Source organism: Acanthopagrus latus, chromosome 12 (genome assembly GCF_904848185.1).
Source record: "Acanthopagrus latus isolate v.2019 chromosome 12, fAcaLat1.1, whole genome shotgun sequence".
Classification (NCBI taxonomy): domain Eukaryota; kingdom Metazoa; phylum Chordata; class Actinopteri; order Spariformes; family Sparidae; genus Acanthopagrus; species Acanthopagrus latus.
This window is the reverse complement of record NC_051050.1, coordinates 24,794,057-24,852,574: the sequence shown is the minus strand read 5'-3', so window position 1 is coordinate 24,852,574 and position 58,518 is coordinate 24,794,057. Positions and strand designations below refer to the sequence as shown.

General features: G+C 43.6%; 1 protein-coding gene and 2 long non-coding RNA genes across 3 annotated transcripts; 1 reads left to right on the top strand and 2 right to left on the bottom strand.

The window, feature by feature from the left end:
* Window positions 1–2,078: 2,078 nt before the first annotated feature.
* On the bottom strand, window positions 2,079–19,471 carry lhx5 (LIM homeobox 5). The gene is made up of 5 exons (XM_037117047.1): window positions 18,479–19,471; window positions 16,358–16,581; window positions 15,243–15,520; window positions 11,034–11,199; window positions 2,079–3,800 (listed from the first exon to the last, which is right to left on the bottom strand). Exons 1-5 carry the CDS (start codon window positions 18,649–18,651, stop codon window positions 3,451–3,453), a joined length of 1,191 nt encoding a protein of 396 aa, XP_036972942.1. The 5' UTR covers window positions 18,652–19,471; the 3' UTR covers window positions 2,079–3,450.
* Window positions 19,472–32,380: 12,909 nt separating this feature from the next.
* Window positions 32,381–54,746, bottom strand: LOC119029876. The gene is made up of 4 exons (XR_005078116.1): window positions 54,609–54,746; window positions 39,178–39,503; window positions 38,854–39,085; window positions 32,381–33,204 (listed from the first exon to the last, which is right to left on the bottom strand). It is a non-coding gene; the product is annotated as an uncharacterized LOC119029876 (long non-coding RNA).
* A 79-nt stretch (window positions 54,747–54,825) lies between these two features.
* Window positions 54,826–55,983, top strand: LOC119029878. The gene is made up of 3 exons (XR_005078118.1): window positions 54,826–54,962; window positions 55,055–55,095; window positions 55,865–55,983. It is a non-coding gene; the product is annotated as an uncharacterized LOC119029878 (long non-coding RNA).
* Window positions 55,984–58,518: the final 2,535 nt, after the last annotated feature.

Genomic DNA, 58,518 nt, shown 5'->3' with positions numbered 1-58,518 from the left:
AGAGGGAGCAAAGAAGAAATAAATAAAGAGGATGTAGAGCTTCTCAGTAATGGACTGTTAGATGCTGAGGACCACAACCGCCTCTATACACACACACACACACACACACACACACACACACACACACACACACACACACACACACACACAGTGTCTGGCTGTCTCCTCTCACATTACCCTTTACATTAAAACCAGTCAGGGGGAAAATTACTGCAGACCTGGGCCACCGTCGGCCCACCTGGCCCCCACAGCGAGAGAGGAGGGGCCGAGGAACCAGAGGAGGGGATAAAGAGGAGGATAAGGGGATGAGGAGGTCGGGGGGGTCAGAGGGACCCTGAGAGGGACGGAGCTGCCCAGAGGCGCTGGTCTGAAGTCAGTGTCACGCACGGAGGGAATTCCTGGTTCGAGGGCCTCAGAAGAAGCCGGTCTGTCAGCAGGCTTACAGAGACAGACGAGAGCTTGAAGAAACACACACAGACTTCAGTTTGACTCTCATCAATACTCTGATATCAACAAGCGATCAAGTGACGGCGTGTGATTCTAGAGTGCTGAGTCTTTGAGCTCTTTTAGCTCCTTGTTTCAGCTCCAGGATTCAACTTTAATGTTTTGGTTCACTCTCACGCTCTCACCAGTGTCTTTTCCACCAGCAGGCAATTATTTTTGGGGGTTATAAAAGATCTGATAAATATATAAGTAATAAATTATAGGCAAACAAACAGCACACAGACAGAGCTAGCTGCTAGCATGTGGATGTAATGAAATATTTAGCGGCTAAATAGCCACACGTATCTCAGGAGTGACTCATAATGAAAACTTATGTTGCTCTGTGTTGTCTAGAAGTGAAGAGGAAACATCAGTTCATGCAGATTTAAAGTTCTCATGAACACCCAGTGAAGCTAATTTGGTTCAGTGTTTCCTGTGAGCGCAGACAGCTGCTGCAGGGACGGATTGTCACAGATACTGATTAGCATCTACAGCAGCAGATGGAGCAAAGTTTACATCACTAGCATGGTGCTAACTCTGCCTGGACGGGACGACACGGCCTCAGAGGAGGACTGAGGTGGTTCTCTTGTCAGGTTTGGTTTCTTTGGATGGAGTTAGCAACAAGGACCGCTAGCTGAGCTAACGACCGACCAGCAGCTACATTCAGCAACATTTGGCGGCAACTGAAGCAACAAAGCAAAGAGTTATCTGTCCATCATAAACACCAGAAATGACCTCGGTGCTGCAGCAGGCCTCTGGTCCGGAGACGCAGCAGTCAGCAGTTACTTTCAATCAGTCAAATGAATGAACCTGTTGAGTCCGAGCAGACATTTACTCAGACTCAGTGAAATAAACACTGATTATTCAAACAGACTGTGTGGTGGCAGAGACACACGTCACGCGCCATCAAATAACTTCTGCTGTGAAAACCAGAAAATACGTTTGACAGAAGATGAAAACCTACAGAACTTCTTCTCTGCTCCTGTTGGGCCTGAGACTGGTGTACAGATAATTAAAACACATAAACGTTCCTTATTAAAGAGTTTAGCTACCGTTTAAATGTTGCAGCTGAGATGGAGCTGGTTAAATTCACTCCATTTATTGCTGTATTAATGTAAAATGTGCAGATATTATTAATATTTTCCTCTAAGATGTAGCAGAGTGTCATTATGAAGCAGCATAGAGTTTAAAACTGCAGAAAACTAATCGGTTATTTCTCAGGAGAGCAAACGGAGGGAAACAGACGATAAACAGTCAGTTGTTCAAGTTGTAAGAGAAGGTTTTATTACCAGTGCTATTTACATAGAAATAATACAGCCTTGCCCATTTCCCCCCCACCCTTAAATGCACACACACACACACACACACACACACACACACACACACACACTTTTGTATCCAAGAATATCTCAATACATCAGAAATAAGACACATTCTCTCTCTGGTTCTTATACAACGATCAAATGAAAATCATCTGAGAAGAAGAAACGCTTCGAGTTAACTCAACGTGGACGAACAGCGATGATGGCGATGGCGATGGCGATGGCGATGGCGATGGCGTCGTGTGGCGTGGAAGATAAAATGTACGGATGAAGAAAAAAATCAGGTCGAGGTTTTTTATTTTTTTACATTGAATCATATCAGCTCATTTTGAGGTCGACTTCCTTTCAGACGGTGTCTTAAAGAAAGGAGAATTAAAAAATAGTTTCTTTTGATGCTGACTTCTGATGACACTTGGCCCTGAAACTGCGAATAAATTATCTATTAGCATTATTTAGAGCAGAAAGGGAAACGCGTCCTCCGCGGCACAAAGCTGTCGGTGTGCGTGCAGCCGGACGCTCTGCTGCTGCTCTCAGCCCAGGTTTTTTAAATTCTGTGTGTTTTAAGGCCACTAGATGGCAACGAGTGCTCGGGAGCAGACAGAGGTAATGCCACAGATGTTGTCTGCCCCCTCTTTTGTTTTCTCTCTTTAGAGGAAGGAGACCTCAGCTGTTGAAGGAGATTCTCCATTATGGGTTCAATGTTCTTTTCAAAATCATTTCCATTAAAACATGTTTTTTAAAAGGGACAGTAACAAAGGGAAGGTCAGGTGAAGCAGTCTGCAGAGCGCAACTATCAGGGCCGGCTGCACGGGTGTGTGTGTGTGTGTGTGTGTGTGCATGCTTGAGTGAGTACAAGTGTCTGTATAATTGTGTACGTGTTGTGAATAATGGTATAGACGTCCTTCTTTAGCGCTATGATCAAGAACACTTTTTGTGCATTAACGGACTTATAGCTGAGATGTGTGCTTGAGAACATCAGTGCTGGTGTGTGTGTGTGTGTGTGTGTGTGTGTGTGTGTGTGTGTGTGTGTGTGTGTGTGTGGAGCAGCAGCAGCCTTGGATTTGACATAATGTCTCACGGAGGTGTGCAGAGTTTTTTTTTTTTCAAACCTTTCGTATCCTGATTGCCACAGAAGTGTTTGTGTGTGCGAACATTAAAGCGTGAATTAAAACCAGCTCGTTTTTTTTGGGTTTTTTTTTTTTAAATTTATCTTTTTTAATAAAACGTTGAGTGTGTTATTGATGGAGGGGGAGGTGGAGGAGCGACAGAAAATGAAAAACAAATATTTGAATTAGAAGCGACGGTTTGACAAAGAAACAGAAATTAGGAAAAAAAAAAAGAAGATGTGGTGAGAAATGAAGAGAACTGACGATGTCCCCCTTTGGCATTTCTCTCTAACGTGTTCCTATCAGAAGATGCCTTCGTTAGCGTCGAGGGGAAGGCCAGAAGCAATTTTTGCTGGGTGGAAATCGCAACGTTTGTTTAAAATAATTCAAGTCCAGTAATCCAGGAAGGGAAATGCTTTGGAGCGTCTACTGGGCAGCAAATGTGACTCTTTCTGTCCCACTCTTTGTGAAAGTCAGTCCGATTTTTAAAAAGTCCTCCTGAATTAACGAGGCTGACACTCAGCCAGGGACTCGTCCCTCTACCAGGCTGTGGTCTCTCCCATCTCCGGGCCTTGGTGGGACATGGGAGCGCTGTAGCTGGAGTTACTCGCCAAGGAGAAAGGAGGACTGGGTCCACCCCCGTAAGCCTCCCCTGGGACCGGCTGCAGGGAGCTCGGTAAGCCCGGCTCTGGACTCGGGGTTTCCGCGTGGGAGATCATGTCCGTGAACCTTTGGTCGTCTGATGGGTGGTGTCCGGATCCCTCCATGGCTCCGGGCCCAGAGCCCAGGATGTAGGGGGACTCGGCCGGAGACTGAGCCTGCGAGGACGGAGGGCCGTGGGGGAAGAAGTCGTAGTTGGTTCCTGGTCCGTAATAGTCACCTTGGTATTCTGTGGAGGGACAGAAGAAAACGTGGAGTTAGACTATCAGAACCTTCACAGTGAAAATGAGCGAGTGGACGCAGGTTTTATGTATCAGACTTTTTTTTTCACACGGCCAGGAACAAACACAGGAAGCAGCAGATGTTGAACCTCATCAGACGACATGCAGGAGATGTTCGAAAAAGGTTTTAGAAAGTCGCTGAGGAGTGAGACATCTCGCTTCTGTCTCATCTCTGTTGAGAGTTGCACACGAGCAGATCCGATCAGGCAGCAAACACAGACACGATTCACATCGAAGACAGAACCAGGCGTTACCGGTGTCAGTGGGTTAGATCAAAGATTCTGGTCCAAATCCCAACACACCTGCTGCTCGGTCGGGGATTCTCGGCAGCTAACTAGCTAATCTGTCTAGCTAACGTTACAAAGTTTTAACGCTTTTTGACGCAGTCGGTTCAGACTGACAGAGAAGGAGCACGGGCAGCTGACGAGCCTGTGAAGCGCTGCTAGTGTTCACTTTTTTATTTCAAGACTTGATTGATGGCGTGAATTTTGGGGAATGATTGTGAGCGTCCGTGATGAACGACAAAGGTAACGCAAGACAAATCTCCACAGCGGACGACGGCGTGCAGGAGTCTGTAAACACCGTCGACGACCGCTGATGACGTCCGCCGGTCTTGAAGGTTCGTTCAGTTTCACGGGGGCGCTGAGAAACGAGGGTTAGGATAAAAACTGGAAGTGGAACTGAGCCGTTGAATATACATAAAAACACCCACAGCTCCCCCACAGCAGCGAGCGATCCCACACACCTCCACCTCCACCTAAGTGGTGAAATTGATCATGTCCAATTTCCAACCAAGCGGTCTCCAACAGCCTCATTTGAGTGTATAAACAACTCCACACCTCTCCACCTCAGTTCTCTCGCCTTTTCACACACTGCATTCATCTCCCTCACTCATTCAGCTCGCAGCCATGCGTGTGCGCCTCGATGGATTCCCCCGCCAAAACTTCTGGATGTGGATGAGGAACTCCAAAATGAGATTCCAGCCTCCCCGCGGCTCCGTCGGGTCCCGCCGGCTGCACCGCTCTCCGTCACGTCTCACGCAGCCGCCGGCAAACGTCGCTGTCCTCCGCCTCGCCCGAGCCCCCGCAGATCACACTCCATTATTCCCAGCATGCAATTCAGTTCAGCGCCGCAACTGAGGGGCTATTTTCATTATCAGTTAATCAGATAATTGTTCTCCTGATCAATCGACTAAATGTCACAGCTCGTGCAAATCATCAGTTAACTGTGAACAATCGATCAGAATCATTCTGGTCAACAAAGATCATTCTGAATATTCAAAAAAGCGGATTTTTTTTCTGCAAATATTGTTAATTTAAATTTGTATTTTGTGTTTTTTTCTTTTGTTCGGAGTCTTAGAGAGAAAACTTTGAAAACTTTTTAAGAAATGACAGAATTAAACGAGAGAGAAGCAAAAATCTTCACATGTGAGGATCTGAACCGGAAACGTTAATGAGAAGAGAAACTTCACTGACTGATGATCAAACTGTCTCTGTTTTCATGACTGAATAAACTGAATATATTTCATATTACAATTCTGTTGGATTTCTTCTCCAGAAGCACAACGTGACCCTTCAACAGATTATCAGAACATTTTTCCAGTCAACAAATCAACTCATTGCTCTAAATTCAGGATTGTTCGATCATTCACTCCTTTAATCATTCACTACATGTTGCTAATTAGCTGCCGTTAGCTCAGTTAGCTGTGCAGCTAGCGGTTTCAGACAGGGAGCTGTCTGGGTGTCGGTGTTTTGGTGGCTAGCTGGTTAGCAACACAATATATATGTTTTTCTTCATATTTTGTTGTTAATTTAAGATAATTTTTAAATTGTCAACTAAAATTATGACATTTTGCACCTTCAGCGTGTCGTTATGTTCTTGTACATATCAGACAGACGTATCATTGTTTTGCTAGTTGTTGTTCTCTTTGTTAAATTCTTCATATACATTCATAACATCACACACAACTGCAGCTTCTTTATTCTGCAAATGATCCAAAACCTCTGAAGCCTTTTATACTTAATACTTTCACTAGAAAACACAGATGTCAGCTGATGAGCAGGATTCATCATCTGAGGACCATGAACACGTTTACACTGCAGAAAATTTTCCCCCAAGGACGCTGATGTGTTTCTACCAAAAGGACCAACAAGCACCAAGAAATAACTTCCTGCAGAAATATTGCTCAAATTCTGACAGTGTGCTCCGTCGTCTCGGGTCTCAGCCGCCTCAACAACCAACTGTCTTTCTCCTGGAAGTTACATGTTGTTGTTTAAATTTGGACCCGCAGCAGAAAAACATTAAGTTCTTCTTCGGTTCCTCGTCCCTGCAGAAAGTTTCCTGCATGGGAAACAAAAATTCCAGTAACTTATTTATTTATCTAGAGAGCTTTCAGGAGCCGTCACCTTCTTCATGTATCTGAGTGTCTAATTTAAATGTTGTTGATGTATTTCAGTCAGCAGGAAAGTGTTTAAGTCTATCGTGTGTTGTGTGTAAAGGAACCTGTGTCTGCTGAAACCACAGCTCTTCTCCTCCGAACCTTCTGACTGACGACTTCTTGTCTAAAAACTCTGTCGTGTTTTTCACTTCAAAGCGTCGCAGCCGACACGACGCCGTCGCGTTAATGACAGAACGCAGAGCGAAATCCTGCTTCTCACAGAAAATCTCCAGAACACACTGGGATTTACAATTATTCTCTCCATAACCTCCGACGCTGACTGACGTGTTGATACCTCTGAGAGGTTTCAGTGAATCTGGGCGCTGGCGTTTAACGTTCGACGTCTCGAGGTATTTTCACTCTCATGCATCCGACACGGCAACGTGTTATTTTCTGAGTCTAAAATCTAAACGCCGTCCTTCACAATCAGAACTCATGACAAAAGGTTAAAGGGTTCATTAATTACTTTAAAAATCTGTCACTTGTGTTCGTTTCTACACGTGCAGATGCTTTTGTATTTATGCACTCAGGTTTTATTTAACTCCTCTTTAATACGACACAAGTTCAAGGAAGGATTTAAGAATCATAAGTAACACGTGTTTCCATAATCTCCATCACTGTTTACTGGATCCGGAGCAACACAGAGTCTGTTTTCTATTAATTAATCTGATGCTTCAGACAGAAATCACAGATAAATCTAAAACCACCTGTAGATTTTTTTTAGTTTTGCTTTAACGAACCCTTTTTTTGGTTCCTAGCAGAGCGAACTAATCGATCAGCACCACTTTGACATCCACTCAGAACAAATTTAGAATTAATCAACGAACCAGCAGCTCTGTGTTTATTCAGTTAAACGTATAAAAACAAACAGTCTTCTAGTTTCTTCTTTTGGTCCACAGACTCTTTATAAACGGCCATAAATGACAAAGAGAAGCAGGAAGTCCTCACATGTAAGAAGCTGGAACTGAAAAATGTTTTAAAAATTACAGAAATGATTAATCAATTATTAGAAATAGTTTGAAACTAAATCTATTGTGATTGACTGATGGATTAGTTAGCTTAGCTTAGCACAAAAAGAAAGATTCTTATCTGTTTAATCCAGACAAAGAAGAGTGACGATTACAGTTTGTAGCTCTCCTCTCGGTTGTGTTACCTCCTCGAGACTCTGCTGCTGATCTCCTCTGTGCCCATTCTTTATGCTAAGCTAAGCTAAGCTAAGTCAAGCTAAGCTATGCTAACCAACCTCTGGCTGTGACTTTATATACAAGACACAGACGTGAGGATGGTATCAATCTCCTCTTCTAACATTCAGCAAGTCGACCAAAAATTGTAAAGATAAAAGTCGGGGGACGGAGGCCAGAGACCACTGTTCAGAGCTGCGTTTAACATTTGTAAGTGTTTGTTTTCCAGTTTCTGTTGCTACAAACACGGCTGGAAGATGTCTTCCTGAACCAACAACACACAGTGCTGAAGTTAAATTGATAACATCTCTTTGTCTGGCAGAAATGTACAGAACACGAAGATCCGGTTCAGCAACACGGATGAGAATCAGAACAAAACTGCACCTTTTTAAAATTCACACAGCTACGTGATTACTGCATCCATTAACATCCACGACCCTATAGACGTCTATTCACCCTCCTCTATATTCACCTTCCCCCTCGGCTCCACGGCCCCTCAGTGACGTCCGACCCGTTCTGTTTCAGCGGCACCTTGAACTGAGATCCATGTCAGACTTCGTGCCCCAAGATGTTGCTCTCACATGTCTCCTCTCGCACCATATGCTGCTCCTCTCACTCCTATTTCAGTCCGAAACAGGATGAATCAGGAACCAACAGGTTACATGTCATGGAATATGTTACAACAACCGCTTTTTAATTCACTGTCGGACACGCCGACGACACGACCGACTCGCTCGATGTCACAGACGGGCGCCTTGTTAGTTCAGGCCGACCTTGAGAACGAGCTGGTGCTGTGGCCTCTGAGTGTGTGTGATGGGGGAGGAGGAGGAGGAGGAGGAGGAGGAGGAGGAGGAGGAGGAAGGGGGGGCGTCGGCTCTGAACACTATAATTACCCTCACGCATGCAGACGCACTATACCACACACAGGCCTCCTCCCTGTGAGCAGCAGCACAGGAACAGAAGCAGGCAGATGAAGACGGGCCTGAGCTGCTGCTGCTAACTGCTGCTGCTAACTGCTGCTGCTAACTGCTGCTGCACAAAAGGGTGTGAGAGCAGCGAGTGGAGCGGGAGAGAATGAGGGGCGGCTGTTTTGTTCCCTTGACGGCTCTGGTCTCCCGTATGTTCAGAGCTCGAGGCCGACAGGTCGGTCCGTCAGGCCGACGTACGCGACAGGTTTTAATCCTCCGGTTCAATGTGAGGCTGTCGTCCCGTCACCGCAGCGTTTATTATCCGAAGCCCACTTGTCTTGAAATGATTTCTTTTCTCTTCATCCAGGCGACCGATGGAGGCTTGAATTCTCTACAATCCAGATTTTTGTGTGTGCGTTCGAGTGCTCTTCGTGTTGGTTGAAAGACTATTGATTCGAAGGTGCCGACGGCAGCTGGAGATGAAATTTCATCAGCAGCTCGTCGTCACGTGGAAAAAAACAACAGACTCACAGAAGCTTTCATAAGTCAAGAGCGACTAATATTCTTTGTCGACGATTTAAATCTAAGGTGAAATTTACAGTTAGTCAGTGATTTAAAGGAACAATTCACCCAAAAAGAAAAGTCCAGTCACTCTCTGCTCCTCCTCGTCGTGCTGATGGATTCTGATGATTCTGCCCTCTGTGTGTTTTTATTTCCTGACATGATCCTGATGTTAAATATGGATCACAGGTTTCTTGAGACCTCTTTTCAGTCATCGTTCTGAACAATTCTGAGGTAATTTACTTGAGTATTTACATTTCCTGCTCCTCTTTCCTTTACAGTAATTGTACATTCTGTCAAAGTACGAGGTTATGACGTGGTGTACGATCATTTCCCCGACAACGATAATCGTCGGGATCTTGTACGATAGTTTAACAGATCTGGCAACGCTGCGTGAAGTTCTGAAGCTTCACAGTAAAAACAGAGTCGCAGCGTTCTGATGAACAACTGAAGCAGCTGCAGACTTGATTTAAAATGTACAGAACAAACCAGGAAACATAAAATAAGATCTGCAGTAATTGTAGAAATCACAGAAAAGTCTCCAGAACGGGTTCAAAAAGATGTTTTTTTAACATCTATTTAAAAGCTGAATTCTTCACTGTAGCTGACCTAGAAGCGTCAATACTCCGATAATTAAACAATGTGACACTGATATCATATTTATCGTACACAGAGGACGTCTCTTACACTGTAACACAGCTCAGCACTGATTCCAGCTGCTTTGACTGACGAAGAAGAAGAAGCAGCAGTAACTGTTAGCATGCTAGCTACTAGCACAGCCTCCAGGAGGAGCTCCAGGCTCGATCGTCAGTTGTCATGGTGACCAAACGTCACGATCTCTGACGTGAAATGACTCCAGTAACATTTGTTAAGTCCAGAAGAGCCGATTTAATTATTTTATCTCCGTTCATGTCAGCCGGGCGCTAAACCGGAAGCTAGCCACCTCAGCCGACAGAAGTCTGAATCGAGCCGGACAACACGGAAGATCTGAGTATTTTTATCTCCAGGAAGTCGAGACATTTTGCCTCATTCGCCACTCAGCAGCTTTCACAGTCGCTTTTCTAGTCATGTGAGTCGAATACACACAAAAAAAACCCCACTGATGTCAAATCTACATCATCAGGAGGGAGGAGAGGATGATGACTGGATTCTCATGTTTGGGCGGACTGTTCCTTTAAAGGTCCTGGTCAGTGAATGCAGCACACTCCTCCACATGTTTCCTCCTCTGAACCAGCTGACAGATGTGGTTTCATGAGCAGTTTATCGCTGCAGAGGCTTCAGACTGTAAATGTTACAGATGTGTAAAGTGTTTTTTGACGTGAAGCTGTAAGTCTGTCTGCGTTAACATCTCCAGCACACTTTCATTCCTGCACAGCCTCTTTCCCCTCTCTCTTCCCATTAACACTACTTTTGTTGAATCTCTGCTCTGATGTGTTACTTTCCTCTCTCTTTCTTTCTCTTTTTACCCTCATAATTAGTTAAAGACACCAACGTTTTTTTTTTTTTAAATTTCTAAAGAGAAAATTAGCAACTTCTTTGTCTGAGAACGACGCTCGAGAAGTGAGCAGAGTTCTTCTTTTTTTAATCGAACGCTGTGACCTGTAAACGCCTCTGACGCTCCGTCTTGATTAAAAAACTTAAGAGACGCCAGACGAGCGACACCTTTTCTACCACAGAACGCCTCGAAAATCAAACTGGGCGGACTTTATTATCATTATCACTGCGGTGATGTTGAAGAATATAGACAAATTATTATTAATTACACCTCCTGAGCTTCTACGTCTTATAGAGTCTGATCAGACCACACCGGTTCACCTTGACCTCCAGGCTGTGTGATGAGCTGCAGTTTATGATATTTATGCTTGTTTGGATCCAAGATGGACTTCTTTTAATGTTTTCATCCATTAAACAAAAGTTTTTAAAGCGTTATATTCGAGGTGGAACAGAGCGAAGAGGGCGATGTAACCGTCGATGTCCAAACAAACCACATGGAGTCACATCAGTGTCAGATTCTGTGTTAATATCACAACACATGGTGATGAATCACATTCAGGAACACACTCGCCGTCACACGCTGGTGGTTTGATTTCTTACCTCCGTAGTAACCGTAGGCTCCGGGTCCTAAGATGTCCGGATCCTCCAGCCTGCCTCCCAGGGGCCTCATCCTCCTCGGGCCCCTGAAGAAGGCGTGCCGCCGGGCCCCCAGAGCACTCAGCTGCTTCATCCGTCGCTCTTTGGATCTTCTGTTCTGGAACCAAACCTGAGAGAAAACCGGACGGAGACAGACGGGTCAAAGACTTCTCCAAAGTCCCTCAATCACTGATTTCTTTATTTTTCCATTTAATCAAACTTCCTCCATCTCGTGTCGTCGTCAGATTCAGATTCTGATCACAATCGCTACCAGATTCAGGCCGCTGCTCTCCGCACGCCGGCAGAATTGAAAGCAGATTAATACGTATCGACTTGATACGAATCCTGATCGTTTCGAGGTAATTTCACTGATCTATTCAATTTCATGCTCGCTGTTACAGAGCTCGCGTCGGAGCCATAATTCACACCGAAGCTGAAATGCCGAAGTTTCTTTGACAAAGTCTGAAACGTTCCTCGAAAATAAGATCAAACTACGATTTTATGCAAACGACAGAAAGTATTGTTTGTGATTCCTCCGACACCTCAGTGACCTGACACACCTGTTCTCATGTTCATGGAGCTCAACATCAAAATGACTAAAAAATCAATAAAAACACAAAAATATCTTCAATAAATCAACAGTGTTGTTCATCTTCTATTCATGTGAAGCTGCAACTGCAACTGAACATTTACAGTTTCTTAATAAACGGTTTATAAAACATGTCATAAACATTAAATTACCATTTATTAATAATGTTATTATAAAATGCAGCAGCAGGCTGGATCAAAGTGAGGCCCGTGGACCAGAGCCGGTCAGTGAGGGGCGTTCAGTCGACTCATCACATCGTCAAAAATCTAAAATTATTTTCATGAATATATTTAAAGAAGCATCGAATTTCAGAGAGTCAAAAACGAGTCAAAGAATAAAAAATATCCTGATAATTAGGACGAACAGCAAAGTGGCATAAATATAAATACACAAGCTACAATCCTTCAATTAATCAAACTTCATAATTTCACCGCTTTTAAAATCAAATGTGAAGATTTACATCAACATCAACTCTGTGATGTCATCCAGATAACTTTTACAGACATCACATGTCACCAAACAACAAACGATGACTCAATAAAAACAGTAAAATAACTATTAACGAACCTCGAATGATCCACCTGTGAATGATGGTTATTGTAAAGTTGAAATAAACAGTCGGAGCGTCAGAAAGCTCCTCGGTGACGTTAAATAAACCGTCTTTGAAGACGAACAAAGGAGGATTTTTTTTTTTTTTTTTGAACTGGGAAACACACACACACACACACACACACACACACACACACACACACACACACAGCCGACACGCTGCCATATGTCGGCATTATGAGCACATAACACATCTTGTTTCTCCTTTTGCATCACTGCTGCATAATGATGTATGTTCATCCCCGGCTGGGCTACACCAGAGGCAGGATCCCACTGTGCTGCAGATTAACACACACACACACACACACACACACACACACACACACCTAAAACCACTTAGGCTCTGTTCTATGTGCTCCAGCAGCAAAGGCGACACCTGCTTATTGAGAACAATCGTCTAACTGTAGGGTACATTTTTATGGAAATGCTGTCGCTCCCCTCGAGAGAGCGTTGCTTAGGGATTACACACACATGCTGGAGACGCAGCGTGGCTCTCAGGGCTCCCCCGCGCTGAGAGCGATGGTATTTAACACACAGCCAACGAGCAGGAAGATGACGGGAAGGAAAAAAAAAAAAAAGAAAAGAAAAGAAAAGAAAAGAAAACCCACCAGCCTCCATTTTGGCTCCATGCAAACAACGCAGGGGTGGTGGGGACGGAGAGGGGACTGACTGACTGACTGACTGACTGACTGACTGACTGACTGACTGACTGACTGACTGATGGATTTATTGGCTGTTTGTTTGAGCTCCGTCGATGCAGGCCTGCGAGTGTGTGATATAGGCGAGGCGAGGCGAGGCGAGGCGGGCGGAGGGGCCCCCGGTCCGCTCTAATAAGCAACGGCAACGAGGCTGTAAGTGAGTAAGAGCAGAGAGGTGGGAAAGGGGAGGGTGGTATGTAAATCTGTGAAATCAGCGATAATTACAGTGAGTGCACAAAAAGCCACATCACAGTTGGCAGAGATGGTGCTAATCATCCTGACACAGTCTGCACCCAGACACCAGCGTGTGTGTGTGTGTGTGTGTGTGTGTGTGTGTGTGTTGTGAGTCAGACAGGGTCCAAAAAACAAAACAGTGCAGGCTCATGTTTTACTGCAGAACATGTTTGTTTTCGGGTGGAGGAGGTGGAGGGTTTTTTTGGGGGGGCGTTCCTCTCGCCTTTGGCAAAAACAAAACTAACCTTTCACTAATTTCACGGCTGCGCGACACAAACGACGACCGGAACAAAAACACCGGCTGCAACCAAAACATGTGACGTTACGTTTTTTTAAAGAAAGAGACGTTTCTTACATCCGAGCGTCGACAAATTGGATTAGCGGATCTTAATTTCAGAGAATAACTGAGCGCCTGCAGACGTGGAGCAACAACAGAAGAGCAATTATTATCAGGAGACTCTTTATAGTAACCGTGATAAATAGAACATTTATGGTTAAATTAATATTTATCAACTGTTAACAAACAATAAAATCCTTTATAAGTCATTCATCAAGCAGCTGGTTAACGTGTATATCATGTCATTCTTTGTAAATTGTAAAAAGTATTTATTTCACATTTTATTGTTTATTAACAGTGAAATAACAGTTAACTGATGTTTAATTAACTATCTGAGTGTCATGTTTGTGTTAATTAAACTTAAAGTTAATGTTATTTCACTGTTAACAAACAATAAAATGCTTTAAAAACATTTAAAAACCATTTACAAATAATTATAAACGACAGTTGCAGCAGTAAATGTTTAATAAAACATCTCATTGTTTGTCAACATTGAAATAACTATTAACTAATGTTTAATTAACTATGAAGAAGGAAGAAAGAAAGATTTTGTAATAACCATCATTATAAATGATACATTTTAATTACACTTAAGTTAATTCACTGTTAACAAATAAAAAAAATGTTTTTTACAATATTTATAAAGTGATTTATTTACAAATTTGCACCTGATGTTTATAAAACTTTGTTAACATTAATAAACTGTTAATGAAGCATTTGATTGTTTGTTAACAGTGTAATGACTATTAACTAATGTTTAATTAACCATAAATTCAACATCTATTATTGATTATTACTATTAAGTTTACAAAAAGAAGGAAAAATAAATTACAGGAAACATTTTATAATAACCATCATTAATAAATGTTATTTCACTGTTAACAAACAATATAATTATCTATAAACTAGATAAACTGATGTTTTTAATATCTGATTATTTGTAAATGATTAATAAACTCTGTAGAATTCATCTTTAATCATTACAGGGTCGACATCGTGAGGATGACGATTACAAATGTTTAATAAATGGGTTATAAAACATTTAATTGTTTTTATAACAGTGAAATAACTATTAACTAATGACAATCTAACAAGAAAGAAAGAAAGAAAGAATGAATGAAAGAAAGAAGGTTTATAGCAATAAATAATAAATAATAATGAAGCTTTTGTTTTGTTTAAAGTTAATAAATTGTGTTCAGTTCCTCTTTAATGATTGTTTATTAACAGCTGAATAAATGTTAACTCTGAAAATGTAATTTATTAATGATGGTTATTATAAAGTTATTTCAAAAACCTTCAGGAGTTTATCAGTAAATTATTTAACATATATAATCAATGTGTCTGTGAAGATGAGATTCAGCTGTAATGTTGGACTATAAAACTGTATTTAGGCAACACGCTGCCTCCATATGTGTGTTTGTGTTTTATATGAAACTTCTTTGTTTTTTTAGGATTTCTGAAGGGTTTTTTTTTTTTTTTTTTTTAATTATTATTATTTCCCATGAAAAATAACCAGGAAGCAGCTCGCGTGTCTGAACGTGCACGTGTGTCACGTCGTGATTGGACCTTTTTTTTCTCTCCAGCTGATAACGAGGCCTTCAAATTAACTCTCCATATATAATAATTAAATTATTATTAAGTCATTCCGCTGACTTATAATCCGTCATTTCTCTGTTAATTCGTCTTTGTCCGCCGGCTCGTCTCACCTGGATGACCCGCATGTTCAGTCCCGTCTCCTGGGCCAGCTGCTCCCGGATGTGTCGGGTCGGTTTCGGCGTGGCGACGAACGCGGCCTTTAACGTTTCCAGCTGCTTGGCCTTGATGGTGGTCCGGGGCCCCCGTCGCTTGGTCCCCGAGTTCTGCTCCTCATTCTCAATATTGTTCGTTTCCTTATCTGAGGACGTTGAATTGTCCGTCTCCTTTATGTCGTCCTGTATCGGGTCCTGCAGATCCGGCGATAAACTCCTATCCGTACACGACGACACTGAGGGGAAACAAACAGGAGGAAGGTCACGATCCGAAATGTCAGGGAGGAGGAGGAGGGGGAGGAGGGGGAGGAGGGGGAGGAGGGGGAGGGTGTGTGCGCTTTAATTAGGCCTTGAGATGCGCACAGGCGGACAGACAATACAGTTCACAAAATATTGACACACAAAAATGTCTCCAGTGAGATGTTTTCCCAATCAAATATTTTCTTTTCACTAAATCCGTTGTGCGTAAAAAGCCTTTTCATGCTGTGCGTAAAAGGCTTTTTTACGCAAAAATGCCTTTTACGCGCAACAAATTAGAGCCCGGAAACAGAATATATTAAAATGCAGGATTAAATCGCAGCTCACACGTTTGATTCTGACGTGTTACAATGAACATATGACAGCATAATGTTTGGGTGTGCAGACTTTCCCACCGGCGCGCTCCCAGCGGATCCTGGCGCACAATAACGCAGAGATGGAGCCATTGTGGAGAGAGAGAGAGAGAGAGAGAGAGAGAGAGAGAGAGAGAGAGAGAGAGAGAGAGAGAGAGAGAGAGAGAGATGGAGGTAAATATTGAAACCATTCACCTGACAAGGCTGTTGTGAAATTCTCTCCACGGACAGCTGGAGACGTTCAACACAAACCCCTGAGTCTCTCCGCCTCCACCCCTGCCCGCCTTTTGTCCCCCCTGAAAGACCGGCTGCCATTTTATACATCAGGTATTTGTCTAATTTTTAGCCGGACAAAAACAAACATCAAGGCCACACAGATGTTTGCTTTTTACAGATCAACAAACACACACACACACACACACACACACACACACAAACCTCACAGTTATCGTTATTGATTACCTGAGTTCAAGTTGACTTCCTTGATGGCCCCGGAGCTCAAATAATCTTCTTTGCACACGAACTTGTTCTCGTCTATCACGTAGAGCTCCTCTCCCGTGGACAGCTGCTTGTTACACACCATGCAGGTGAAGCAGTTCAGGTGGAACACCTTGCTGCGGGCTTTCCGCACCAAGTCGTTCGGCGAGATTCCCTGCAGGCAGCCGGCGCATTTCGTGCCAAACCTCCTGCGGAAAAAACAGAGGTTAAACGTCAAATTTGTGTTTTGTTTTGTTTTTTTTAAACAAAGAAAAGCGAAATGACACGTGAAGATGACATCAGCGCACAAAGAGCCGCCAGAGCGTCAGTTCGGCCAACAAACAGTAAAATAATATCATTGTTTTAATATGGTGGAATCCGATTTTTATAATAAAATGCGTTAACTATTATTCAACAGGATATAGATAGAAATCAAAATAATAATAATAATAATAATAATAATAATAATAATAATAATAATAATAATAATAATAATAATAATAAAGTGATTTTTCTTTCTCCAAATCCGAGTAAAAACCAGATAATCGTGTTTAATATTTAGGTATTAAATCATTTGTAAACAATATTTAACAATAACAAACAAAACAATAAATAAACTGACTGTGTTTGAAATCATTCAAAGGATTATTTTTTTTTAAAAAAACGTGACTTTTCTTTTATTAAAATTGAAAAATCCTCGTGCTCGTTATATTGATGGAGCTGCTCTGACAATAACTGCGCACACACACACACACACACACACACACACACATACAAAAAAAAACGTATTAGTGACAATCAACACATTGTAGCGTGGGGATATATTATGGGATTATGCAGAGCAGCAGCGTGGAAATCTGCTCTTAATCCATATTCACCCGCTTAAATACCGCGTGAGGAGACTCATCAATTTGATACACAAATACACCCCCCAAAAAAAATAAATCCAGAGTTCCTCCTGCTGCTGCGACAGGAGGAAGAAGAAGAAGAAGAAGAAGAAGAAGAAGAAGAAGAAGAAGAAGAAGAAGAAGAAGAAGAAGAAGAAGAAGAAGAAGAGTTTCAGCATGTGTGTCTGCTGGTGGTTCTGTATGTCTGGATCACCTGCTCGGGCTCTGTGGCTGCAGCTCCTGTTTGTTACCTGCGGTGCTTCCAGGCTCAGTGTGGAAGCATCACTCCTTTTGTTTTAACACTAATGTAGGCTTGTCTCTCCATTTGCAATGGTATCGCTCCACTATCCCCCCCTCCTCTTCTTCTTTTCACATGCACGGCCGAGCCTCCCCCATGCGAAGGGGGCACAACTCTACTTACACAACAAATGGACATATTAGGGTGATTACTGTTTCGCCTGGCTAATGGCTGGCCATTTAAAATCCCAGCGCTTGATGGGGACCTGCGGTAATATGATGGCCGAGGGGCCGCGCGGGGCCAATAATAGCCCCGTCCCGACAAAAGCCTAATGTGTCTTACATGTCATTAGACAATTTGGGAGAAAATAACTGACACATACAAATGAAAATGATGCTAAGAGAGTGCGGCGGGACAAACAAGGGCTTCACTTATCACTCAATTACCTGAAACACCTTTTTTTTCTTTTTTTGGGATCGTGAAGCGGTTAATAGCTGAAGGCTGCGCGGGGAAAGTGTTTGTCTGCATGTGGAAAATAGATTTAAAAAAAAAAACCGCTCAGCACGGGAAATTAAATCTGTAGCTGTCCCTTTTCTTTTTTTTAATCGCAGAGGCCAAATTAAAAAGGTCTCCGTCGCTCCATTATGTGGCCAATGTTTCATCATAAAGTCCTGCATTTTTCAAAATAAAGCACTTTTATTTTGACATTTATTCTCCTGGAAGCGGTTTTATTATTATTATTATTAAATTATTATTATTATTATTATTATATTATTATTACTATTATTATTATTATTAATATTTTTTTTATCCAGGCGTTAATAAATAGTTTGAACCTGTGACCCCTGAGCTCGCAGGAATTTTTAAGGCCTGATGTTTTTGATTTCTCCTCATTTATTTCGATATTTTCTCTCATTATTACGTCACTATAAATCTATTAAAAAATTGCGAGTATATTTTGCAGTCCAGCGTCTCTGTTACCTGAAAAAGTCCATTTTGCAATAGAGCTTCCCGTCCCTGGAGAAGCACTTCTCGGTGAGGTTGCAGTTGCACTCGCAGCACTGGACGCACTTGGCGTGCCAGGCTCGGTCCAGCACGTTGAGGAGGAACCGGTCCAGGATGGGCCGTTCGCACCCGGCACAGTGGACCATCATGTCTCCGGCCTGCAGGACGCCGAGTGCCGACCTTCCCACACGGACTGCGCTGCTCGGACTGGGGCACCCCGGGTCTACGCGGAACAACGTCTTGGCTCCGGGAGGTGTGCTGTCAGGCGAAAACTGGAGGACGCTCCCGAGTGACAATCCGCCCGAGCTGTGGTAGTCCTGCTCCGGCTCGCTATCCGTCCTGGCACTTGTCACAATCCACAATCCAGAGCAGAGGAGGTGGAGATCTCAGCCGCGCCAGCTGATGGACTGCGTAATGGGCGAACCGGACATGTTTTCTCACGCGCACACAGTTAAAACCTCATCATTCAAAACGTGTTTTATTTCTGATATTTCATCCCTTCGCTCCTGCTTTTGTTTTGGCTCCAGTCATTTCCTCCGGGCTCACCTCACGTCGCCACTTCCAGCATCACTGTGCCTGGGTTATCACGAGGTTCTCGCCAGCGCGGCGCGCGTCCTGCGCTCACATTGGATGACGCCCCTGTTAATTCCCGTGCGCGGAGAGCCAATCAGAAGGCAGTTGTTATGGTTACACGTTCATAGCTGTAGCCTCCGAGCACAACCTGAATCACACACGGCGCGCAGAGACACCAGGGCCGCGGATGCTGGGTGTTTCCAGAGGCCAGCTCGTGTGTGTGTGTGTGTGTGTGTGTGTGTGTGTGTGTGTGTGTGTGTGTGTGTGTGTGTGTGTGTGTGTAGGTCCATGGACACAACACAGACTTTATAGGAGGAAGAAAAAAAACAAACATCAGCTGCTTCTCAGGAAGCTCTGCACAAAACCCTTAATGCAACATTTAGATCGGACCTTAAACTTGAAAGTTCACCAAAAAAAAAAGAAGAAAAGAAAAGAAAAAGAAAACGGAGCAAGGTTAGGAAATACCTGCAGGACCGGCGGAGGGAGGGAGGAGGGAGCTGGATGCATGTGAATGGACACACTGGGAGTGGGAGTAGCCGAACAAGAGGCTAATGCTACACAACCTGATAATGGCCCTGTGACAAAAAAACCGCTCCTGCATCACAGTGCGTCCGCGCACCGGTGGAGAGGAGGGAGCCGCGGGCCTTTTCTCATGCAGAAAGCTATTTACAGGGAAATGCGATGGATTATCTGCAGCTCATCAATAAGGAGAGAGACACACAGAGAGAGAGAGCATGAGCTTTAACAGAGAATTTCAATATTTACCAACAGCCTCGTTTTGTTAGTTGGCAGTTAAGCAAACAGGCGAAACGCTAATTCGTGTGAGACTTGTTTAAGCGTTTCACTCTCCGCGCGCCCTGATGACGCGAGGTGTGAACTTTGGCTCATTTTACGCGATTATTGATCGATCGAGACAACATGTGGAGAGGAAACAAGGACGAGGGGGGAGAAACAGTGGCACGTTTTTTAAGTGACAGTGTTTATGTTACAGTCAGGGCCGCAAACAGGAGTTTATAATAAGGAGGTCCTGCCCCCCCAGTCTGCTCCTCCACCTCCTCCTCCACCTCCTGCACAGATTTGTACTATTTATATATTATTTATATTATAAAATTAATTATTTATATTATAAAGTATAAATCTGTGAATCTCTCTGCATTTTCACAGGACTGATAATCGCTATGGAAACAGATTTAAACTGGACTCAAATTCTGACAGAAGAAGAAGAAGAAGAAACAAATATGGCCGATTTGAACTTAAATTCATTGAACTTGTTTCTTTGCTACAGTGTAAAAACTTTATAACAACTGTCATTAATAACTGCTACAGTTATATTAGATTCACTGTTCAGGAACGATTAAATGCTCCATAAAACATTTGTTAAATATTCATTATAAATGAACTACGCAGTTTTTATTAACCATTTGTTCAGTATTATGAACATCTGCTGCTGGTTTCTAATGAACAGCTGCTAATAAATAGACTTTAAAGCATAAATTTGCCAATTTTTTTAAATAATATATAATCGTTTATTTGAAAGATTGTCACAGAACATGACCTCAGTGTTACGGTACATTTTACATTTTCTTTGGCTTATTTTTTACGACTTTTATGACCTAATTTTTAAGCCCACGTCTGTTTCTTGCAGTATTTCTGTCTTCTCTTTCTCAGAATGTATAAATATTATTTCTTATCTTCATATTTCTCATCACATTTCCTTTGTTAATGTTTCCGTATAATCACTCTGTGTTGTGACGTTTCCAGCCATGAATGAGGAGCGGAGTAAGGTGAGTAGTTACTGAGGAATTAATCAGAGACGACTTAATAATTAATGAGTCGTTAACGAGTAATTCAGCTACCGCTCTGTCGCTCGTTCAAGATTCAAGAGTGATTACTTTTAAATTCATGTAACGTGAGAAAGTCATCGCGCGTTGACGTAACGTAGATTACGAGACTGAACGCAGTTATTTTAAACCAAAGTGTGATTTTCTCCTGAACCTAACCGGGTAATTCTGAGGTCTAATCCCAAAACAAAACACAACTGTAGGACAATTTATGTTTTTTTTTATGTTTTATTATCATTCATTCAAGTGCAAAACTGATGTTAGAGCGTCTTAGTTTGAGGTTTAATGCCGCTGACCGAGCAGGAAGTGAAAACACGTCGAGTTATTCCTGAATAATATCGTTTCTTGGACAATGTTTCGAATCATTAGGTAATAATTAGTTAATATCAGTGATTCGACATACTGACCAGTTTCTACACAAGTTGTTCCTGATTTTAACTATGAACCTGCTGCTGAGTGGCACAAACTCATCAAATACTAATTACTTAATCATTAGAGAGGGTGAGCACTGAGTAGTTACCAGGTAGACTCATTAATTAATCATTAACTACTGTTTTTATGCATCTTCTATTAACAGGAAACGTAACATTGAGTAGTTACTAAGTCGTCCCGAGTTTGTCTTATTTATTCCAGTTTCATACAACAAACCGGAGGAAAAACCTTTCAACGATTATTAATTATTTATATTAATATTCACATGCAGGTCAGTTAAATGTTTCCATCTCTCCTGGAAGCTGCTGCTCAAACTCCTCCTGTTGTGTTTAACAACAGTAACTGATGATTAAGTAATAAGTAATTAATGAGTCGTTGATAGTTTGTGTGCCACTCAGCAGCCAATCAGGAGCAGCTCAACTCATTTAGGAAGTTTTATTATCAACATCAGTCGCAACTTCACAATAAACAAATGATCTTTCTTTCTTTCTTTCTTTCCACATGTAGAAGAAGTCTCCACATGTTTTGGTACATTTGGTGTTTTCTATCAAAATTGCGCCCCAGCAGATCCAGAGAGAGGATTTCTTGTTTCAGCCTGAGTGTTTCAGGTCTTTGGAGAAGCGAGGCTGAGCGAGTTTCACCTCATTATCGGAGCCCGGCGCTGCGTCCTCCGGTGGGAAAACGAGCATGTGCGGCGTGTTGTCTGAATGCAGGCGCGTCACATTGTGCACAGAGAATAAATAGGCAGACGCTTCACCTGTGGAGAGCCGGAGCTGTCCGCGGTCCTGACGCACGGGACGCCAAGGACGAGCAACAGGCTCGAGTCTCTGCAGCGGCGCTTATTATCACACCATCACACACATCTCACACTCCACCCTGCTGCATCTGCATAACACATCAAGCTTACAGGAGGTTCTGATTGGACCCCCACCTGACCTCTGACCTCAGACCAGGTATCACAACAACGTGAGATGACGACTCGTATTCTACAGAAACGTTTTAATTCCTGGACTTTATATCTTTACATCCGTCAGCCTGCAGACGAAAAAGATGTATGGAAGCCCAAATGTGCCAAAATTTAATGTTAATTCGTAATTATGAGATAAATGTTGAGTTTTTATCTCATGATTGTGTCTTCTTATGTAAAATTGTGGTCATAATTTAGATTATTTTAATATAATCTCTATGACTTTGTCCTATTTTAGAATATTTAATCTCATACATTTCAGCTTTTTTGTCACAATTTCAACTTTTTATCACTCATCTATCATTTTTTATCTTTTTATTTCATAATCATCTCATAATTTCAGATTTTATATATATTTATTTCGACTTTTTATCTCGTATTGATGACTTAGCATCCTTTTTCATCTAGCTTTTATCTTATCATTATTATTATTAATATTATTATTATTTCATAAAGACGAGTTTCCTGAGTGCAGTTTGGTCATATAATGTAAGAAAACACTGATTGGACAATATCTGAATATTGTATTAAAATAGCAGAAAAATACAAAAATTGAAAAATAAAATAAATGTTTTTGGTTTGTAAAATTATTCTTTATTCATTCTTATTTCGTCATATCACAGTCAGGTCACGTCACTGTGTCTCACACCGGTGAAACATTTCTCAATAAAACATTAAAAATAATAAGAAATTCTCTCAAATAAAATCCTGTTTTTTTCTTTTTTTTCCTTTTCACAAAACATTTCGATGCGTTCACAGGACGGAGCTCTGAAATACCAGCGAGCCTTCGAGCCAGTGAACGTCACAGAAGAGGCTTCAGTCCATACAGGGAAACATTCTGATGAACTGTTTTGTAAATGGATGTATTTATTTTGGAGTGCACCGCAGCTGTTTACGTGCTCGCATCAGCCCGGATCGTTCCAAGGACCAACATCTGAAGTGAGCATCTGCCCCTCTTTTCCTTTGGCCTCCAGGAAATATAAATATAAATATAAATATAAATATATGTCTACTCTCTCCTCCTCTCTCTCTCTTTTCATTCTGTCTAGTTGGTAACGCACAGAGAGCGACTCAAACACTGCGGGCAAACCTTGAACCCCGCTCTCCCTTCAGTGCGCCCCTACAGAGTCTGGTCTGAGGATGGAAGAATTAAACGCTATTTTAAAAAAATAAATAAATGCAAGCCTAAACATCTTCCTCCTGGTCATTTGTGTTGGTTGCTGCGCAGCTTGAGCTGGAATGAAGCCGTGAAGGAGGAGCGGACAGAAATATACATCTGAAAAAAGGTGCGAGGGCCAGAGAGCGACCCCCAGCTCTCCGCTCCGCTCTGCACCGTGACAGCCCGGACACCTGAGCAGCGCGGTGCCTCCCCTCTCCTCCACCCCCCAACTCCACCCCCGCAGCCGCCATTCCGTGCATGCGGTGTCACCCCAGCCCCAAAGACGCGCGCACGCACACACGCTACCACACACGCACGCTCAAGACCACCTCCAGGGCCCCTCTTTGGCAGGGCCGGTCCCAAGGGAGAGGTTAGTATGATGGATGTCTGATTGGTAGCCCTCCCTTAGGGCCTCCCTCTCCGTCACCTCTCTGCGCTCTGAATTAAAAGGCCGTTTGTCTCCTCTGAGTCCTCAGCTGTAGAGCGCCGGCCTGCAATTTCACAGCACTCAGAGAGAGAGGGAGACCATTACAGAGGAGGTTGTCAGGGGAGCCATCAGAGCCCGGACACGCCTGAGGGACTCTCTCTTTCCCCTCCATCTTTCCCCGCTCCTCGTCTCCTCCTGCTCAGCCCACCAACACCTCCGTCCCTCCGGAGGCAGCAGCCCCGCAAATATATAAATATTCAAGGCCTCTGTTACATCCAGGCACGTGCGCACCTATATGCTTATAAGCACGCGCCCAAAATAATGTTACACGTGAACCGGAAATGTCTGTTTTAACACAAAACATCATGTGAAACGTCACATTAATCTAATATTTTCACATGTGAACAACAAAATAATATCACATGTGAAGTCACGTTAGAATGAAACTTTCCACCTTACAAATCTACATAAATTGAATATTTACACATGTGAATTATGTTGAATTCTTTCTTTCACATGAACACAAAACAGATGGCATGTAACATCATGTGAAATGATCATGTGAATTTAACATTTTTGAGTGAGTGGCTTATTCTCAAATATGAATGAAAATGTCCACATAGGAACATTTTCACATGTTAATTACAAACATTCACATGTTACTGGCTTTTTGTCACATGTGGACACAAAACATGGCGTACAAGATCATGTGCAATTTCCTTGTTCACATGTGAAGTGGACAAATTAGATTTACATTTTCAAATGTGAATTATGTGAGTTCACATGGACACAAAACACGACACGTGACATCATGTGAAATGTCCTCATTCACACTTTTTTCTCATGTGAACACAAATGTAAACATGTGAACAACACAATAATATCAGATGTGAAGTCATTGGCTTCTTTCACATATGAATGAAACATTTGATGTTAGAAATCAACATGTGAAATACAATAATGTCACATGTGAATAATGTTAAATTCTTTCTTATCACATGAACACAAAACACATGGCATGTGACATCATGTGAAATGTCCTGATTCACATGTGAACTCAGATTTCACCATGTGAACAACAGAATAATATCACATGTGAACTCGATGTGACAAATTCAACATGTGAAATTTAGGTTTTCACATATGAATTATGTGATTTCCCTTTTTCACATGGACACATGAAATCTTGTGAAATGATCTTATTCACATGTGAATTTAATATTTTTGAGTTGAGTGGCTTCTTCTCAAATATGAATGAAAATGTCCACATAGTAACATTTTCACATGTTAATTACAAACATTCACATGTTACTGGCTTCATGTCACATGTGGACACAAAACATGGCACATGAGATCATGTGAAATGTCTTTATTTCACATGTGAAGTGAACAAATTAGATTTACATTTTCAAATGTGACTTGAATATTTTCCCATGTGATCTTTTTTTAACTGTCACGTGAAAACCAAACTGGGCATTTTGATAAATCATGTGAAATCTCCCCGTTCACATCGTTTCAAGTGAGCATCTTTTCTCTCACATGAATCAAAATGTCCACATGTGAATTACACACTTTCGTACGCGCTGGTCTTTTTCCCTCCGGACGCCGTCAGCCTAACAAATATATAAATATTCTGCAGCTATATGCTGATCAGCAGGCAGCGATGCATGTGCACATTTCACACGCGTCTTCTGGGACTTTGTCATTTGTATTTCCATCTCTCTCTCTCTGTGACTCTGTGTTGGTGGTGAAATAAATTAACACATCTAATTATATAAAGGAATAAAAAGAAGCTTCAGAAGGAAGAAATGACACAGTCGTAGTCTTCGAAATGAAAAAAGAAATAAAAATTCAGAATGTTTTTTATCATGACCTCTGCTCGAACATGATTTTTATTGTTTTCTTCTAAAGTACCTTCACATGTTGCCTCAGTGTGACTTTAACAGGAGGTCAGTTCTTACATATTGCACCTTTAAATGTGCCGTACTAATAAACTCGACTTGACTCAGGGGGATTTGCTGATATCGCCTTACTGAGTCTGGACTGTAGCTTACGGCGGCTTACCAGAGCTAATTCTAGTCTCGTCTCTGTATAACTGGTACAAATGAGTCAGTTTGCAGGTCACCTTTACAAAAATGTAACATCTGAGATTTGCTTTTTCACGTGTGGAAATCACAGTTCCTCACGTGAGGTGAATATTTTCAAGTATAATATAAACAAGTTCCAACGTGTGAAAATTAAACATCACATATGAGCTCGCGTGTGAAATACAGACGTTCATCTTTTTACTTTGTGCTGCAGCATTTAAATAACAACCTGATTCTGACAGGAGGCTGACAAGTGGAGTGAACACTGACCTCAAGTCAGTTTTCCAAAGTTACATAAAATGGTGCTTCATACTTCTATAGAAGCAAAAATCAATTTCTTACTTTTCAAAACACTTTTGATGTCTTCTCCTTCAAGGACTTTATTTTTTTTTTTAACTCATTTGATGCTTCCTGTGATGTTTTCAGCTGTATGTCACTCTGCGGAGGGTTTTTTTTTTTGACGGTTTCCTGTGTTAACTTTAATCTGAACATAAGGAGAAAGTTTCTACAGTGATTGTCCACAGATGGAAAAAAAACAAACTGTGTTTTGAAGTCGGTGCACAAGTCATGAATTAGAAGAAATACAAATGAAAGATTACATTACGCTGCGTACTTTGTGCTTTTTGTCGATCATGCTGACAGTCTGATGGACGGCGTTTGTCCAGAAGAAGATTCTGTTGGAAATTTGTTGCTGCATTTTTTTTCCAACTCAAACACCAGAAATATTGCAACTTATATATTAGCATATTATATACTATATATATTATATTTATAACCCTTTTCTCTCTTGTCACAACACTGTGCTTATGTTCTGTTTAGGTGAAGACACATTCTTCTCATGAAAAGCTGGTTTTGTCCCCTCGTTCCCTAAAAATCGTCCACTTTTCACGACAAGACGAGTCAAAATAACATGCCCGTACGTACCAACAGGTTTCGTATAATACAGTAACGTCTGAGGCAGGTTTGTGATAACAATGGTCACTGCAGCTTCTAGTAAAAGTTACTCAAACAGGAGGAAATGGTGTGTGTGTTGGGGACTAGTTTCAGAGGCGGATTAATCCAAATTTGGTGCTCTTGTGAGCTTAATGTTGCAGGAAGAAGAAGAAGAAGAAGAAGAAGAAGAAGAAGAAGAAGAAGAAGAAGAAGAAGAAGAAGAAGAAGAAGAAGAAATATCAGCTGTGATTCACTCACAGTTCTTGTCAGGAGACTTTTATTGACAGTGTGAAAAATATGTCATGCTGCCACAACAACACAGAAACAAGAACATAAAACTACAACGTGAACAAACAGCTTGTGTGAACCTTCATTCTGCGTGTGTGACGATGATTTTACAGGATTCTTCTCAGCGATTTCTTTGTTTCGTGAGTTTCAAATATTCACGTTTGCGGCTTTGTTTCCATTTTTTTCCCACCCTTTTGTAGCTACTCCCTTTGAAACATGTCTTGAATTAAAAACCGCAAGAAAGTTATTCTGAATGACTTTTGTGTGAGTCGTTTTGCCTCAGCTGGAATCTGCACTCGCATGAAAGAAAGAATGTGCTCTGATTACAAGGACGTGCAGAACGGGAAGCTATCATCAAGGAAAAACAAACATGGCAGGAGTCTCAATCTCGCAAATATCACCCTCTCAATTACCCCGGAATAAAGGACTAATTCAAACAGCCGGATTCACCTTTCACCCTCTGAGCACTAAATCGCACAAACAAACACGTGCAGATGAATACGCACACGCGCTCCGAGCGAGAACTTGTAAATAGATAGCAGGAGCGTCATTCAGCTTCAGGTGAGCCCGAGTCACAAGTCGGCCTGTTTAACTGTTCAGCCGGCTCGGTTCAGTCAACCGCCGGGTAAAGTGCTGTGACTTTACGTTCAGCAGTGTAAAAAGACAGGTGGATGGGATGGAGGTAGTCGCAGAGAGTAAAAGCCCGACTAGATGAATCACACTGCGTTGAGTTCAGCCCCTGTCATTGAGATATAATGAGGGAGATCACCTTTCACTGTGGGCCATCCTAATGAGGTAATGAATGGGGGTGTGCACTGCACCTTTGCCCTCACCTACTCTATTAATCAGAGTAGGGTCACACACAGCCGCCAGGACCCAGCCTCCCCCATCTGGCAGCACTAATGGACCAAGCGATGGATTGAAGGTGCTGTTAGTTAAAGAGCTCTGGTTAGCATCCAGGAGGAGGAGAGCAGAGAGGGACGGCGTCGCATCCTGCCAGGAATAAATCCGAGGTGGAGGCAGCGGACTGGGGGAATGTTTCACACCTCCGAGGGAGTGGGAGCGAGAAGTGTGAGCGACGACGACCTTTGACCTCCTCTCAGCCACCTCGAGGAAGGATCAGGAGGGTCAGCCGGCTATCTGGGCTGCCCGCAGCGGGATCAGCAACCGACAGACATTTACTGTATGAGCCACAGTGATGGACAGTCACATCTCATGGCGAGAGATTGTTTGAGAAAACAATAGAAAAACATGGCTCCGGAATGTAGTTTGGACCTGAATCAGGCTTCATGGCATTTGTTTTGCTCTGATGTTCCCATGAAACAGATAATAAATTGCTATTTCCTTCAGGATAGATGTGTGTTTAATGTAAAAACAGCAGGCTGCAGCCGAAATGTAGCTTCCAGTGAACACAGCCTCCGAGGAGATTGACAGGAAATACAGCGCCGAGGTGGTTTTCTTGCCAGGTTTGACTCCTGGCATCGCAGGAAGGAGTCAGCGAATAGCACCAGCTCGCCAGCTAACTGTTACATTTAGCAGCAGTTAGCGTTTACTTTAGCTACAGCGCTATCGGTGTCTCTAAACTCCATCGGTCACCTCGATGCTGCAACTCTCATCATACTCTGAGGCTGCAGGTGTGTTCGTTAAGAAGCTGCTGGTTATCATCAGGAGGAGGAGAGGAGGACTTTATATCATCAGGAGGAGGAGAGGAGGACTTTATACCATCAGGAGGAGAGGAGGAGTTTATATCATCAGGAGGAGGAGAGGAGGACTTTACATCATCAGGAGGAGGAGAGGAGGACTTTATATCATCAGGAGGAGGAGGAGAGACTGATTGGGTGTTCATTGTTGCACGAACTGTTCCTTTAATTCAATAAAAGAATGATCTTATTGTTTTTATTACATAACTGAAGTTGGACTGTATAAACCTTTAAACTCTACAGAGTAATTATCCAACACCGACACATTTTGCATCTAGACAAATATGTATAAATCCTGGTCACATGTAGTAATTAAACTGCAGTTTATTTTCTTTGGTTCAAGAGGACGAGAAGCTGCTGCACAGTTCAACAAAGACTCCAGCAAAAACGAATCTGACAGAAGAAGGTCTGTAATCAGCCGCTCAGAGGTCGCTCCCTTCAGCTGGAGGCCAAAATATCCTCGCTGTTTTGTCTTTTCAATGAAAATAATTTAATCGAGAGGAGAATTTTTGCAACAATTATGTAGAGAATGTGTTTACTCCTTTCAGGATCACCATCGGCCGCAAGGACAACAACAGCGATGACATAATTCCCTCCACAAGATGTAAACAAACAGGATAGGAGAGATTTGATGATCCTGATCAAACCGCGACATGCTCGCTGTACGTTCAGCCTCTTTACGGTCGGCTGTGTGCAGACGGCGAGGAGCTGAGGCCGAATTGGACTCGACTCAGCACGACGAAAAGTGGGAAGGCTGGGCGGAGGAAAAAAAAAGGGGGGGTGATGGAGAAGGGGGAGGAAATAATCTCGGCTGTGTATGTGTTCTCAGCATCCCGTCCTCCCCTGGCTAACCGCACCGGCGGCCACTTGAATTAGCAGCAGAGGATTATGGGCAGAGAGCCTCATTAATCTGGGCAACAAACAGTGGCCAGTGTGAATATTTGCACCCAGAAATTGAAAAGATTAAGTCCTATTTGACAATGACTGGCAGGCTCTGCGCTGCAAGAGGCTACTGTTAAATATTCATATCCTGGACTCCTTCTCTCTCTCTCTCTCTCTCTCTCTCTCTTGCTCGCTCTGTCTGCTGTCTGTGTGTGTTTGTGTGCTAAATGGAAGTAATGTGCAAAGACAATGAAGTGAAGTTGAGGGATTTCTATCGCTCATTACGAGCAGTCAGGCCTGTAAGTGAACATTTTTTAATGCCAAATTGGCAAAAAAAAAAAAAAAAAAAAACCCAACAAGAAAATAGAAGCAAATCTATTGAATTAACCGGAGGAAATTAACCCGTTCATGCATGAAACATTAAACCGCAAAGTCATGATTTTGTTTTTGTAGTGTTTGCTGTTAAACTCTTAAAGACGGGAGCTTCAGCCCGTCCCAGTCAGAAAAACATCCACATAGGTTGAAACTAAAGCATCTTATTACGAACAGTATTTCCGTTTATCGTTAGGCGGCGACCTCTAGTGGCTGTAGAGATTATTACAGCTGCAAAGGAGGACGTGGTAGAAGGAGTGAAAAGTCTGTATAGTGAGGAGGACGGTCGGGTGTAACAAGCACAGCTGGGAAACTAAGACACGTACGTAACGTTGCAGAAGTAATGTAGTGATACGCACCCAACCAAATAGTTTTAATGCCTAAAGCTAATCAACCTGCAGCTTCTCGGCTTGAACATTAATAAAAAATACAATAACGTGATTCTTACACTTTATATAGTGGAGAAATGTACCTGTAAGAAAGTAACTGATTGAATTAAAGGAGACTGAATTAAACACTAATGGCAAACATTCAATTAAATACATCAAGGTGAAAAGGGAGAAACAATCTAGATACTTCAAAGATTAGCATAATATGTCGACGATACAACATCCATGTACAACGGAAGAATCTGATTCGCTTCTGTATTTCATCCAAACTGGAAAGTAGGCAGCTGCATCAGGAACGTTGGCGAGACGGTCGTCTGATGTAGACTCTGTTAATATGTAAGGAGCAAAAGCAAATAATACGACACGAGGCTCCTCACAGCTGAGTGGCGAACAAGAGAGCCGTCACACAGATCTGGAGTCAGGAAACACGACCAACGAAGGACCGACGGGCGACGAAATCTTGTCAATGGAAGAAACTGACGCACTAGAGACGACAAGATGCACAACTAGAAAGAAAACTGGAAATATTGACTCGATACAAAACTGATTATCTATATTTGCAGGGATCCAGACAAAGCCCTCCCTCTTGAAAACACACACACACACACACACACACACATTAATGAGTTGAGAGTGGGTGGGGGTCTGCTGTGACATCCCATCGTTCTGTCTGCCTCGTCAGCCTGGCAGGAGATTCCCTCCTGCAAACGCTCAGCAAATACACCTGCTATTCATTTCCTACAAGGCAGAGGAGGCTCGCCAGACCTGACAAAGCTATTTACCCACCTCCAGCACCGGCCTGTGCAGACGCTATCGCTAATGTTTTCCCTTCTGCAGGAGATCAATATGTTTGGAAGCAGACAAACAACCCTGCTCTGCCAGGCAGGCTCTTCCCGTTTAGCGGGCCACCACTGGGGGCCCTGACAGCAGATGTACACAAGCGAATCAACAAGCAGCGCTTCTCCAGAGTCAACACTGGACACAATCAACAGCGCGGGATCTACGGCGCTAAGAACGAACACCGCGGCCCATATGTGCCATACCAAGGATCAACACTCATCCTCGCCCGCGTGCCAAGTTACGTCTGCCGCCAGAAAACGAGCCGCAGAAGGAATATTGATTCAGGCACGAGCAGGGAGAATCAGCGCTGAAATTTTAAAAGCCGCTGGAATAAACATAAAGCTTTGTTGTGATAGGAGGCTGGAGAGCTTCACAGTTTGACATCCTCCAAATGTTTAAGAGCGGCGCAGCGAAACGATTCAGACGGATTCAGAGCGGCAGACAACTTTCCAGCAGATAAAAGATATAAGCTTGAGTCAACAACAGGAACCAACCAGACAATACAAACATGAGAGCCAGACTAAACCAACATCCAGGTCCCCTGATCTCATCGCCTCCTCTGTCTCCTCCTCTCCTCTTATTTCCTTTCCTTGTTTCCTCTCCTCCTCTCTTTGTTTTTGTTTCCTCCCCTCTCCTCACCTCTGTTCTTGCTGTTTTTCTCTTTTCCTTTTGCTTCCTCCTTATTTTGTTCCCATTCCTTATTTCCTCTTTTATTTCATCTCTGATCACGTTGTTTCCTCTTCTCTCAATTCCTCTCCTTTCTTCCTCTCCTCCATCTCCTTGTTTTTGTTTCCTCCCCTCTCCTCTCCCCCGTTAGTGCTGCTTTTTTCCCCCTTTCATTTCCTTTCCTTATTTGGCTCCCTTTCCTTATTTCCTCTTTTGTTTCCTCTCACATCATGTTGTTCTCTCTCCTCTCATTTCCCTCCTTGTCTCCTCTCCTCATTCCTTCCCTTCTTTCTCCTCCTCTTGTTTCTTGTCATATCGCCTTCTCTTCCCCTTTCATTTCCTTCCTTTCTCTTCTCAGTTCCTCACCTCCCTCCTTCCCTCTCTTCACCTCTTCTTTCTTTTCAGCACCACTTATTTATTTTTCCTCCTCCTGCATCCTCTCCACTCTCTCACATAAAACCCATTTGATGATTCAACACACAGTTTGTGTTTTATTTTGAAGATAATGGAGGAAGGACATGAACGAAACTGAAGAGACATTTGTGGCATTTTCTCTTCTGAGATGAATCTGAGGTATGGAGGTCCATGATGAGGACAGGGTCAGAGGAAGTGACTAGTGTGTGTGTGTGTGTGTGTGTGTGTGTGTGTGTGTGTGTGTGTGTGTGTGTGTGTGTGTGTGCGCGCGTGTGTGTGTGCTGTAGCTCTGCAGAGGTCCAGACACAGAAACACTGAGCGAATGAGAGTTGACGTACATTTGAATATTCCCTTTTGACACAAAGCAGCTGTGTGCAAATGTGCATGTGCATATACTGACGGTGGTCGAAGGGTTGATTTCTGGTGTGTGTGTGTGTGTGTGTGTGTGTGTGTGTGTGTGGTGTGGGGGGGGGGTGAGTGTGTTAAATTGTTCTGTGTTGCGGAGATAACACTGGATCTCTATCAGCTGCATCAGGGGGCTTAAGACCCCGATGGGCGTGAGGGGAGAATGAATTTTCCTCACTACTCTGCATATTACAGGATTACACTGCACCTTTAGATATGCTCAGGCTCAGCCCATCTCTGCCTTATGGCTATACGGATGTAGATTATTGAAATAGACTGTCACACAGTGAATGAATTGAAGCAACACCGCGGCGGCGGCACAGGGTCCTGAAATGAAAAGAGCAGAAAAGAGATAACCGTGATAGGATTTTGGTTTTTTGACATTGTTCGGACAGAATAGCAGCGTATAATCCGGGCATGTCACTGTTTTCTTGCAGAAACGAAAAAATAACCACAAAATATGTGTTCATGCTGCTTTGCTTTATGTATAAAAAAAAAGAAGTAGAGACAATAACGCTTCCTATGAAAATTGATTTTCTGAACATAAACTGCAGGAGAAAAAAAATGAATCCAGGGTTTCCTGAAAAGAAAAGTTTTCCCCCAGTGTCAGGGTGAGGACAGCAAGCAGCAGATCAGAGGAGGAAGTTTTACTCAGAAACACGACAGATGAACTAACGAGGGGATGAGATGCAGGTGGCGATGCACAGGTGAAGGGAAGGAGCTGATGGAGGACAGGTGTGGAGGGAGAAGATGTCAGAAAACCCCAGAAAACCCCAAAAAGGAGACAGAAATGACGGGACCACGACATGAAAACACACTCCTCCTCTGAACTGATGAGAAGTCAGGTGAGGTTTCATAGTCCACGAAACATTTCTGGAGCTTCACAGTATAAAACAGCATCTCCAGAAGATGCCAAACTGATTTTAAAAGATGTTATTTACATCCTTGGCGTGCAGTCGAGCTCGTGCACCGCTGACGCTTTTAGCTCAGCAGCTACAATGAAGATTTCAGCTGGAATAAAATGTAAATGACGTCTTTTCAGATCAGTTTGGGATCTCGGGGCTTCTGGAGCCTTGGATTAAACCAGATGAGCTGTACAGAGACATCTGATGGTTTTTATGCTCAGTTGTTAGTTATCAGAATCCCGCAACTGTGTTTTACTGTGAAGCTCCAGAACTGTTCTGTGGACTATGACACTTCAGCTGACTTCACATCAGCGTGGAGGGAGGAGATGACGAGTGGATTCTCCTCTTTGAGTGAACTGTTCCTTTAACAGCGGCACACTTGGGCTCCTGAAACTATAAATATCTGTAATCTCTGTCCAGCTCTGGGTCCCCTCAGTCACACAGACCCCGGCGTCGTGCTCGCATCAGGTGCGACGGAGTCTTTCATCCGTCTCAAACTCGCCCACCAGCGCCGCGCTGCAGAGGACGCGTAGGTAGAGCAGACCGGCCTCTGGGTCTGATGGCGGACAAGAGGGGAGCACTGAGAGCGAGGAGGGGCCATCTTCTTCTTCTTCTTCTTCTTCTTCGCTTATTTCCCTTCAACGCCTCCTTCGCTCAGCTCCGTCTCCCCCCTCCTCCTCCTCCTCCTCGAAGCCTCCGGCTAATTACTCCTTTTTTCAAATGCAAAGCAGCGGCAGAAAGTGAGATGATTTCTCGGCGCCCGCTTTAGGGAAGAAGCGAGGAGAGGGGAGAGAAAGAAAGCCAGGGCAAGAAAAGAGGAGCGAGAAGAAGACGAGGGAGGCTGAATGGAAGAAAGAGGTGACTTTCTTTCCTCGGCTGGCAGGGACCTTTGAAGTTGGGCAAGACGGAGAGGGGAGGGGGGGTCTTTCTGCGAGGGGACGGAGGTAAGAAAAAAAGCGAGGGAAGATCGTGTTAACGAGATGGCCTCTAAAGACGAATTAAATGGTGGGAGAAAAGAAACACGATCAGGCCTGGCCCTACTTATAGACTCCTCACAGACTCGCTCCTTTCAACGCCGCAGAGGTTGTTTCCAAAGCCTGAATTCCTTAGCTCAGCTCTTTAAAAGGCTTGGAGTGTGGGGTGTGTGAGTGAGGGGCTGCGATGGGGGCAATAGGGTGTGTGTATGAGTGCAAATGTGTGTGCGGGAGGGTCACCCGTCCTTTAGTCACACATCCCAGCCCCTCAATGGGGAGGTCAGGGACTTACACACCGATGGAGGGTCAGAAGTGGCGGGGATTACACGTCTGCTCTAAGCCCCCTAGATCCTAGTGTTTTCACTCCCTCTCACTGTTTGTTGTTTTGTGGCGGAGCAGACGAAGGAAAGAAAAGGAGACGGTCGGGGGAATTAGTGTAAAGCTCGGGAGATGAATGGGCATCTTATTCGCACCTCTTGTTGGCTGTTTTTCAGGCCCCCCCTCCCTCCTGCCCGCCCCAAAACAGCCCTCCCATTCCTTGTCGCAGTGAAAGCGCGTTAGGGTTGTCTTTGTGCGGACAAAAGGAGACTCCCCTCCTGGCTTTCATGCTCCTGGTGGAGCAACAAGAGGATTTGGCCCGCCGCGCTGCGCCCAGAGCCGCTCCAGCTTTGATTGGACATCGGCAGGAGAGAGCTCTGCCTCTCTTTCTTGATTAATCAAGTGATTCCAGTGCTCTCAATAACACCTTCTTTTTTCTTACACTCTCTTTCTGAGTCTCAATAATCCCATCCTCCCCCCCAGAACACCCCGGCAGCCCACGTCTGCCTCCGACTGAAGAAGGACGCCTTTTATTTTATTTTCTGATTTTCCGATCTGATGTTTTCATGTGACTTATCTGATGCGTGGGCGTCTCTTATCACCACTCACACATGAAAACATTAATTCAAAAGGGTTTTTACAGGCGTTGACCGAGAGTTCACTCCAAAGACAAACACTTCAGATTAGATTATAAACATATATTCTGTATAAACACTGACCCAGATTATGAGATTGTTATTTAAGTGTTTTTGATTCAAATCTCGCCAAATCTGTTTTTTTTTCTGCACTGAAATGTCGTCTCACACCATCGACTATCGAGCGCTATTCAAAGGCTCACGCACACTGTGAGCTATCGCCGGCTCGCGTGAGCGGCGTGAAGAATAATACGAGCGAGTCGAGTGAGAATATACGTAAAGGTTATTTTAAATGTGTTGTGAAGGACAAAGTGTGAAATATGAGTATGAGACACGTATCTGGAGTGTTCACAGAAGTTTCCTGTCACATTATTAGCTAAAAAAAATCAGCAGATGGAATAAATAAAGTTGGATTTGAGCTGTTTCCTAGCAACACAATATAACTTAAAGTGTATATTACCTCTCTGTAGGCTTTACTGAGCCGCTGTGCTGGAGCTTGAGTGCCCGAAAGGGAATTAAAGCGTCCGTTCACCCAACTTCAAATCCAAGAAACAGTTCAGCCCAGTCGGTAGGATATATTATTAGCAGTTGACGTCTCTGCAAAAAAACACAGATCTGTCCAAGGTTGACATTTGTACCAAACGTGTCACGTCGTGTTCACACTATCCGCTTATTAGCCACCTGTCGCAGCAGCAGACGGAGGAGAAGGTGATGGTGTTACTACATCCAACAAGGCTGCCGAACAGTCGGCCGCAGAGTGAGTCACACCACCGGAGACGTTTCCAGCCGTTCCGGTGGCAACAAAACCAGATGTTTGTTCTTTTTTTTTGTACTGACATCGCGTTCTGTTAGCTACCGCGACCCACGAGCCAACAGTCACGTGGAGTTTTAGATGACGGCGGGTCATTTATCCCAACTGTACATAAATATACACATAAGCCTCAAAATGAGTCCTCAAAAATATTGTTTTACGTGGAAAGAAGTGCTCAACGTTGGTCGATACAAGGAGAGATGACCGGACATCTGACACAGAGTTTATATATTTCACCGTGTTGACGTAACAGGCCGAACGTCTTCTTCAGTATGGAGCCGACAGAACGGAGAGGTGAGCTTTGTACTTTGTTTCATGATCAGTAAATTATAATCAAAGAATACAGATGCAGAGGAAGAAACTCTGGAGCACATGTTTAGAGTTTAATAATGTTTGAACCTTTCCTTGTTATCCCATGTGTTAGCGTAACATCATCCTCACAATCAGCATCTTTTGTGTGGTTCAGGTGTGGCTGACAGGTGAGCTTGGTTAGCGTAGATGCTGCTGTAGCATTTATGTAGCTCTCTGCCACCTTTTGTTGTTTATATGTGGCGGACCCTGTCACCTTTCTAGCCTCAAACAGTGTTTTGGGACCTTATTTCCCTCTGACAGCAGCTTGTTTACTCCCCTTTGATAAAATATTTCCTCTTTAATATCAAAATGTTAAAATTTCACAGTCTCTCTTTCTTTTCAGACAGACTGTCAGGGCCGGATTAACATACAAAGGGGTCCCCGGGGCAGAACAGAGCTGCTGGGGCCCCTGTTCCCCCCCGTCACATCACTGTAAAACAATCAGCTTTCTCTTCAGGAAACAAAACATGAAAAACGTGTCTTTGAAGACTTTTTCTAATAAAGGAATGAGGTTTACTTTCCAGAGAGCACGTCTGTGTCTCATCTCTGTAAAGGAGATGACAGGTGACGGCTACACATCACGAACACATTGAAAAGATAAATACCGGCGATAGCGATCTGCAGATTCAAACTAAACGTACCTGTCGTTCACTCGGAGAAACATCTTACCTGTGTGTCTGCGCACCTCTTAACGCTGGTATAAACTCAAACGTTTCGTCTTATCGGGCTCGGCGGCTTTGTGTCGACTTTGGGGGTATTTGCAGTGAGTAGGTGGGCGGCTGTTATAGATGCTACAAAGACAAGAGGAAAACAGGGAGAAGGGGGAGAGCCGGGTGGGGGTGAGAGGTGGTGATAAACAGAGTTGGGTGGGGGGTGCCTCGCAACGATAAATCAAGTTCCAGACTAATCTATTTAGCATGCTCTCACCATTATCCTGTCAGCGAAACAGCTAATTAATTAACTGATTCTACAATGAAGAGGTTTTGAATGAGCCCATTTAGATAATTACTACAAGGAGCCGATCGGGCCAGGCATTTACAACTGTCACGCAGGTTCCAGCATTGGCAGCTGCCCTTCATTCTGGTCCCGGCCTTCACCGTCACTAATGCTCTCTGTGCCGCACAGCGACGGGGTTTTATATCTGAGCGGAGCGCCGTCTGGTTACTGCTGGTGTCTCAGGAAAAATAAAAACCAAACAAAATCATCTTCATACGCACAACTATTAAGATCTGTATCAGCGGCCTCCTCTTCACAGCAAACTGTTTATTTTTTCATCTTCGTGCTTCAGCGTCCGTGTGAGGGAGATAAAGCCAAATAGTAAAAATCATGCTGCTGGTTTATTTTACAGAATGTAACTTTAACAACGGCAAACACCACGAGAATCTGTCATTTACAGGGAGGAATCACAGGGAGAGCGGCCTGACGAGACAGAGAAGACGTTTGGACATCAAACTGCGACTGAACTCAGGTAAGTGTGAAGACAGAGGACACACTACAGAGGTGATTTACACTACAGAGGTGATTTACAGCAGTTCTGACCAGAACTATGACTCCGGGGATGAGGAGACACGGCAGGAGAGGACAGAAAGAGAAATAGTCAGATATCATCAACGCGTAGAGCTTTGAACTGAAGATTTATTTGGACCGAACCAGAGACAAACCAGAACTGTTCTGGTGACTGTAGAAGAGTATTTGACAGCAGATTAAACTGGTCTGAGTTCAGTCAGAGAGAGAAACTTGAATTCAGACGGTGGATGGTTTTATTTTTCTGCTACGAATGTCTGAATATTTTTTAGAGAGTATTTTTCTTTAATGACCTTTATTTTTTTCACCTCGGCCTCAGACGCTGATGCAGTTCACACCTCTTCTGCTTGTTGAGCACCAGCATGTCACACTGGGGAGCATTATGTCCACCGCTGGCTTGGCTCAATGTAAATAAACAAAGGCAGTGTAAACAAGTAAAAATGGCTGCAGTCACTTACTCGTGGTCGTCGTGGCGCAGTCCTGTTTCTGCGGAAGAGCGTCATACTTCCTCTTCTTCTTCCTCATCAGTCCCAATACTCGGATGGCACCTCGATCGTCGTCATCTGAGCTTTATCTCCGGTTCTGTTTTTTTCAAACAGCGGAGAGACAAATGCTTCATCATCAGTGGCCTCAGGTACGACTTCACCTCCAGAGTGGACTCATTAAAAGTCTCCCAGGTGACAACATAACCTGTGACGGAGGACAGAAACACACTTGTTCATCATTGTGCAGTTATTTATTTATTCATGTATTCACAGTAACAGGGAAACACCTGTTATCACCTTCATCCAACACACAGCGAGTGAGAAGATCTCCCATTTGAATATTACAAATATTCTGACTCGGTGAAGTGACTGAACACGAGCAGGTGTGTCAGCCTGGTTTGCTTCCCTCGCCTGCTCCTTCACAGTGCAGGTGCTGGTGGGCGTGGCCTCCCGCTGCAGCAGAGAGACGCACCTGAGCTTCATCACACTCATCAACAGCCACTTCATGACCCTGCTCTCCACTTCACCGTGGCACCAGATTGTTCCGTCTCTTCCGGAGACTCTCCAGCGATCTTTCCTCGTGACTTGTCTCGTGTTCTCCTCCTGTGCTGCCTGCCACGTCCCTGTAGCACAAACAGACCGTTTAAATAAACTAAAATAAACCTTTTTATCTTGCACGTGTCCTCGTCTGTCTGTTTCTGGGTCCGCCAGTACCCAAAAAACCCACCACACTGTGATGCCAAATGAATAGAAGCGGGAAAAAGTAGAGACAGAGTGCAGCTCATGTGTTCTTCAGGGACCATGGAAGTTATTTTGTCAGAGACGTTGCAGTTTAATAAGCCGACAATCGGAAGATTTCGCCCGCAGACGACAGGGAATGTGTCGTACAACACTTGTGGGGTGATGGGCGGAGGTAACGAGCAGAAATACAAAAGGCTGCATAATGAGATTTCCTTTAACAAATGACGGCTGTGACGATTATCAGCATCATTGACTGCAAAGTTAATAAAAATCTGTTTGAATCTTGTTTTAGGTACATTTTTATTTTTACAGCGTGACGGTTGGAGCCTCCTGTGGATCGCCTGATTTGAAAAAAAAAAAAAAGAATCAGTAGAACTAATTTCTATGTTCGACTGAAGAGACGCTGATGATATCGGGTTGGGTATTTTTCAAAATAAAAGCCGCCACCAGCCACTTGGGATTGAACAGATGTGGAAACTCTGACTGACTGGAGTCTCCTCCATCGTGATGCGTCGCATGTCGCAGAAACATAAAAATCCAGCGTGTGATTCTGCAGCTCGAACACAAACAGTAGAATTATATCGCTCAAGTTACCTCGTGACGTTACACAAATGGGTGTTTGCGCTTCTGATTGGTCAACACAGAGTCATTGCCAGACGACATCACAGTACGTGAAGCAAAGGTTGGCGGACCGCGCCACTCTGCTCAGTCATGTGTTGTGGTATGTCGACAGGCTGTCGTGTTGGAGAGGATAACGTGCAGACGACAGGCAGGAAGTGCGATGGATGATGGGGTGCAGCATATCACGAGAGAAGCCGCTAACTGCTGCTAATGAGAGCTGTTGATGACTCTTACATATCGCACCTTTAATTCAGGATCAACAGGAACAGAACGAACAGGCACAACAGCAGGATCAGGTGAAAAACTGAACTAAAGACTGGACCTGAATTCAAAGTAAAGTGAGGAGGGGATGAGGTGCAGGTGGAGTGAGGAGGAGAAACACAGGTGAGGGGACTGAGTGGAGCAGGGCGAAGCTAACGAGGAGGATGCAGGACAGGTGTGGAGGGGAAGTGAGGCTGGTGAGGAGCAAACACAATGAAGCTGAGATGATGGAGGACCAGGATGAAGGCTGCGCTGTGAGGTACCTGCGCCTGTTTTTTTTTCTTCTAACCTTTGAATTCACTTTCAAGTTAAACGCTCGATGCACTCGCGCCTCGTGTCACACTTGATGAGTCTGACCTGAGATCCTTCACGTTGACTCTTTGTTAGTCACCTGCACAGTCGATACACACCTTCATCATGTAACAATGGGGAAAAAAGTACTTCATGTGAGAGGCGTCGTACAGAAAAACAACAGCGTGACTCCTCTAATCGGAGAGGGTCGACTCTGAAGTACTCAGAAGGAATTAAAGCAAAAAATAACGCGCCGTCCTCAGAGGAGGTTAATTAGCTTTTAGAAACGGAGGATACTGATCCCTGAGCTGCTACCTGTGAAGGTAAACAATTACTTGATCAATTCTGTCTGATTAAAACAACACAAGTTGCATCTTATTTTGTATTGTGGATTTAAAATCTTTTCAGCTCATCAAACTCTGTTTGACTCATTTGTCCTCATAAAAAACATCTTTTTCATTACAAATAGCACTTCAACATATAATATGGAGGAATTCTTCATTTAAACAAGTTCACTCAAAGTAGATGGAACATAACGTGAATAAGACGTCAGGACTCGGCTGTTTTAACGAGGCGGTTATTTGTGTTGATTGTGTTTATCAGCCAGATTACTTTACTGGACGTTAGCCGTAATCTAACCTTAGCGAACGACGGTACACGCCAATTTAGCGCCCAGCAGAGACTCGGGTTCTGGTTCTGGTTCTGTGTAAAGTCCATTTCCCCTCCAGCTCCAGTCAGCAGCCGACAGTACCATTAACAGTCCGCTCCGGATCACTGCTGCAGTCAGGCTGATCAGCAGGAGTGAAGATAAATCACTTTTATAATCCAGAAAGTTAAAAAATGATCTCTGAGGTCTCCTCCCGCCGGTGAACGTCTCTGGATCAGAGCAGAACCTGATGAGGCTCCAGGTAGATTCTTCCTCCAGAGGGTTCTGGATCTGAACCCGATTCTCAGTGTTGTGCCTGAACGATCATTCATGAACTTCATATTTTGGGCGAACGTGAACTGAACGTACTGTATGTCTGCCTGATGAACATTATTGTGAACGTGTTCATTCTGGCGCTCTCTCACAGTTTCACCGTACACAGGCCTTAATCTGTAGCGGGAAAAACACCCAATCTGGCAGCACCAGCCACCACAGAGTCGCACCGCCGCATGCATCATCAACATGGAGGCAAAAAAAATAGATAAAGGCAGCAGCACAACCTCAGACTCTGCCTTCACTATTAATACGGCATCTATGATTGGTGGGTGGGAACAATCGGACCTTTTTGTGTAAACTTCACCTGCCGGGTTTCAAGAAGCAACTCCGTACATCAACAACTGCAAACCTGAAGCGGCACATTGAACTAAAGCGCCCAGCGAGACTTTCTTGGTCTGTGTGAGTGAATAAAAAATCAAAAGACACAACGAGCCAAAACAGATCCTCTACCATCTAAATCATATTAACGGTGTAGAGTAGCAGCTCCACTGTCTTCACCTCCAGCTGCAGCTGGACCACCTGGTGTTGCAGTATGTTGTCAGAAAGCTGCAGCTTCAGTGGTAAAACTGATAAAATAATTACTGTCTGTGGTTCCGTATGTGCTGTGGCCATAATTTAGAAAAATAATAGCTCACAGCAACATATTGAAAAAAAAGGACTATGAACTTGTTCATTTTTTGAACTATGAACTGAACTAGTTCACTTTAAAATTTGTGAACTGGACTTTGAACTAGTTCATGTAGAAAATGAACTTTCCCAACAGCAGATTCTCTCCTGACCGGCCCACACAACGCTCAGTGATGTTAGTTAACAGACTACAAGCGCAGCAGAACACAAAGTAAAATAAGTTCTGACATGATTGCAGAACTGACAAAACTCTCTCGTAAACAAACCAAAACTTTTTGTAAATCTGTCAGAATATTAAACCTGAAAACCTCCCGTCGGTCAGAATCAGATGCGACTCGTTTCTTTATTTCCATCTTGTTTAAACTATAAGTCAGCCGTCTTTAACGAAGTATCACTCTACATGTCTTCGTTGAAAGCTGCTTTGTTGGGCCTGAATGAGCCGTCAGCCTCGTCTGATCATGTGAGCTGATGAGGTCCACCACAGTTCTGCAGCCTCCGGGTCACGGCGGTCACGTCACCCCTCACATACAGCTGCACCACCCGGTTCTGTTCTTACTGTGGGAACACGTAGTTAAATCCAGACCACCACTCGGAGCACAATGCCCTTAAAGGTGGTTATCTCATTGCCCGAGTCAGCGATCAGGGTTTTTGTCTTGTCACCTTTTTTTTTTTTTTCACCCCAGCAGCAGCAGACAGCTCAATCCACTCCATCAGATCACAGCTCCTCTCTCCATATCTCCTCCTCTTCCCCTCTTTTCTTCTCCTCTCCTCTCAATAGTGGTCAATCCCACATCAATACGCAGGGCTCCATTCACTCCGTCTATTCCCAGAGGCGGCCTCATTACCCCGGGGTGTTTCGTTTGTTTGTTCCTCGGTTAAAGGAGCTGAATTGAGCAGCCGGCAGGGGTGGACTGCAGGGAGAGGAGGACGGGGAAGGAGGGGGGAGGAGGATGGGATGGGGAGGAGAGGACGCAGGGGGTCCTTGTGGCTCTGAAGGGGGACAGATCGGAGATCACAGGGTGGGAGGTCAGGGGAGCGCGGTGCTGACGACTGAATCAGAGATAACAGGAGCGACGTGAAGTCCGGACGTACGTAGCTTCAGTGTCGTGACGTATTTCCAAGATTTGGAGGAACTGGACTCGACCGATGTCAGCGACGTCTGTTCAAACTGATCTGACCATTGAGCCAGTGACCACGACATCACCAGACTCCCTTAACAAATCAGCTTATTTTAGGAGTTGTTGAGAAGCACAAAACTTCGACTTCAGACAACTTCATGTTCTGATTTAATGCTGAATTTACAAGAGGGACACAATGAATTAGAATTTGGCGAGAGACAGAGTTTCATAATGTTTACAGTCAGTTTGTACCAGCATGTCTGCTTCTGTGTCCACAGTGGAGAGAGTCCCCAGACTCCCTTGAAAAACTGTTCAATTTAGTGAGTTGTTGAGTTAGGAAGAGCGTTATAAACCTTGCGAAATGCTGTCTGACAAATTCTTCATTATTTTGGTCTTCTTGTAAATTTGGCAAATTAAAAACATTAAGTTCTCTCCTTCTTTGTGTGGAAAACACTGTATGCACTTGCCGCCCTGATATGCAGCAGTTTAATGAGCTGCATGGAGCCACCTGATATTTCTTTGGGGTTGTTCTTTCTGTTATCACATCAAATCTTTTAAAGGGCTCTTGAGAACTCTTCGTCCATAAAGACAGACGAATAATCATCGTAACAACCACAAAATTCTGCAAACTAACCGGGACTTTCACTGTAGGCATGATTACGCAACCGTACACACAGAGACACGAACGCATCATGCCAACACTCAGACACCTGCAGGCCAGAGCTGAGTTTTAGTTGCGTTGTGAAACAGGAGAGGGTCGACACCAGACAGAAAAAAAGGGGGGCAGACATCCAAAAGTTGGCTGTCTCGTAAAGGCTGACGGCTGGAACGATGAGTAACACGCACAGCCGACAGTCTGGCAGAGAATAAAGAGGACTGGGCCTGTAGCTTCTATATGTGCTGTATATACTGCAGAGCTACTGGGGGGAGGGAACAGGTGTGCAGGTGGGCGGGAGAGGTCAGCTCGTATATGGAGAAGTCACAGCAGACAGGAAACGCTGCGACACATTCACCTCGTCCCCTGCAGAGAGCACGACGAGGTCTCCACTGAACGCCTGCCCAGTCGGCAGCGTGGAGGCTGTCCAAGGCTCCTCTGCCATTTTGAGCCCATTTTTTTTCCTGCAGGTTACTTCCCTGCCAGCGGCGACACGAGAGCTTCAAATCTCTGGCTTTGACACACAAGTGGTGCAGAAGCAGGAGAAATCCTGGGAGAGCTGAAAATATCAGAAACTGCAGTGAAGCAAACCAGAGCAACAACTGATGGACTTACAGACGGAGAAGTCTGTATCACAGGAGAAAGAAAAGAAATTTTTAAAAAATGGCCTCCTGCGACAACTCTGTCTGCAACTCATTATTGTTAAGCGATCAATTATTCATTTAAACCCATGAAATGTTTAAGAGGAAGTCGTGTGAAGCGTCGATCACAGCAAGCGAACTCATTTCTCTCCCGGTCACACACGATGAAGACGAGCAGCGAATCTTCATACGTAACAACCTGCAGCCTGCGAGTGTCAGAACAAACAGCTCAACTATTCAACAATTATCAAAATATGTGCAGATTAATATTTTTCTCCACTGATTCATCAAGTCGTCGACTTATCGCTGCAGCTTCACCATTCGCCAGAATATAATGATGTTGTTTCACGTCTCTGTAAACCACAGAAATATTGATGTGTTTCTCTTCTTCTTGTAATTGAATATTTCTACGTTGTTGTTGTTGTTTCGCTGCTTTCACTCTGAGAAAGAATGCGAACTCTCACTCGCCTTTACGTCGGGAAACGTTTTGACCTCTGCGCCACGACATGTACGATTTCTCTCTGACCACACAAAGAATGTGCTCCTCATATTTTTAGGGGCTGATTTCTTTTTATTCCGGTGGTTCTGAATAGAGAACGACACGCACACACACACACACACACACACACACACACACACACTTTGCACCTTGTGAAGGACACGCAGGCCGATTAATTACTAGAAGCACGTCGTTTTAAATCTGGTGGAAGGACAGCCTGTTGTTCCTGCAGAATGGGTTGTAATTAAAGGAAGCCGAGCTGCGGCGGCGGAAAAGGCCACACATCAGCCCCTCGTGGGCCTGGACGCCGCTGATGGGAATTTATGGTTCTCCTTCGCGAGGCGTACGTGCTCGCCGTGCAGCACTGAAAAAGCCAGGCGTGTTAACTTCAGGATCACCTGCAGCCGCTCGCTGCTAACCGTACCGACGCGAAGAAACCCGAGGGTTCAACAAGCGCACTTTACCACAAACTGAAAATGCTCTTATGTATACAAAATGTCAGCTGTCACGCTTATATTACATTATATTCGCCAAGGAGAGGGTTACAGAGAGACGATAAGCAGAGACAGTCAATGGGATGTAGAACAGGAAGCCACAAATCAAAGCTCGCACACAACAAGAAGTACAATTTAGCGTAGACAAATTTGAGCACGCTCTCTCCCCAAACAAAAACTGGATTGATTTTATATGAGTCCTCTTCAGCAGAGGGATTTATTTGAACAAGCCCAAAGTGTCTACTTCACCAGGCAATGAAAACTGGATACCCCCCCCACCCACGTTCAGCTCCCCGTCTCCCTTCTCCCCTCGCTCCCTTGCCGTGAAAATGATTTCTATTTCATCTCAGTCTTTCTCATTTTCCTCTTTTCTTTCATGTTCTTCCTCATCACATCCTCTCTTTTCATTTCCCTCCTGTATCTCCTGGCCTGTATATACGTCTGCCTGTTTTTTTTTTTTTACCTCTCTGTGCAGTTTTACACCTCTATCCCTCTCCTCTTTTTTTTTTTCCTTCTTCTTGCCATTCGGTTCTTTTCCCTATCGCTCCATAAAACACTCCTTCTACCCGCTGCTTTCTGACGTCTCTCCTTCCACCTCCATCCATCTCCTCCTCACTCTCTCCCTCCCCTTTCCCTCTCTATCCCCTCCCGACAGCCCTCCCTCCCTCCATCCCCTCCCCATCCACCACCACCACCACCACCGCCGCCACCTCACTCGCTCTCACAGCCGTTCACTCCATTTTTCTGCACATGAGATTTGCCTAACAATAAGTGGCTCTGCCCAAGGTCAGATAAGAGAAGCACAGCCCAGGAAGCCACAGCCACTGTTTCTTTCATCCCTTTTTTTTTTTTCCTCCTCTCTCTCCTCACAGCTTTCGAATTATCTCTGCAGCACATAATAATAATTACTGGGGACGGCAACACAGAGATAAGAATGCAGGAGCTGAAATGGCGAGAGAGAGAGAGAGAGAGAGAGAGAGAGAGAAAGGGAGGGAGAAAGAGAGAGAGAGAGGAGGGGGACAGGTTAGAGAAACTATAGAAGCAAGAAGCAGCGTCGTAAAGGTATATTAGAGAGAAACTGCGAGGCGCGAGAGAATAAAGCTGGAAGGTAGACGACAATGCAGAGGAGAAGAAAGAGGAGAAATACAAGAGAAAACAAAGAGAGCAGTGCAGAAAATAGAAAAAAATTATGAGCGTACAGCGCTGGTGTTGTTCTGTAGTTTTTCTTATTGTCAACAAAATCAATGAAAAGACCAAAAGCAGCAGTGTGTGTGTGTGTGAGGGTGGAGGAGTGTGAGAGACGGACGCTCAGCCCCGAACCATCAATTCCTGCTGAAGACATGAATTTAAAAATCGGCTCACAAAAACACAGTCGAGGGGTAAAAAATCAGCCTCGGCCTCGTCCTCCAGCAGCTGGACGCTCTCAGCAAACACAGCAGAATAATGCATGTGAGCGACTATTTTCACCAGCGGATTAACGCACATTTGATGCTTTTAGTGAGTTTTTATCAGTCCAGCTTCCCCGAGGATTTACGGTCATATAACGTACCGTAAGTCTCCACTTTGTGATTTACACTCAGTCCCTGTGTTACAAATAAACACAAGTAAAGTGAAGGTGTGGATGTTCCTCCAAACACAGACGTGGAATCAACATTTGTCTTTTTCAGTTTGGTTTAGTTGCAAACATTTCTGATGTGTTGCATTTCTTTAGCTTCAGTTTTTAGATTAGATGTTATGATCAGGAAAAGATCATGTTCTGTTGTCATGAACACAGATGGAAATTATCCCAACATCTGACTTCAGGATGTCCAGGTGTTTTTAACCCAATGTCTCTTTAAAAACTTCTGTGGTTTCAGTGTTAGCAGCCATCTTTGCGAGCCCACAACAGCAGATGACAGTATATGACAGTAACTCCTCATGATTGTCCAACCGAACTGCCAGAATAAATGTCAGCTAAATTTGTTATTCTGGGAAACGACAGATAATCTGTGTCTCGTCACAGTTCTGTGATCAGGGTGAGGAGAACATCCTGGTTTGGCTTAAAACACCTGTGCTGGTCACCACGACATGTTGCGGTCAGATGTTTGGTAGCTTTGTTAGCAGAAACATGAACTGCTAACTATAAATCCTGGTGACTGGGCTGTGATAATGCTCTGGTTAGGGTTTAGGCCCCACAACCACTTGGTGAGGTTTAGAAATAAACGCAGTTTGGTTTCCCAGGTTCTGTCGCCACAGAAACGGTTAGAATTTGTCCCAACATCTCACTAAAAATATCTGTTTTTGGCTGGAAAATGTTGCAATGTCTCTTTGAAAACACCCAGCTGTTTGTTGAAACACTTGACAGCCGCTGTGTCGCAGGTTTATGTTCTAACTGAAGACTGTCGCTATGTTTTAGTTCAAGATGTCTGAGAACCGCAGACGTAACGGGAGCTAAAGTCTCGTCCATCAGCGGAGGTGAAGAGAAGGTTTGCACTCAATATGTTTGGGTTTGAAATGGGAGTCAATGTGATTTCTTTCAACCGTGTCGACCATCTTCCCCCTACCGTGACCAAGTTTTTAATTTTAAGCCGACCCACGACGCTTCCATGATTTTCATGCCTGAACCAAACCGAACCGCAGTGGTTGTCGGATCAGAAAGCAGTCATATTTCTGTGATTTGCAACAGTTTCCGACGACAGCGCTCAGTTATTTTTGTCGTATTTTATGAGAAGCACTTATTTGAAAAATTATGACAACAAATGAACTATTAAGGAGCGATCTCTGTCTGACTGTCTGGCACCCAGACGAACACTCACCAGACAAATCTTCATTAGATTTTGTCAAACTTCAGCTCAGTATCGTCGAACCCCGGCGAGAGGAAAACGCCAGTGGACACCAAACAAAGGAAATTGCTTTCTTTCTTTTTAATGCCGGCATGTGGCTCAGTAGCATCTCTGCACCTGTGACAATACACCGCTCACTGTCACATCAGACCTGCTCTCTGCAGGGGTCAAATTGCCATTTTGCTACAAGATGAAGTGTCCCCCCGAATTGATTATATTTCCACAATCACTCTGGGAAAAAGAAGAAAAGAGGACAATTTCTCTTTATGAGTTGTTACACCTGCGCACACGCTCGTCTGCAGAGCTCACCGCTGTGCACGCGACCCGCAGAGTCCATCAGAACATTAAGACTTTCACAAGTTAGGACGCACGAATAAAACATCCAGTCATCTGTTCACTCACTCACACACACAAAGTCTTAACTGATGACAGCTACTCAGATTACTGTGAATAAGTCTTTTTATCTATAAATTCTACCTAGTTACTTGAATTATATATATACTGTAATTTTAATGCAACAGTTAAAAGCTAACTAATACTCTGAGTAGTGTTTGAGAAGACAATTTAAGACTTCTTTAATACCAGTACATTTACTCGTAACTAAGTAATATGTCAGTAATGTAACTGTAGTACAGATTGTCTGTATGCTTACTATCACTGATGGAAAGTCAGGTTTCACAGAACAGTGCTGCAGCGTTCTCCTGAACACCTGGAGTAACTGGGGACTAAAAATAAAAGACAAAAAACATAAAATTCCTCTGGCATAATCCAGGAAACCCAAATCCAACAGCCCAGAGAACCTAAATTGATCTGAAAATATGTTATTTACACTCTTGATGTGCAGTCGTTAGCGTCCACAGACGGAGTTCATGCTCACACTTGCCAATGTACTAAGAAGAATGATGTAAAATGAGGATTTGAAGACTTTTTTTTTTTTTTTTAAATTGTACATCCTCAGAAGGTTCACTGTAGCTTCTAAGATAGAAGCGTTAGCACACACACCATCCAGACTTTAAAAATGTCTTTTCAAATTGATTTGAAAGATTAAAGCCTTTTCACACCAAGCAGGATTTTTGTCCGATAGATTTGCGTGAAAATATTTTCTTTTTTAAAAAATGATGTGACGGGTTCTTACTACGGGCCTCGACGTCAGCTGATTTCTGCCTGCGGAGGAACATGTTTAACCAGTGAAATGTTCCGTTTCTGATGATGTCCGGCTCAAAATGGGAGATGACGACCTCAACAACCAGGTCAAGGACAATATCTGTCTGGAGATCAGTCAGCAGCTGGGATACAAAGACGAAGGTGATGTAGCTGATATTCACTTGATGACGTCACGAGGGGCTTTAAGGGTCCAGGACGGGACAAAAATGCAACACGGCACCACAGATAGTCACACTGGACCTTTCAGATTTTCTATTTGGCTGCATTTTATGAGGGACAAACTATTTTCTTTCAAGTTTTTGTTCACCTGACTTGAGGAGATAATGAATGAATTTACTTTTCTTCCTTTCAAAGAGTCGGTCAGACAAAAATACACAACACGCAGCTGCAGCACACCGGCCGTCCTGCCCCACCTCACCCCTGACCTCTATATCTGAGGGAGCAGGGTAAGCCTCCTAGTCCCTAAGCTGCTGTTTCCAAACACACACACACACACACACACACACACACACACACACACACACACACACACACACACACACACACACACACACACACACACACACACACACACCGCCACCTCCACCCACCCATGTCTCACCCCTCAGCACTCCACCCCCAACCCCCAGAGGACCTGCTATCAGCTGGGCTGAGCCCTTCTGCACCAGCCTGATATCCACACAGGATTGGAGGGAGGGGCAGCGGCTGGGTGGAGGTACAGAGAGCTGTGATTTACAGTGAGAGACAGACGGAGAATAAGAATCCGCCTCTCTCTGAAAGTCTGTTTGTTGTTGCTGTTGGTTTGTCTTTGTGTGCAGCAGCCACACATGCACGTGTGTGTCCTTCTTCTCTCTCTGCATGTAGCGATGATTATCACCAATGTATTATTACTTCAAACGATGGCAGATTAGCCCCCACCTTCCCGTTCAACCCCACCTCACGATTCATCCCATCTCTGCATCCAGCCGTCACCCCTGCGTCACCCCTCAGAGTGTCGGGGTGTCGTAATGCCATTCTGGCCTCTTCTTATCTCGCAACTCAGGACCCGTCACCCGGGTGACCCGTGAACTAACCATCAAGAGGGGAGGAGGAGGAGGAGGGAGACTCAGGGAGGTTGAATGGGTGACTGCAGGGAGGATGAGGGAGGAAGGAGGGGATGCTAAAAAGCAGAGGAGGAGTTTGAAGAGTGAAAGGCAGAGTGGGTGGTGAGGAAACAGGAGGGCTTCTCTTCTGATCAGTTTAACTCCACCTGACTGACTCGACTTTAGTCTGAGGATTCGTTAAAGTCCATCTCATATTTCATTTTAATTCTCCTTACTTCTTGCGCAAGAAAATATAAAACACAAATAATGCAACTATGGTGAATATTATGCCATTTTTAAAAACATACATTTATTGAATAACTGTGTAACATTCCTTCTTCTGAGTGGATGTTTCCATCTGCATCATCTAACTAGCTTATCCACCTTGTGCATTTCAGCAACAGAAACTGCTTTCTTTGGTCTTCACGTTTGTAGAAAAGCTCTTTAAGTCCCGACAACAATCAATAAATCAAATAATAAAATCCAGTGTCTGTGTCCGTCACAGTCCAGCCTTTTCATTTGGCCTGAATGATATGATTGGATGAGCCTATGATAGCCAAGTTCAGTGTTTACAATCATTATGAAAATGTTTTCTCACATGCGAGTGAGACAGGAGGTCATTAACCATGTCAACAACACAGGTCTCATGATGTCATCGATGACACAAGGCTCACAGTACAAAGCCACTGAGCTGAAGAATGAGGCGCAGTGACAGACTGCAGCTAGCACAAAGCACACAGCCCCCGAGTCAAGCTAATTCTGCTAGCACAAAGCACACAGCAGCAGAAATGAGCAGTAACTGTTGCACCGCGTAGCCTTTTCAGACTTAAGTACATTTACGCTGACTGTTTTGCTTGCGTTGATATGATTGCGACAGGTAAGAGTTATTTAATTAACACACCATGGACAAGACTTCCTCTCGTTGATATTAAATTAAAGAAACAATTATGGAACGTAAACTCCAAGAACACAGATTTATAACGATCAATGCTAAATAAGACGCTGCGCTGAGCAAAGGGAAGCGGAGGAGGGGAACAGGAAGTGACATCATGACTTCAGCTCTCTCTTACCAAGGATTATTTCATTATGCTACCTTGTCTCCTCGTTCGCCTCTTCCTCTAGTCTTAGCTCCTCCCACTGAGGATGTGAGGGAGAGAAGAGGGAGAGACACCTGACTGTCCTCTAAGAGCCGCCTCGCTTATTGTCTCCTTGAGGTGCTTTTAAGCGATTGGACGACCCTGCAAGATGGCGGAGCTGGAACAATTTCCGGGTCGCAGTAAACGAGAGGACACAAGGAACCACAAGTTAGCATCATAAAACTGATGGAATGGTTCTCAAGAGTAAACAAACACTGAGGTACAGCTATTCTTCTTTTCTTTCTCTCGTTTTAGAAAAATGAATTTTAATTTCTGTTTATCTTAAACGTGTCCTCAGTCCTAATCTTTCCCTGATGCTGTGATTATTTCTGTATTTTGATGTGGCAGCTCTGCAGCTATCGATGATCCAGTCAAATATGGTTTACCAGCATGTGCTTAAGAAGCCTGATTCCACCAAACTCCCATTTAAAAGCATATTTTACTTTGCAGTTTGACAAACATACCTGAAGAATAACATAGAAAATAATAAAGCTGTGGCTGAACAGACGTGTTGAAGATTTTAATCTTACACAGAGATTTAACAGAGAACACATTCGGATCTGTCAACAATATCGCAACAGCTACTTCACGAGCGATTTAAGGCGAAGCGGCTAATAGAAAAATGTCAGTGGATACGTTGAGAAAGTGCTGAGACAATGCTTCTGACAGCGATTGTACGTACGTCTGATTTGCATATTTTGTCTGTGCAAAATCCAGCGCTCGGTCTGATGCGGAGGCGAGACCTTATCTCTGTGTTTTTAGCTCCAAACCTGCCAATGAATGACTGTTAACCCTTCAGAAATTCATCATTTGGCCGCATTGATTAAAAGATGAGTGAACTTATTATGCATTAAAGCGTCATGTCAAAGCCCTGGCACGGCGAGATAGCGGCCTTATCTCTCCTCCTACCTGATAAGAGACAACATGGGAGAGAGACGGGGCAGCGGTGGCGGCGGCGGAGGAGGAGGAGGAGGAGGGGGGGATGATGAGGGAGAAGCAGAGCGGGAGGAGAGATACAAGATGGGAGGATGGGGTGAAGGGTGGTGGGAGGTGGAGAGGTGGCGGCTGTAATAAGAAGGGAGGGAGAGAAAAGGGAGCATACAGTAGATTCAGAGCAGAGGGGAGGGAGGGGAGAAATTGAGAGGGATGGTGGGAGAGATGGGAGACAGTTCTGGGGCATCTAATGTTCTCTCTGTCGTGGCATCAGCCTCTCTCCATTCACTCATCTTCCTTTTTTCCCCCCTTCTATTTGCATTTTTTCGCTATTTCCTTCTCCACTGTCCAATGCTCTGTCTCACTTTTCCTTTTTTTTTGATATCCTCCCCCTCCCTCCCTTCCCCTCTCTCTCTCCCTCGCTCCCTCCCTGCCTCTCTCGCTCTCTCTCCCTCTCTTCGGTGGGTCTTTGAAGGGAGGTCATGAGGGAGACAATGCAAACACAGGCCCTCTGAATAGAGAATGGGAAGAGGACAGCTGTTGGAGATGACAGCGATGGCTGTTAAAACGCAATCTGTCTCTCTTCCCACCGGCCTGTTGCAGAACACACACACACACACACACACACACACACTGACTGCAGCTCACGTCTTTTCACAGAGGCCACAATGTCACCGCGACACTCCCAACTGTCAAACACGAGTGTGAGAGCACACACTTACGGGCATGTGTCATCACACACACATATGTAAATGTGACGCGCTCTCTGCATAATACGCTCCGGCTGGTACGTGAACAATGAGCACGTGGTGAAACACAACACGTAGCATGGGGTTACTAACATGTTATAAACAAGTGCAGATCATTGAATTTAAGATATAATCATAGCCGGTCTTAACATATAGGCATAGGTAGGCGGTTGCTTGGGGCCCCTCCACCAGCAGTCTCCCAAAAAAAAACTCCCAAAAAAAAAGAAAAATAAGAAATTTATCATCATGAACACTTCAGTAACGTAGTGTTTATTATCAATATGTAATTCATTCTTTAAAAAAACATTTAAGTATTAGCTAAAATGTCAAATGCATGGGTATCTGTCTCACATACACCCCCTACTTTCACAATGAAATGGACTAGTCCGTGACGGACCGCAAGAGAGTAAAAGCAAAGATGAAGCGAAACTGCTGGAGCGGTTCGGATAAACGGAAAAAAGACAAAAGACGTGGAGAAGTATATAGCAAAGCTGTCAAACTATTTTACCACTATTGTCACCGGGGATACAGTCAACAACGTCCAAAGTGTTGGATGTGCGGCGCCCCAACAGCAGCAGCAGCAGCAGCTAACGTTAGCTGTGAAGTGTCCGAGGCCCCTCCAGACGACTACGCTCTTTGGCGAAAACGCACATGTGTTGCATCGTTTTGGCCGACCGTCCACACGGATCCTGAAAACGCACTTTTCTGAAAACATGTCAGGGTGGAAAAATCTGAAAACGCAGCCCGCCGTTGTCGTGTGGACGGCGAATCCGCATACTTCCCGAAACGATGGCGCCATCGCCCCACCCCTCGACCTCTGAACCCGCGAAGTCGCTCATTAACAACAACAACAATGGCGGACTACATGTTCGCGTTTGTGCATGAAGATATTGAGTCTTTCTTGCAACTTACATGTCTTGTAGTTGAATGTGAGTCGCAGCAGCAGTTCGATCTCATGACTGGTCCATACAAAAGATTCTGGTTTACTTGCACTCGCCATTTTCATCTTCTTCTTGTTGTGTTCGGTTTCTCGTCTACTGTCTGTTTGTTTACAGCGCGCAAGCTTAATGCGCATGCTCCCTGTCTTCTTCTCCGTTTTTGGTGAATGTCAAGCGCCACCTACAGGCTGGAATATGAACTACAGCGTTTTCAGTCGTTTTCACTGGATCCGTGTGGACGCAAATATTCTTCAAACGATGACGAGGAAGACGGAGAAAAAAAAACAAAGAACTGTAGACTTACTAACAGAGACCCAAAATAGAGAAGGTAATCATTTAAACATCAAAAAAATAATATTATTTGTTAATCCCAGAGATTGATCTACTGTTGTTTTTTTTTATCCTCTCACTTCATAATAGAAGAAAGAAGCCCGGCCATCACTAACATCCGGACAACTAAGGTAATTGACTTCACCTTTTATTGGACAAAAAAAAAATACTCATTTTGTTCATAGACCAATTTGTGGCAATGTTTTTTATTATTGTTATTTTTCAGGTACAGCTCCGTACTCCACACAGACGTCAGCAGTGTGTCTCGTTCTAAAGCATATCTCACTCACTCACTCATATTGAAAAAAAAGAAATATTCAGTGCTGGTTAACCTGAATTTTTGCAAAGACAGTTGTTTTCTTATTCTCCATCATGCGTGACTATTAGCTCGTGTAGTACACTTTGTGTGTTCTTCGTTCTCTGTCTTCATTTTTTAGTAAAGAAGCGTATGCAGGGTTTAGGGCCCCACACATACCTTCGCCTCCAGCACTGGATATAATATGCAGGGATCCTGCGTTACGCTGTATATAAACAAAGACAATGTTCAGACCAGAGATATCCACAAGTTTACTCAAGCTAACGGTTTCATTTCATCGACTGATGCCAGAAAACACTCATCTGTGAACGTTTGTGCTTTTCATCAGCAGCAGTGGTTGTTTGATGGTGTTGACATCAGTAGTGAAGTCAGTCTGACAGCAGAAACACGTGTTTATTTGCTGTACGTATGCAAAAAACAGCCAGTTTACTTCATTGTGCATTAGCCTCGAGCTAACGTTAGCGATCAGTATGTCTGTGTTTTAAATTCAGGTGAAGCTCTGAGTGAAGTCAGCACTCAGCAGAGACTCTGGTTCTGGTTCTGGTCCTCTGTCTCCTCTCCGTAACGATACGTTTCCCCTCCAGCTCCAGTCGGCAGGTCACCTCTGGATCACTGCTGCAGTCCGGCTGATCGACAGCAGTGAGGATTAAATCTCTGAGCTCTCCTCCCGTCGGTAAATATCTCCGGATCAGAACAGAACCAGGTGAGACTCTGGGTGTTTATTCCTCCTGAATGTCTGGATCTGCGCACAACACTCTGCAAACATCTTTTGTTTAGTTTTAATAGAAATTAATCTCCATGATGAAAATCCTACTGCTCGTTTCACTTTTTAAATTCTACCAGAATTAAAAAAAAAACAATGAGGCAATAAAACATCTAAACTACGTTATAATACAGACGTTAAAACTAATTATAATAAATATACAGTGTATGTATCCTGAGTTGCTATGGCAGCAGCCATTGTTTTAATTATGGTTCAGGAACCGCTGATCGAAGTTTCACTTGTACATCGACGTAAAAATAATATTCATGGTAATAAATATCACGTATTAAAGTGCATTTCTGACATGTGTGGAAATAAAAGCGGTGTTTACAGCCAGAGATCATCAATCATCGGTGAGTCTCCTCCGCAGAAACAGAAGCGTTCAGTGTTTCTGTATGAATCTATAATTAACAGTCAGTCTGTGTTAGAGTTCACACGCTGTCCTGCAACGACTTTATGTTTCATCTACGACATTAAAACTCCAAGAAAAAGGGTTTTTATAACGCAATATTTGGGTAAAAACAAAAATGGGGGAACAGTTCATATTCAGGTCCTTGGAATAAGAAAAATTTAACAGGTAATAAGGTAATTATGAGAGGTTTGTTACCATTAATACAGCTATAATACTGTATATAAGCATAATACACACATGTATTGTTTAATTCCAGCCTGGAGCCTTTAAAGCTTGTAATCCTCATTTTTAAAAGGATTTATTAACCTTCATAAGGTCTGTGTTGGCTCCACTTATCCTGTTGATTATTAGACGGCAGGTCAGTTAAATTAATGTGATTCATTAATGTTATGATACCGTCTCCTCCTTCAACCAAACTCCATTCAAAAAACAGCTGTTTTTACGTTCAGGTCATATTTTTGACACCATCATAACGACACTTTTCTGATTCACTTTGATTCACTGTATAGGTTAAATCAGCTCACCTGTCATTTAACTGACCTGCAATGAAATGTTCGTCACAGGCGGATACATGCTGACCATTTTCATCCTCTGATCTGAAGCAACAGATCTTTTTTTTAGTGCCAAAATCATAAACTGTGCAAATTGCAACACAGCAGCTTTCAGGTCTCGTGCTTCCAGTTTAGTTTGTTTTTATTTTGGTCACTCTGGCGTCAGGACGTTGACGTCGACCTGCTCTCATCTACTGGTCTGCTAGTGCCGCTGGTTATATTTATCTAAAAATAAATGTGTTCATATATATGTAGTCTTTTCTTCAATAATTCATATATATATATATATATATATATATATATATATATATATATATATATATATATATATATATATATATATATATATATATATATATATATATATATATATATTTGGAAACATCTCATCATCCATCACGACAGAAAAGAGCCATAAAAAGAACAATCACAGCAGTCACACCTGTGATAGCCAGCAGCTATCATTATGTTTCATCCTGTTTCAAATTACAAGCTTATAAATTTTCATAAAAAGCAAAGTTGTGTTTGTTTCCCCACATAAAAATAAAATGAAAAGCACAACTAGTAAATTAAAAGACCGAGCAGGAAAAAACATGATTTTGTTTGTTTGTGCGCAGAAAGGAATTGTACTTCGATTAGAAATGTTCTTAACTCTAGAGAGGGAATAAATCTATTAGTCAACTGGTAATCAGCACAAACAGCTGACTGATGGGATTTGTGGTGGGGGGGTCGTACAAAAAGAGGAAGGGGAGGCTCGCTGTATCTCCGGAGGAGGAGGAGGAGCTATGGGAGCGAGAGGGGGGAAGCAAGAAATCTCAGGTAACAACAGTCCTCTGTCGTCCTTGTTGGTTGGTGTGTGTGTGTGTGTGTGTGTGTGTGTGTGTGTGTGTGTGTGTGTGTGAGCGGTATCTCAGGCCCCATACTCCACTGACAGCAGGAGATAAACATGGGCCTGTGCTACTGACCACATGATTTATCAACATGAATTTCACCCCCCCATCCGCTATCTCTCTCTTTCTCCCTCGCTCGCCCTGCAGTCTCAGACAACGAAAACACACACACACACGCACACACACACACACACACACACGAGTCCACTCATTAACTGTCAAAACACACTAATGAGAAATAAAGAGACTGTCTGAGTATATCGGGTGGAGGTGAAAGAGCGGCAGACACAAAAGAAAAGGGAAAGAAACAAAGAAAAGAAGGGAGGAGGAAGAAGACAAAGACAGGAAACTTGTTTATATGATACACAGAATAAATATACAGAAAAATCCAGATTGTAGCTGGAAAAAAAAGTAAAGAAAAATCTGATAAAATGTTGTGTTTTGGTCTCAAACAACGAGCCGGCTATGATGCTGGAAGAGTCATCTTAAGATCGGAGCTTCACGGTGAAAGAAATATTCAGAGCGAGATCCTGAACACACACACACACACACACACACACACACACACACACACACACACACAATTAGACGGCTGCCTCTGCTCGGTTGGTGCGAGGAGGCT

Bases quoted from the DNA above. Each gene is read 5' to 3' on its own strand.
- lhx5 (XM_037117047.1), bottom strand. From the start codon at position 18,651: ATGATGGTCCACTGTGCCGGGTGCGAACGGCCCATCCTGGACCGGTTC. The intron at 16,582-18,478 runs GTAACAGAGACG...TTTTTTCCGCAG, and splicing joins TGCAAAATGGACTTTTTCAG to GAGGTTTGGCACGAAATGCG. The intron at 15,521-16,357 runs GTAATCAATAAC...GTTTCCCCTCAG, and splicing joins GGAAGTCAACTTGAACTCAG to TGTCGTCGTGTACGGATAGG.